This window comes from Ananas comosus, linkage group 24 (genome assembly GCF_001540865.1).
Source record: "Ananas comosus cultivar F153 linkage group 24, ASM154086v1, whole genome shotgun sequence".
Taxonomy (NCBI): domain Eukaryota; kingdom Viridiplantae; phylum Streptophyta; class Magnoliopsida; order Poales; family Bromeliaceae; genus Ananas; species Ananas comosus.
In genome coordinates this window covers 6,267,453-6,339,541 of record NC_033644.1, presented here as the reverse complement: position 1 = coordinate 6,339,541, position 72,089 = coordinate 6,267,453, and the positions used below count along the sequence as shown (strand labels likewise).

Here is a 72,089-nt window from a genome sequence, read left to right as displayed (position 1 = left end):
CTACTCCCGCCTGCATGCTAACTCTCTTAACCTCTTGGCTTCCACCACCAAAATGCTTAAGCCGGCGGTTAAAAGTTTAGTCCTATTATATTTATTATAGGACTACCTGGTTCTATAATCTCCCCCCTTTACCGCCTGACGTCCTCTCAGGACTCAGACTCACACACACAGCCCAAGATCACCAGGCGATGTGAGACTCGTCTCGCTAGCCCGTCATCCAGACCCTGGCTCAGCCGAGACTCGCCACACATGTCCAGCTGGTGAACCGGCTCTGATACCAAATGTAACGACCCAGCCCACTAGCAATAATAACTCGTTGGGCCCAAACCAACAGCCCAAAATGCTTAAGCCCAGTTAAGAGTTTAGCCATATTATATCTCATATATATGACTACCTGGGTTCTCACAAAAAAAGATGTGTCAACAATTCTTTTAATAATTATCTCAAATCAATATAAATTTGTGAATCACATTTATCTACAAATTTAAAATTTTGAATTGTAAATTCATATGTTATATTTTATTAAAAAATATCTCATATTTTAAAAAAATTGAGATAATTTATATATTTTTACCTTTCGAAAAGTATGATTAAATATTATATATGCGGAAGGCATTACGTCATTGGATATTATGTAGGTGGCAGGTATTACGTATAAGAAAAAAAAATATTTAAGAAACCATAGATTGCGAATATTATTTGTAATAAAATATGATATTATGTGGGCGGTGGTTAATTATTAGAAGATAGGATATGCATATAAAATGTAAAATTTGATACACACTATTTGAGAATAATTTAGGTAAAAAATGTGACAAATAATTAATTCGTCGATTAGATCCAATCACTAAGAATTAATATATTTTATGATAATTCAAAAATAAAATAAAAATTATACGACTATAATTTATTTCATTAAAGTTGAATGAATAATATTGCTAGTATATAATTGGAATTATATTAATAGGGACCGGCATTTTGGGAAAGAAAAATTTTAAAACTCCCTCTTTTATAAGTAATATAGATATTTATAAATTGATAGAGAGAATTGAGAGAGAGAGAGAGAGAGAGGGGGTGGGGGAGGGAAGGAGAGAACGTTGAGTTGGAATGCTATCGGTCTCTGTTGCTATTAATTTATTTTCGGTGATAGAGTTTTCAAATCGACAATCGGCATGATCTAAACAATTTAATGTATCTAGATACCAAATTTTCCACATTTTCAACATCATTGACCTAATGATCAAAGGGTCGCAAAATTTATAATTTTAACGATTGATACTAGCCGTTTGCTCATTTAATGGAAAAAAAGGAATCCAAATCAGTTAAATTTTTGTTAGAAAATTTTTTAAACTAGTTGAAATAGACTACACCTTATTTATTTCATCCGTTTATTTTTTGATTCACTTGATGCGTGAGAGAACACTATTGAAAAAGTATAAAATTTGATTTCTAAATACTCCAAATAGCTTAGATTATATTCAAAATTATTAATCGTCGATTTGAAAGCTCTATCATCGAAAATAAATAAGTAGGAACGGAACCGTTTGCTATTGATAATATTCTAGTCCAACTACACGCGCAAACGTGCGCGCGCACACACATGCACGCGCACATGCACGCGCGCACACATACACACACATACCAAGCAAACCTTTGGAATCCTTCTTGTCTAGAAGGTAATTAGGTCCTGTATAATATGCTATCCCTTTGCCTATACTTAAAATTGTAGCCCTGAACCAACACAATAATGGACCACCTGATGACTGAGTGATCCAGTTGATAGAAACCCTTGACACAGGCTTCTCTTGAACTGTTCTTTTGATGCAAATTACAGGAAAGATTGTGAGATTCTACAATATTCAATATCTCTTATGCTGGTAGCAAGTGGAGTTGAGTGTATCCTTGGCTTGTGCACTACAAATTTCAGTTCTATGTTGCATCACTTTTGAAGAATCTCCTTAAATAAGGCACAAATTAGGTCCTCAACAAAGATTTGGTTGCTGATATTGTGGAATCTCAATTCATAATTCCAGTGTTCTTGCCTTCTTTCATCTTCGCATTGAAGAGGACCACAATAATAAAGTGGCAGATATGTAGGATATGATTTGTCCTTGAAGATTATTCTAACGAACATCGTATATAACCATTAGAGTAAACAGATGATCACTCATAAAGATTAAGCTGTCAGAGAACAATGTTTTTGTTATATTTGGTTTAGATTTGTAGTTATCTAAATTGGAGTTAAATCATAATCTAATTGGGATTATATATAATTTAGATTTAATTTAGCATATGTGGATTATGAGTCGGAATCTAATTACAAATTAAATTAGAATTAGACTCTAGTTAGGAGACATGTATTATATATACATGCTACGGGCAAGTTAATGATACCGCGACAAAAATTAAGAAGCCATGCAAGATTTTTTTGATTAAACAGGGGTAAACCCTATTTTACATAGATTACAGGGTGGTTCAAAACACTCGAGCCTACAATAGACAATGGACAGCCAACAAAAGAACCCCTAAACTTCCCCCAAACTGAAGTGAACAAACAGTACCCAATACAGAGCTCCGAATGAGTAAACAAACAGGATCGAGAACAGGATCGAGAGAAGCAGCAAGCAAATGCAAAAGGCAACTGGCAAACGTAATTGAGAAATCAAAGCCATGCAAATTTGATTAAGAGCATGTTGATAGTCCGTACGGATAGAGAGGCCGGATCTCTAATTAAGAAATCATGCCTAATTTAGTCCTCTGTTGAATCCAACAAAGTCGATTCTTGGGGCTGGTGGTCACGAAGTGTAGCGGCAGCGCTTGCGGGGAGAGAGATAATTAGAGGCATTCTCTAATTAATTAAGTCAACCAGTAGGAGGAGCCGTACGGTCTTCTTTGGGTGAACCGATCTATCTAATTCAATCCAATTGTAAGGACGTGCTTAAATTGGAGATGCTTTGTGCGCGTCAATTTATTTATTTGGATTATGAGATTCTTTGAGAGATCTTCTTTATACTCCGCCTTTTCGACATTAATAAAGTATTTGCTCCGTCTTCGCCCGTGGACATAGGCCGTTGGCCGAACCACGTAAATATCGGTGTGCTCTTTCCTTATCTTTTCTCTTTCTGCATTAAATTATTTTCTGGATCTATTTTTCGCCGTTCTGATTTTAATAAATTGGTATCAGAGCCTTTCTATTCCCTTTGAGGATTAAGATGACGACGAAGTTCGAGATTCAGAAATTTAACAGGACCAACAGTTTTGCATTATGACAAGTTAAGATGCGTGCTATATTGACGCAGCAAGGATCGCAGAAGGCGCTGTTGGGAAAAGAAAAAATGCCGATTCTTTCACGACGGAACAGAAGGAGGAGATTGATGACAAAGCTCTTACGGTAATACAATTATGTTTATTCGATGATGTATTGCACGAGGTCTTGGATGAAAAGACCGCTGCAGGGTTTTGGCTTAAATTGGAGTCTCTCTATATGACGAAGTCTCTCACCAACAAATTATATTTAAAGCAACATCTCTTCATGTTGCGCATGGCAGAAGGTACCTCTATTAAGTCGCATTTAGGTGAATTTAATTCTATTATTATGGATCTCCGCTCGATAGATGTTAAAATCGATGAGGAAGATGAAGCTCTTTTATTATTATGTTCTCTACTGCCCTCTTATAAGAATTTTTGTGAGACCTTCTTGTTTGGACGAGATACTCTATGCCTCGATGATGTTAAATCCTCTTTACTTTCAAAAGAGAGAATTGACATATAGATAAGCAACGAGATAGGTGGAGCTTCAGGACAAGGTTTGGTCGCTAGAGGGAAGTCTTGAGAGAAGGGTTCTGGTAATAGAGGTACATCTAGATCAAAGTCAAAGCACAGGAATCTGATTTGTAGTTATTGTAAGAAGAAGGGTCACATAAAAGCTGATTGTTTCAAGTTGAAAAATAAAGAGTAGCGGAAGAATAATGGTGATAAAAATCAAGGTCAGAAAAACACCAATACTGAAACAGAAGCAAGTGTTGCAGCAGGAGAATCAGATAAAAATGATATCGTCTTCACAGTTACGGATAAGACACGCAAATAGGATGAATGGCTTATGGACTCTGCATGTTCCTTCTATATCTGCACGCATAGAGAATGATTCTCGATGTACAAGCCTGTTCAAGGTGGAGATGTATTGATGGGAAATCACTCTAAGTGTATAGTTATTGGAATTGGCACTGTTCGGGTACAAATGTTCGATGGAGTTGTGAGGACTATATCTGAGGCTCGCATGTTCAGGATATGAGAAAAAATCTGATCTCATTGGGTACACTTGATACTAAAGACTTTAAGTATTCTTCAGCTAATGGATCAATGAAGGTCACTAAAGGAAATCTTGTAGTGATGAAGGCCAAGTTGTCTGACATGTTATATGTTCTACAGGGTTCCACTGTGACAGGTTCAGCAGCGGTGACTTCTTCCTCTATGTCAGATTCTGATAGCACCAGATTATGGCATATGCGACTAGGCCATATGAGTGAATATGGTATGATGAAGTTAGGCGAGAGATGTCTATTTGGTAGACAGAGTTTAGAAAAGTTGGACTTCTGCGAGCATTGTGTTCTTGGCAAACAAAAGAGAGTCAGCTTTAAGGCTGCAGTTTACCGGACAAAAGGTACTCTGGACTATATTCATTCTGATCTTTGGGGACCTTCTCGTACTCCTACTCATGGTGGTGCTAGATATATGTTGACTTTTATTGACGATTATTCTCGTAAAGTGTGGGCGTTCTTTCTGAAAAGTAAGGATGAGATGTTCAATTATTTCAAGCAGTGGAAGGTCATGATTGAGAAGCAAACTTAAAAGAAGATCATAAGATTAAGGACCGACAATGGTTTGGAATTCTGTTCGTCGGAGTTTGAAGAATTCTGCAGGAAGGAAGGGATCGTTCGACATAAGACCGTTAGGCATACTCCACAGCAGAATGGAGTGACCGAACGGATGAATAGAACTCTTTTGGAGAGGGCCCGTTGTATGCTCTCTAATGCTGGCTTAGCGAAGAGTTTCTGGGCAGAGGCGATCTCTACGGCATACTATTTGGTGAATCAATCTCCACATTCAGCACCTGATTGCAAAACTCCGGAGTAGGTATGGTCTGGCAGCCCTTTTGATTATTCTAATTTGCGCATATTTCGTTGTCCTGCTTATGTTCATGTTAATGAAGGCAAGTTAGAACCTAGGACTAAAAAGTGCATTTTTATTGGTTATGCATCGGGGTTTAAGGAATATAGATTGTGGTGTCCTGAATCGTCTAAATTAATTATTAGTATGGATGTCATATTTGATGAATCTGCTATATTATATTCTAACCGTAATTCTTCTGATGAGACCCCGAGTGGTAGCAAGCAGGTGGAGGTAGAGACCGATGGTATAGTTCAGTCGCAGGATTCTTCTCAGTCAGAACAAGTTCAGTCGACAGACACCTCAGTAACTGAAACCCCACAAGTTGAGAGGCAGAGCATTGCTACAGGCAGAGCGAGGAGACAAATCAAACCACCGTAGAGATACGGTTATGAGGATATGGTTGCGTACGCTCTTTCAGTGGCACAAGACACAGAAGAAGAAGGTGAGCCTTCCACATATAATCAAGCTATTTCTGGTGTCAATTCTGCAGAGTGGTTGGTGGCAATGAATGAGGAGATGGAGTCTCTCCATAAGAATCGCACATGGGAGTTGGTAAAACCGCCTACAGGCAAGAAAATTGTTGGCAGCAAGTGGGTTTTCAAGAAAAAGGACGGAATCCTCGGCGTGGAAGATACAAGGTATAAAGCTCATTTAATTGCTAAGGGCTACAGTCAGATAGAAGGTATTGACTTTAATGATATTTTCTCACTCGTCGTGAAGCATATTTCTATTCGTGTTCTTTTATCGTTAGTAGCCATGAATGACCTGTATCTTGAGCAGCTTGATATTAAGACAGTTTTTCTGCATGGAGAACTTGAGGAGCAAATTTATATGAAACAGCCAGAGGGATTCATTGTTGAAGGGAAGGAGGACCATGTTTGCCTGTTAAAGAAATCGCTTTATGGCTTAAAGCAGTCTTCTCGACAATGGTACAAACGGTTTGACTCCTTCATGACAGGTCACGAATACTCCAGAAGCAAGCGTGACAGTTGCGTATATTTCAGAAAGCTTGATAAGGGATCTTTCATATATTTGTTGCTCTATGTCGATGATATGTTAATTGCTTCCAGCGACATAGTTGAGATAAATAAATTGAAGGCTTTACTTAAGGGTGAGTTTGAGATGAAAAATCTAGGTGCTGCTAAGAAAATTCTTGGTATGTAAATTAAGAGGGACAACAAGTCAGGACTACTGTATTTGACACAGGAGAAATATATAGAGAAGATTTTAAAGTGTTTCGAGATGATAGACACAAAACCAGTGAGCACTCCTTTTGCGGTGCATTTCAGACTTTCCGCCGAGGTATCACCGCAGTCCGATGATGAGCGGGAGTACATGTCACATGTTCCATATTCTAGTGCTGTCGGGAGCATTATGTACGCCATGGTTTGCATACGGCCGGACATCTCCTACACAGTGAGCATGGTTAGCAGATATATGACCAAACCTGGTAAGACTCATTGGCAAGCTGTTAAGTGGATTTTGAGATACTTACGAGGTATCACTAACACTTGTTTAGAGTTTGGGAGGTGTAAGGATGGTGTGTTGGATATATTGATGCGAATTTGGCAGGTGATTTGGACAGGAGGAGATCACTTTCAGATTATATATTCTCTATTGGCGGATATGCAGTTAGTTGGGAAGCTTCATTACAACCTATTGTCGCCTTGTCTACGACGGAGGCGGAATATATTGCTATGACAGAGGGTGTGAAGGAAGCTATGTGGCTAAGAGGCTTATTTGGAGAGCTTACTTCTTGTTGGGATCCGACGATTGTTTATTCAGACAGTCAAAGTGCTATTTATTTGTCGAAAGATCAGATGTTTCATGAGAGGACAAAAAACATCGATGTAAAGTTTCACTTTGTTCGGGATGTGATTGGGAAACGCACGGTGACTGTTAAGAAAATTGGTACTGAGGACAATCCGGCGGATATGCTTAGTAAGTCTCTTACTATTGCCAAGTTCAAGTATTGTTTGGACTTGATGGCAGTTGACAGTATTTGAGGCCCTATGGGGCGTTTGGAGAAGACGGAGCACGGAGCGTTAAGGAGCATTGAGGCGAATTAAATTCAAGGTGGAGTTTTGTGGCGATCTCGACATAGCGGCGGCTAAACTACAAATTAAACCAAGGTGGAGATTATTATATTTGGTTTAGATTTGTAGTTATCTAAATTGGAGTTAAATCCTAATCTAATTGGGATTATATATAATTTAGATTTAGTTTGGCATATATGGATTATGAGTCGGAATCTAATTACAAATTAAATTAGAATTAGACTCTAGTTAGGAGACATATATTATATATATATATGCTACGGCCAAGTTAATGATGCCGCGACAAAAATTAAGAAGCCATGCAAATTTGATTAAGAGCATGTTGATAGTCCGTACGGATAGAGAGGCCGGATCTCTAGTTAAGAAATCATGCCGAATTAAGTCCTCTGTTGAATCCAAGAAAGTTGATTCTTGGGGCTGGTGGTCACGAAGTGCAGCGGCAGCGCTTGTGGGGAGAGAGATAATTAGAGGCATTCTCTAATTAATTAAGTCAACCAGCGGGAGGAGCTGTACGGTCTTATTTGGGTGAGCCGATCCATCTAATTCAATCCAATTGTAAGGACGTGCTTAAATTGGAGATGCTTTGTGCGCGTCAATTTATTTATTTGGATTATGAAATTCTTTGAGAGATCTTTTTTGTACTTCGTCTTTTTAACATTAATAAAGTATTTGCTCCGTCTTCGCCCGTGGACATAGGCCGTTGGCCGAACCTTGTAAATATCGGTGTGCTCTTTCCTTATCTTTTTTCTTCCTGCATTAAATTATTTTCTGGATCTATTTTTCGCCGTTCCGATTTTAACAGTTTTTATTATTTTATACTCAACAATCTCCACATTTGGTCTCAAAATTTTATTAAGGCAGGCATAGGATTTGAGTTTGATGGGTAGTTTTCTTTCGATTGAATGGTGAATTGGCGTTATGGGGATCAAATTCGGGATCTCATATTGGTATATTATGTGAAATGATTTTTTTGGTTAACATGAGCATGAGCGAGTTAGTTGTTCCACATTACATCTATATATATAATATATATAGCATTTATGAGACTCATGTTATTGTTTACTCTCCATAGATCAAAAATAAGAAGAGGCCTAATTTTCAAGTTGAGTACAGAGTGAGGCGAATATCGACTTCTCACAAAGATGGTAATAAATTTGTGTCCGCCAACATATCAAAATTGTAGATATCCTCTCATTTGTATTCTTTCTTTTCAACAAATATAGCATGACTAATATGACATTAATCAAGCAGATCAGATAATTCAGTTGATCTTCTCTACATTCCCTAATGTCTCGCGACCATATCTCCTCTATTCCATTTTCTTAATACTATCTCATTGGCAATTTGCTATATAAAGCTTACAAATTATGGTCCCTTCTGCTATGATATGTATGTAAGCTCCAAAAAAGGGCCAAACCCTCTCCTATGCAAAAATCCTTGGTACACTAGTCACCCAAATGCAAGTAAAACGTCAATTTTTCTTGAATTAAAAGCGACAATTGCTTCCGAAAAAAGTATTGCGTGTCGTCTTTCAAACCATCGAATTCAAACTCATCACAACCTCTTATATACGGAGTATAATGTCAAAGATTGTAATGTTACTTTCTTGGGACTGAGTGCTCAGCAATTTGCATAGTTTGCATTGAAAACTTGTGCAATCCAATATATGCAAGCCTACATTGAATGATAATTTGTACATTACATGCTTGGCCAATAACTGAGGCATCCTCCTCCAATGGTCCAGTGTATTACTGTGGTGCTTTTGTCACTTAGGAATGAGTAGCTGGTATATAGTGACTTTGCCCCATTAATGTGGTGTGGTAACATCCAACATGTTTGCGGCCTCAGATGTTAACATCAAGAGATAAGAGAGAGGACCACAATTTTTTCTTTCCTTTCCTTTTCTTTTTTCTGTGTTATTTTTCCTGTCAATTCCATGGCCATGCATTTTGAAAAGAGCTATATATCTTCACACACTGTCTCATTTCAAGACGACAGCTGCAGTTGGAGATAGCAGATCACATCATGGTAACAGAAAACAGAAAATAGAAAGGAAAAAAAAAAAGTCTATTTGCTTAGGATTTAAATTTAGTGACTTACAGGGAACCTATCCAATAGAGATAATGTCTTCACAACTCGAACTTAATGATGACCACAAGGTTATGAGCCTTACGAACTACCAAACTGCTTTGCTTTGTGGTGACGAGGGGATCCTTGAGTTAGCAAACCGGATAAATAGGATACGCAGACACGGTCGGCACAAAAATCAATTAAATTCAATGCATGGCTCTCAAAATATTGAAGTAGCAATGCATGAGAAAGAAAGATCTTAGAATCAATTATTGAAATAAGAAGGACAGGTAAATTTGATTGTAATGTTATCTACAGTACGTGATGCAAACTTTAGTCTCTTCAGAAAATTACTGAAGTGATTCCTATGCTAGAGAATATTGATGTATAAGATTCCGTATCATGTTTTCGCATGGTAGGGATCTGCCAAAATGAGTGGAAATTAAGGTAAGAAATAAAGATATAAAATATTTAGTACAATTTTAGGAGAATGGAAACCAACATTTCACACAATGGAGCAGGCTTAGGATGTGGTGTATATAATACCATGTTCACCAAAAGGATTAATTGATTTTCCTTGAAAATCAGCTCAAAAAATAGACTTTTCGCAAACTGATCATAGAATCAATTGTCCTCATAGTTTCTTTGAGGATGTTAGATGGGCCTTGAAATTTGATTATCAGTTTCGATTTTGTGCCCCTGATTCAACAGCAGTTTTGCAGTGCGATAAATTTTAAAAAATAATTTATGAAGAAAAAAATAAATGTTTGTGGCCGCACGGATCGGGTACAATAAGGAAGATATCCGTTTTTAAGAAACATTTTTTTTTTTTTGCCTTTTGCCCTCGAGGTGATAGCGTGAATTTTGTAATCTCCAAAATTGTACTCTCTTTTCCTGTATAGTGAAGTCTTCTTCTCCTTCGCCCGTATTTTTTTTCCTGCAAATGATTTTTTCACGTAAATTTTTATTGTTCTCTTTTGTTATTTTGTGATTTATCTACTTTGCTTTCAGCATTTTTCATTTTTGTCTATGCGCTCGTCGTAACAGCGGGCTCAATGGTCAATCCTACCTAGCTAGCATGTGACGAAGGCCAAGTTGAGTCATGAGTTGTATTTAGGCAAGAAAATAAATTTCGAAACCGATTCCTCGATTCTCAAATCGACCCATGTAGAAAAAGCCCTTCCTCGCTGTGAGGAGCCAACATCGAACCTTGGTGGCATCTTATTTCATAAATCCACAACTTGTTGCACTTCATCCTCCTCGATCTCCATCCAAAAACAATTAAATCATCGTACCTACAATCGTAATTAAGGTACTTCGATCAGTTTATAGCCTGCGGGTTAATTTTGATTCCCCAGGGTAAGCTTAAAATTGATCTTGAAGATTTGGAGAAGCCCATAGTAATAAAAAATTGAAAAAAAAAAAGGAGAAAGAAACCTCAAACCATATATCAGAAGCCCAAGGTTCTGTCCCCCGCCAACTTCAACTTCCTTCCAGTGGCTGCATATGCAATCATATTTAATATAGTTACATGTTCTATATTTAATGTATCATATATGCTTAGTATTATTTGATCTCCCACGACTGCATGTGCTACCACTTCATGTGCTCTTTCTACCTGGCCCTTCTAACTTTTCTCCAGCCATTTGGGGTACTTAGACTGATTGGTTATCTTCTTCTTAAAGCTGGTTTTCCACATTTAGAAAAATCTTGTAAGCAAAATTTTAAAATAATATTATTTTGTTCTTTCACTTTTAGTGAATAAATACAACACTTAGTGATCGAGTGGATAGGACTCTAAATCAAAGGGTGCAACTCTTAGTAAGTGAATGTGAAAAGAAGTGACTTTCGGTGAAAGGATTAGCATAAAAAGACACGACTTTACGGTGTGTCACTTCGTGCGCATATGTCCGTTGGAATTAATTCTTATCTTCAATGAACTTGACTCATATAACTAATTGATAGTTATGAGCAAATGAAAAGTCATAATTGAAAGATCACTTTACGAAACACCCATTCATAAAGTGTCACTTCATGAAGCACCCGTTCGTAGTCTATATAAGGCCATAGCGTTGGTTGCTGAAGAAGAAAATAATTGAAGAATTTAAGTTTCCATCATAATAATTCCATTCTTATTTTCTTATTCTATTTCTTTTGACAACTTAATCGAGTGAGTGCTCAAAGGCTCAACTTCGTGTGTGCAAACGCAGTTGAGATTTGTGCTTCATTACATCCTGGGAGGTTGTTTGTTAGCCCAACACACCAGATTGTTTAAACGGTAGGGACGGATTAAGCATTAAGGAGAGTGGCATTGCTATACGCCTTGAAACATTTTTCATATTTCTACTTTATATATTTTTTCTACTCAATTTCTTTCTAACAATCTTAAGGCTAAATTCACAAAATATCGACTGCTACTCTACGAGAGATGGCAACAAACTTTATGAGACTAGAAAGATTTGATGGCATATTGCATGGACTTCAGGTGCTGGCAGAAGAAATTATTTTCTTTCTGTCAACTCTCAAAGTTGCTTATGTCCTCACTACTCTAAGACCAGGAGAAAATGATAATAAACCTATTGCACAAACTTATACAAGACAAAAATGGGATGAAGATGACAATATATGCCAAGGTAACATTTTAAATGCTATGTCAGTAGTGCTTTTTGACGTCTACCAAAATATGAAAACGACTAAAGAACTATAGGAAGGTCTTGATGAAAAATACAAAGCTGAAGATGCCACAAGTAAGAAGTTTCTTGTGAACAAATTTAATAACTACAAAATGGTTGATAATAAATCCGTTCATGATCAGTTGCATGAAATTCAACATATTCTCAATCAATTTACTCAACATAATATGAATATGGGTGAATCTATTATTGTGGCTTTAATTATTGACTAACTTCCTTCATAATGGAAAGACTTTAAGAAAAGTCTTAAGCATAAAAAAGAAGAGATTACTCTTAAAGATTTGGCAAACTATCTTTGCATAGAAGAAGAATATCATTTGCAAGATAGCAAAAGGAGCAAGATACTCAGAGCGCCCTAGTGTATGGGATGGCAGATAAGCATAATAAGGTCCATCAACCCACAAAAGAAAATGAAAGTAAATAGCACCATGGATAAATTCAAGACAAGACTTGTTGACAAAGGATTTACACAAAAAGAAGGCATTGACTATTTTGATACATATGCATCGGTTGCCAGATTAGCAAATATTAGAACATTGATTGTACTTGCTGTTATGTATAATCTTATTATTTATCAAATGGATATCAAAACTGCATTCTTAAATGGAGAATTAGATGAAGAAATTTATATAGAACAATCTGAGAGTTTTGTTGTTCCTAGAGAAGAGCACAAAGTGTATAAACTTAATTGTTAAGTCGTTATATGGGCTTAAACAAGCACCTAAACAATGGCATCAAAAGTTTGATCAGATTGTTCTTTTCAATAGTTATAAAATTAATCAATCTGATAAATGTGTTTATAATAAATTTTCAAATGGTAAAGATGTTATATGTCTATATGTTAATGACATGTTAATTTTTGGCACCGATTTTCAACAAGTAGAAAATACTAAGAATTTTTTATCCTGCAATTTTGATATGAAAGATATAGTAGTGGAGGTTGATATTATTTTGAGAATTAAAATTATTTATGAAAATAATAGTTTATTTTTAACCCAGTCTTATTATATTGAAAAGATTTTTAGAAAATTTGGTTATTTCGTTGTACTTTAGTATCCACTCTTTTTATTCCTAATCTAAAACAAGTTCGCAATACTGGTAGATCAATTAATCAGTTAGAATATTCTAAGATTATTGGAAGTTTGATGTATGCCATGTCTTGTACTAGGCCTGATATTGCATTTGCTGTTGGTAAATTAAGTAGATGTACTAGCAATCCGGGTAATGTACATGGGTATGCTATTTATAGAATTTAAAAATATTTGAAAAAGACAATGGACTATGAAATTTTCTATAGTGGATATCCAATAGTATTAGAATGCTATAAAGATGTAGTTGGATAATAGATCCAGAAGATCATGCATTCACAAGTGGATGAATATTTTTATTAGGTGGAGATGCGATTTCTCGGGGTTCTAAGAAACAGACATGTATAGCAGACTCTACCTTGGTAGCAGAAGTTATAGCACTAGCATCTGCTAGTAAGGATGCGGAATGGATATGGAATTTGTTGTACGAAATTCCAGTTTGGCCAAAACCAATGCCGCCGGTATCGCTACATTGCGATAGTGAAGCTACGCTCTCAAGAGCATATAGTCAAACATACAATGGGAAGTCAAGACATATTGGATTAAGACATAACTACGTAAAACAACTCATATCAGATGGCAAATGACCATTGATTTTGTAAGGTCAAGCCAAAATCTGCCCTACGCGTTGACTAAGGGACTTCCAAAGAATTGATATTCAAGACATCGATGGGGATGGGTCTCAAGCCCATATTACAAAGTCACCAATGATGGAAACTCGACTTAACACTTGAAACATCATCAAGTTTTAGGTTCAATGAGACAAAGTACATTACATAGAGTGATTGCAATCACTATAATATAAAATTTTCATCCTAAGTAAAGTGCTTAGTGTCTGTATTGAAAAGGGAAGGTTGAGCAAAGAAAGCTCTTAATAGACCTACAGTAGTATTTTACTGAAGTACTGTTAAATACGGGACACTTTTGGTAGAGTCTACCTATATGAATGTGAAGTGCGGCCGCTTCTAGTAGTTAAGGGCTTGACTCTGACAACATTCATTAAACAGGATGGAGACACAAGGCCATAAAAGTGTCAGCAATAAAATAGAGCACTCGATTGATTATAAATTTTTATGTGTGAGATATGTCCGGTTAGTCAAAAATAATTGTTAGTTCAAAGTCTGTCCACTATTCAATTATGACTAACTTTGTGTTTTCACTAAGTGTAGATTCAAGTTTTAATACACCTACACCTATGCATATGAATTTGTCAAGTTGTGAAGAATTTTTATTTTTTATTTTTTATTTTATTTTATTTTGTATTTTGATGTATTTTTATGTATTTTAAAATTGGTGGAGAATTGTAAGGAAATTTTTAAAATTTCTTTGATTTTTAGTGAATGAATGCAACCCTTAGTAAGTTGATGCGACTCTAAATCAAAGGGTGCAACTCTTAGTAAGTGAATGTGAAAAGAGGTGACTTTGGTGAAAGAATTAGCATGAAAAGACACAACTTTATGGTGTGTCACTTCGTGCATATGTTCATTAAAATTAATTCTTATATTTATTGAATTTGACTCATATAACTAATTGGTAATTATGATCAAATGAAAAGTCACAATTGAAAGGTCACTTTATGAAACATCCGTTCATAATGTGTCGCTTCATGAAGCACCCGTTTGTAGTCTGTATAAGGTCATAACGTTGTTTGGTGTAGAAGAAAACAGTTGAAAAGTTTAAGTTTCCATTCATAATAATTTCATTCTTGTTTTCTTTCTATTTCTTTTGACAACTTAACTCAAAGGCTCGACTTTGTGTGTGCAAACGCAATTAAGGTTGTACTTCATTGTATTCTAAGGCCCCGTTTGGTTGGGGGGATAAGCGGGGATAACGAAAGTTATCCCCGCTATTCCGCCAAACGGGGTGAAATTTGGCCGGGATATTTTATCCCGGTCAAATTTTTCTATTCCCAGTTATCCCGGAATAGCAAGGGATTTGCTATTCCACCATTTTGGTGGAATAGCACTATTCCAATGCTTAATTTCAAACTTAATTAAAATTATAAATTGAATTAAAACTAAATTATAAATATAATATGTTAATATATTATAATACAATATTTTTATTATAAAATTATTAATTGTACTATATTAATACATATTATTTATATTTAAATATTATAATAAAATTTATAATAAATTATATTTAAATATTATAATAAATTCTTTTTATTAAATTTAAGTTTAAGTAGAATTTTAAAAAAATTTATAAATTTATTATAATAAATTATTTTTATTAATTGTTCCCATCCCTATTCTTATTTTAAAATTTTAAAAATTAAAAATTTAAATTGCTAAAATTTATAATTTATAATCTCAAAATTAAAGTTTATAATTTTAAATTTTAAATTTAAAAATATATATTTAAAATTTTAAAAATTTAAATTCAAATATAATAAGAAGATAATATGATTATTTTTTATTTATAAAACCCACTATCTTTCTTATTCCATCTTACTTAACCAAACGCTATTTTTTTTATTCCCATGAATAATCCAATTTTCATCCAAACGCAAAATTGATCTAATCCCCGCTTATATCTCAATTTATACCTATCCCTAGAATAGCCACTTTTTTCTTATCCTCGAACCAAACGATACCTAAGAGGCTATTCGTTGACCCAATGCACACCAATTGTTTGAACAGTGGAGACAAATTAAGTCTTAAGAAGAGTAGCATTGCTACACAGCTTGAAGCTTTTTCCATCTTTCGATTTTTTATATACTTTTTCTACTCAATTTCTTTCTAACATCTTAGCTAGCCCAAAACACCCTTTTCTTCTTAGCAACTTGAAAATATATATTTATGTAGCAAAAGAATTCACCCTAAGATAAGCATTAAAGGGGTTGATCATTGGTACCTAAGTTCCAAATTCAAATCCTACTTGCTTCATATTTTTAGTTAAGTTTATTTTTTAAAAAATAAACAAATAGGATAGCATGCTCTCTTTTTCTCTCTCTCTCTCTCAAAAAAAAAAAAGAATACAAAGAGTTGTTAGTAGGATGAATTTCCCCGTATGTTCAATGTACATCTATTGGTCCAAAAGACGCAAGAATAGAGTCTTTTTTTTTTTCTATTTTTTAAATATATTTTTTTAACGGCTGCAGATCCTAGGATATGTATGTTAGCTGTCTATATGCATGTGTGTTGATATGCAAGTTCTTTAATTAGTGTAGGAAGTTGGTGGGCACATGTCTTAGTGAAGATGTGTTTCACGCCATTCATCTGCAAGATCTGTGTATTTTGATCTGAGCATAAACTGTCACTTAAAACAGAGTCCAATTAATCGATCTATCAAAAATAAAAAAAAAGTCTAATTGCAAGTATTACATTAACGTAGGTTGTGAAGCAATTTGTGATCATAACAACAACAACAGTATATGTTTCTACAAGGTATGAAGGTTAAAAAAAAAAAAGAACAAAGAAAATTGTGGGCGAAGTATACAAAATTACTTCTAATCAACTTAGTTCTAATATGCTTTTAATTTTATTGCCTTTTCAAAATCACCTATTTTCTCTTCAACAATAAAGGCCAGAATATATACAAGAGAGAGAGGGAAATAAAAGGCGGTACTGTATTTGAACATAAGCGTATATGACAACATATATAAATGTGAACTGTTATTACGAATGTGTTGGGAATCTGGTACTTGCTCAGATACCAAATTTTGTGAATATGAAATCCGCTCAGATATCGACTACTGTTGAGCCGGTACTCACTCCGGCACAAGTTGTTGGAATTTCGCAACGGAAACGTCAAATTGAATTTTTACTATAAACTCATCTCTTCAACAAAAAACTATTTCTAGCACAACCAAAAAAGAAAGAAAGGACAACTACAGGTGAAATAAGTTCACTAACCAAGAGAAGAATTACACTTGGCTCCTCTTCTATATAGAGTAGTTTCAATCGAGCCTGTTTTTTGAATCTATCACCCCTCTCTCGTCTTCTATAAATTATAGAAGACTACTCACTCATGCAACCATGCACAAGGTGCATGCAATTTGTAAGGACTGAGATTTTTGCAGTGTAGCTAAACTCTCTGTTGATGATGTTTATGTGTGTAATTTAATTACATAAGCACTCGTCAAGTTTCAGGAGAAACTGAGCTAAAACGGAGAAGTTACGCGATTATTAGTTTTCACTTAAAGTGAATAGTAACTCGTTTTTCCGGAGAAGCCGCGGTGAGAAGTTGGCTTCTGGCTCGTACCGGACTCTGTTCATAGCAGTCCAATAGCTCGTTTCGACCGGTTCAGCTATTCTGGAACTAATGGCGCNGAATGAATTAGAGTTTAAAAACAAAAGCTTCCGTGTGGGGAGCACTTTTAAATAGGATGTTTGTTGTATTGTGCATTGCATCATCCAGCGCCTAAGGAGTGTTTAGAGGCATGCATCATTCTAAGGATTGTTAGCTGTATGGAAATGCATATCATGCCTTGGTTGTTGATTGGTAAATGTAGATTGTGGTTGTGATCCCGTTGTATCGTTGGTACGCCGTGCAAATACAAAGGAGACTCTGCCCGAGTGGACAGAGGAACTTTGTATTTGTGGCGGGTCTGTACGTCGCGTGGGCCAGGTTGAAAAAAAAGAAAAAAAAAGGGCACGTTTTCCGCAACTCTATTTTAAAAAGGCTTTTAAAATCGGCCCCGGGGCGTGACACAATTGCTGTATCTCTCTCCGTTCTATATGGACATCTAAGCAACCTCACCTCTACTTCATAGAGTTGAGTACTCAAGCGTTCCGATACTCCAAGCTAATTTTGTAGATGCCGAACATTGATTTTTTATGTTTTCTATTGTGTATCGATACATGCCCGAATAAGTATCGGTACACCACGAATCATTGCTTGTACTCGCGGGAGGTCCGCAAAATCCAAGAGTTCTCCCAAACTCCACAGAACTGGGTACCGATACTCCATTCTCATATCGGTAACAAGTGAAAAATCTGTAGTTTTGCAGATTTAGCTCTCTGTTCTAGTACCATTACTTAGCTGCGTGAGGGCCGAGTAAGCTCTCGGATTTTGCAACTCTCATATGAATGGTATTGAAACTCTTGAGTGTCGGTAATGAAACAGGTGAGTACCGGTACACAATAGAAAACAAAAAAAATCAAACATTCGGGTTCTACAAAACTAGCCTAGAGTACTAGAACACTACGGTGGTATACTGGTATTGAAGCACGTGTACCTGTACCCAACTCTTTGAACTGTAGGTTTTGGCTGGTTGTAAATAGAATATTTAGAGAGTTTAGCTGCAAATGTAACATCTCTATATGTACGCCTTCAAAGCCAAATCTTTCTCAACCCACATTTCTCTCTCTTCTTTCTCTCTAAAAGGGTAGAGACACCTTTGTTTCATCATTGTTGAATCCCACTTGATCTATCTTATTGGGAGCTTGGAGAAGATCAAAAGCACCAAGGAGAAGCTCCAGGAGAGAGAAGGCAACTACTTCGACCCACAGTTTTTTTGCTTGGAAAAGATAAGTTGAGTTGGAGTTTTAGGGTTTGATTTTTAGAAATTTTTTCCAGATAGAAGATTGGCCTTTTTGCATAAAACATCCACTAGTTTTGGGCTTTTACAAAATTGGGTTGCTTTTCTTAATTTTGCAGATAGGTTTGAGTTTTTAGTAAACTGACCAAAATGCCCTTATTACTTTTTCTCTCTCCTTTTTTTTTTCGCTTGTTTCTTTTTTTTTTCCTTTCTGAAGAAAGCGGTGGGGGCGGGAGGTAGAAATGGCGTGCCTCGCCTTTACCCTCACGCCCTCGTCCTCGCTCGCGCACCTCTCGCCCTCCTCGCCTTCGACCCCGTCGAGGCTGCGCCGTGACTTTTTTTTTTTTTTACTCTCTGACCCTTCTCCACCGCCTCCACAGCCCACCACCGTCGTTGGCGACGAAGAGGAAGTGCTTCTTGGGGACGAGAAGCACACCGGCGAGAGGGGAGAAAACTCCGGCGAGGGCAGTGGCTGCGATAGAGGGCAAGGGAGAGATCGTGACAAAAAAAAATAAAGAAAAAAATAAAAATAAAAAAATATTTTTATTCCTACATGAAAGATTAAAAATCATATATGAAGGAAGAAGATGATGAAATTGCTCTGTTAAAATAATATTATACTATTTTAAAAAAAATTTGCACTATTTTAAATAAACGTTGCACTCTTTGAGGCAGAAATTACACTCTTTGGAATCAGATTTACACTCTTTAGGATGAAGTTGCACTATTTAGGTGAAATTTACACCATTTCCTTTTCTTCTTTTTCCTCCAATTTACACTATTTTTTTTCCTTCCTCTTCTTTCTCCTTCTTTCTTCTCTTTCTCCTCTTTAAAGCCCTATGAAGAAGGTGGGATGCGGGCCCCTGGTGGTGGCGGCAGCGGAGGGAGAGGGAGGTCGCAAGAGAAAGAAAAAGAGAGATCGTGCGCGCGAGAAGGAAAGAAGGAGCGGGAGACGAAGGGGGTGGCAGCCCGCTCATCGTCCTCGACTCGGCCGCTACCACCACCTTCGCCGCTGCTACCACCCGCGCCGTTGCCGCCGCTACATCCCACCTTCTCTGCTCCGCGACACCGCACTCCACTTACGGGCACTTATATATGATATAAAAGGGAATCTAGAAAGGAGTAGAAGTATGCAGAATGCATACCATCATATGTTTCTTGGACCATTTGATAGCTGACAAATCCTGAGAAGAGAGTAAGCTGCAGTCATAAACAATATTCATGTCAAGAATAACCCCTATATGCAAATACTGCTATATAATCTCTAATCAAATGATAATTTTCTTCTAGCTACACAACAAATTTCAAAAAAATAAACACCGGGGATGAAGCGGAGTGGAGAAGGTGGGATGCGGTGGCGGCAACGGTGCGGGTGGCAGCAATGGCAAAGGTGGCTGCGGCAGCTGAGTCGAGGATGATGAGCGGGCCGCCACCCCCTTCGTCTCCCTCTTCCTTTTTCCTTCTCGCACGCGCGATCTCTCTCTTTCTCTCTCTCGCGACCTTCCTCTCACTCCGCTGCTGCTGCCACCAGGGGCTCGCATCCTACCTTCTTTGTAGGGCTTCATGGAGGAGAAGGAGAAAAAAGATGGAGGAAGAAGAGGAAGGAAAAAAAATAGTGTAAATTGGAGGAAGAAGAAGAAAAAAGAAATGGCGTAAATTTCGCCTAAATAGTGCAACTTCATCCTAAAGAATGTAAATTTGATTCCAAAGAGTGTAATTTTTGTCTCAAAGAGTGCAACGTTTATTTAAAATAGTGCAAAATTTTTTTAAAATAGTGTAACATTATTTTAACAGTGCAATTTTATTATCTTCTTTCTTTATATATGATTTTTGATCTTTCATGTCGAAATTTTTTTTTTTTTCTTTATAATGTTTTTTGGTCATGACCTCTCCCTTGCCCTCTATCGCAGCCACCGCCCTCGCCGGAGTTTTCTCCTCTCTCTCGCTGGTATGCTTCTCGTCCCCGAGAAGCACTTCTTCTTCATCGCCGGTGGCGGTGGTGGGCTGCGGAGGCGGTGGAGGAGGGTCGGAGAGAAAAAAAAAGAGTCGCAGTGCGGCCTCGACGGGGTTGAAGNTGAAGGAAGAAGATGATGAAATTGCATTGTTAAAATAATATTATACTATTTTAAAAAAATTTGCACTATTTTAAATAAACGTTGCACTCTTTGAGGCAGAAATTATACCTTTTGGAATCAGATTTATACTCTTTAGGATGAAGTTGCACTATTTAGGTGAAATTTACACCATTTCCTTTTTCTTCTTCTTCCTCCAATTTACACTATTTTTTTCCTTCCTCTTCTTTCTTCTTCTTTCTTCTCTTTCTCCTCTTTAAAGCCCTATGAAGAAAGTCGGATGCGGGCCCCTGGTGGTGGCGACAGCGGAGAGAGAGGGAGGTCGCAAGAGAAAGAAAAAGAGAGATCATGCGCGCGAGAAGGAAAGAAGGAGCGGGAGACGAAAGGGGTGGCAGCCCGCTCATCGTCCTCGACTCGGCCGCTACCACCACCTTCGTCGTTGCTGCCACCCGCGCCGTTGCCGCCACTACATCCAACCTTCTCTGCTCCGCCACACCGCACTCCACTTACGGGCACTTATATATGATATAAAAGGGAATCTAGAAGGAAGTAGAAGTATGTAGAATGCATACCATCATATGTTTCTTGGACCATTTGATAGCTGACAAATCCTAAGAAGAGAGTAAGCTGCAGTCATAAACAATATTCATGTCAAGAATAACCCCTATATGCAAATACTACTATATAATCTCTAATCAAATGATAATTTTCTTCTAGCTACATAACAAATTTCAAAAAAAGAAACACCGGGGGATGAAGCGGAGTGGAGAAGGTGGGATGCGGTGGCGGCAACGGCGCGGGTGGCAGCAGCGGCAAAGGTGGCAGCAGCAGCTGAGTTGAGGATGATGAGCGGGCTGCCACCCCCTTCGTCTCCCTCTTCCTTTTTCCTTCTCGCACGCGCGATCTCTCTTTTTCTCTCTCTCGCGACCTTCCTCTCACTCTGCTGCTGCTGCCACCAGGGGCTCGCATCCTACCTTCTTCGTAGGGCTTCATGGAGGAGAAGGAGAAGAAGGAAGGAGGAAGAAGAGGAAGGAAAAAAAATAGTGTAAATTGGAGGAAGAAGAAGAAAAAAGAAATGGCGTAAATTTCGCCTAAATAGTGCAACTTCATCCTAAAGAGTGTAAATTTGATTCCAAAGAGTGTAATTTCTGTCTCAAAGAGTGCAACGTTTATTTAAAATAGTGCAAAATTTTTTTAAAATAGTGTAACATTATTTTAACAGTGCAATTTTATTATCTTCTTTCTTCATATATGATTTTTGATCTTTGATGTCAAAAAAAAATATTTTTTTTCTTTATAATTTTTTTTTGGTCATGATCTCTCCCTTGCCCTCTATCGCAGCCACCGCCCTCGCCGGAGTTTTCTCCTCCCTCTCGCTGGTGTGCTTCTCGTCCCCGAGAAGCACTTCTTCTTCATCGCCGGCGGCGGTGGTGGGCTGTGGAGGCGGTGGAGGAGGGTCGGAGAGAACAAAAAAAAAAGAATCGCAGTGCGGCTTCAGCGGGGTTGAAGGCGAGGAGGGCGGGTGATGGGCGGGCGAGGACGAGGGCGTAAGGGGCAGAGGCGAGGCACGCCGTTCCTGCCTCCGCCTCCTTCTTTGGAAAGGAAAAAAAAGGGAACGGAAGAAAAAAAAAGAGGAGAGAGAAAGAGTAATAAGGGCATTTTGGTCAGTTTACTAAAAATTCAGGCCGAATCTGCAAAATCGAAAAAAGCGACCCAATTTTGCAAAAGTCCAAAACTAGTGGATTTTTTATGCAAAATGGCCTAGAAGATTTAAAGTTTATAACTTTGTTAGAACTCTTTTTCAGATTTTTTGGGGTTCTAAAGAGATCAAAAATCATCTCCAAGAAGGATTTGAGCATTGGTGGAGAATATTGCCGAAATAGGTTTGATTTCTCCCTTGTCTAAAATTTTCTCTCTATGTACCTATATTATAATTGAAGAGTAGAGAGGCCTCAAGAGCACTTGATCTAGAAAAATAGGATTTTTAACCCTTTTGCCATGTTGAAAGAAAAGTATATGTTATACGTATATAAAGTACTATGTGAATTTGATACTTAGATGACATAATAGTGACATGCAACCTAGAAGAGAACCTAGGGTTGGAACATAGTGGCACATGGATATCTAGGTAAACTCGAACTAAAGATGAAGTGAACTTGTGAATAAATATCTAGGTAAACTCGAACTAAAGATGAAGTGAACTTGTGAATAAACTTACTAGTTAACCCTGGAGGCATAAGAACTCAGGGTGCAAACTAAGATATAAGTCGCAACCTTTCGAAAGTGTCATTTTAGGAGATGCTGATTTTCCTCGACTCCCTACTCCGTATCGGTAGTTGCCAATTACACCCGACTCCCAATATCGTTCTAGAAGATGTCAATTTCTTTCGACTTCAAATGCCTACTGATTGGAGAGATGTCGGTTGCCTTCAACTGTTCATGAGATGTTTAACAAGAAGTGGAACCAAACCAAAGAGTTGGTTAAAGACAAGAAATGATTTAGGATAATCATGTAGGCCAATGACTATAATATATCATTGTGGCATCTAGTTATTTCATTTGAAGCATAGTGTTTATATTTCTTTGTGCATCTTTATGGCAGCATTGGTAATTATTACTATTGTTCTACTAATGCCTCCTTTGGGCTGAGTTAGTTTAGAGCGCCACTTTCGGCGGTTGCTCCTATTGAGAACTTATTTCAAGACCATTTTAATGTTGTTGTTGTTATTTTTTAGAGCCATCCTCCATCGATGAGGCTCGTGATTGTGGCGAGGGCGTCCCGAGCTAGCTACACCGTTCGTAGCCAGTCTAGAGTGTACCCAATTTGTATGAACCAAGACATATAACATTTTGGGATTTACGTGACTATACCTTAAAGAGGCTAATTTTGTAATAGTTTTCACTTAGAAGTCAATTACTCTGATTCTTTATTATATTTATGTACATGAGTATAGGTTCGTGCATGTTTTCACTTCATGGGGGTAGGAAAAACCTTACCTGTTCAGTGGGTCTGTTGCACACACCCGAGTGGATACTTTGGGTGGGTCTTGGGGCGTGATAGCAACCTATGTCACTAGGTCTATTCGAGGCATCAATAGTATAAGATGTAGAAAGAATAGTGATGTGACAAATACAATTCGCTATCAACTATTATGCTATTATTATGTTTCTAAGCAAATTAGAGTACCAATGATAATATTACATATTTCATTATGAATCAAGTGTGATAAATGATAGCTGTAGAACGCAGCGAAAGTATTTGTTCGTACCTTTTTGCGGAAGCGATTCACGCTAGAACGCGACGAGCCCGGATTGTAGAGGTTGATTCACGTGTCCTCGGACCGTCCTTGAAAATCTTCTATCGCTCCAAACTCGCGGTGGGTCGAATTACAAACAAGCACGATCTCCAATTAATCCACCGTTCAAAACCCTCTAGAATAATAGGTTAATGGAGGATGTTGTTTCTAAGTTTCTCCTTTTTTTTTTTTTTTCTTATTCTCTTTCTTATTCTTTTTATGTTAGATCGCCCCCATATTTATAAGGGATTCCAAAATCCTAATAGGTGCATAAGAGATAAGGCCAAATCGGTTATTAATTGTTATCCTAATATGATTAGAATCTATCTCTAAATAGCTTTCCAATTTAAAAGCGAGATTAATCCTAATCCAATTAGACAACATAATAACCGTCGGATCGAGCCCGACCATGGGCGCACCCGATTCGATTTAACCGAATCCTAACAATAGCAAACACCAAATCATCCAATCCCAATGACTTACTCATAGTTTGGCCAAGCTTTACACTATGTCTAGTAGGGCATCAAACAATCACGAACCTACTAGGGTTCTCGACTGTAAGCGGCTCGAACAGTCGAATAACAACATGGCTACACCTTCGGAGGGCCAGCTCATTGGTGCATGACCCTAACATAAGTAAATAAGTAGTTAGGCTCAACTTAGCTCTTGTAGGCTATAGTTACATGTCATAATCAGTAAAATTTCATAGCTCTATACAACCACACATTGGTGTCACAATGCACCGCTCATAGGATATAGTAACCAAAATATATAAGATGTACTAAACATTAGCCTGCAAATAAATAACTACGTAATATATAGGAACTCAACCACATGCTCACATGTAGGGATGTGTGAGAAAACTAACATGTCAACCACGAATACTTACATTATTAGAACACAAAAAGTAAGCCAGAAACATGAATAAGAAGACATAGAGTTGCTTCACCACTTTTAAATACTAGCACCCACTGAAACAACTTCAAAATTCGTTGTATGCCCTACCAAGCTCCCGTAGTCTTCTAAACAACTCTAAACAAAAGGTTTCTACGCATCAAATCTCATCAAAGATGGAACTCTAACATAACCACCTCCAAAATTCCCCTAATATAAGTACTTCTAAAAAAAACTATCCAAAACCTTCAAAACATATATGTACTAAATTACTAACCTTTGTCTCCAAAATTCCTTAATTCCATGATTCCAGCATTGAAGCACTTGGTTAATTCTCCAAGAGCTTTCCTCCTTGTATTCCAGCTCAAACTTCCAATTTGAAGAGTTTAGACACTACTAGGAAAAAGTAAAAAATAAGATTTAATGAAAAATAATAAAAAGAGATAAAGAAAGAGAGATGAAGAAGATGGAGAAAGAGGGAAAAAAATAGGGTTCTCAGATGGAAGCGGATGGGAGAGGTAGCTACGTTTGGGAGTTGCTTGATAGTGTTATTGTAGTGTATGGAACTTTAGCAAATAGGTAAGGTTGCAATATAAGTTGTTAGTCAGTATGTTTTTAGAATACTGGACTGGGTTGGAACCATTTTGGCTCAAAATTGACGCAAAAATGCAGTCGAGAACTAGATTTTGGGTGAATCTAAGTATTTGTGACTTTTGGACGTCCAAAAAGTTATTAGGGCCCTCAAAAGTACTGTTTCCGGTTGAGTTTAATTACATCGAACCTCACTTGAGGTCATCCAGTTTTGGCAAGGCTAGAATGTGTTCCGGGCCTTGATGCGAACACCCGAATTTGGGCACTATAACAACCTAGAAAGTAGGTAAGGTTGATTTGACTTATGTTAGGGTGCACATGTGTGCAGAGTGACTCAGCAAGAATTTGGACACAGGGGACATGAGCTTGAATTGGTTCTGGCCACTATTATGATGAAATCAGGTGGTCGAATAGAAGAGAGAACATCCGAAATGCCCAAAATTTGAGGTTTCATGCACCAAAAAAAGGGTTTTAGGTGCCCAAAACATTGGATTTTGGCTGAGGTTGGAATATTTAATACGTAGAGGGCCTTTTGCATTGTACATGTATTTATATAGTATTGGAGTGCTTTCTTTTATTCCTTCTTTTCTACTTTCCTTATTTCATGCTATAGAGAAAGTGAGCTATAGAGAAAGTGAGAAAGAGAGAAAGGGAGGAGAAACGGGGATCCTTGGAGATGGATGATGACGCGCGTGCATAATTTTTGTCCTTCGTGTCGTATTTGAGGTTCATATTAAAATATATTATTAAATTGATTGGGATTTTCAAGGCGCGATTTTTACAGTAGGTGATAGGGATTTACCATATTATTTTTAAGCCAGATTTCTCAAAATTCTTTTTGTGGTTTGTCATCGATTCTCTCATTAGAGAGGGTGCTATTGAAGAGGTCCGAGTGCGTCATTCTTTGCCATTTTGGAGTCATTTTTTCTAGGTGGGTTCTGTGTTGCTGAAAATACAGTACTATCTTCTATATCTTTCCCTGCATATTTATATAATTGTTGCTTTGTCTGATAGAGTTGTATGGTAGTAGTAGGATGTGGATAAATATCTGGTATTTATCTGACTATGCTTTTATGGTCGACTATTTGGGCAGTAGGTTGAGCTAGTCTAGATTATCGGGTTGCTACTGTTGAGTTATATTTTATATACTCTGATAAGGCCAAAGGGCCATCAGACAGTAGAACTGTAGACAGTGAGATATATCTTGTTATTGTGACATGTTGGTTAGTTGACACTATGATCGTGCCGAGGACATCTAGACAGTTACTTATGATATTTTTAGTCATCGGATTGAACTATACTCTACATAGCCACATTAAGGTTGATAGTAACATGTGTTATTATACTCGGTAGGGGTCACTTTCTTCGAGTGTCACTCCAAAGGATGGCCAATGATATAGTAAAGATAGTAGCCTATGTGTTGATTGCTCACCTGAGAGAGTGTGGTCCGGGCAATAGGCAGGAGTGGGCTTGGCCGAACTATCAAGCCGACCGTTATATGATTGGGTATTTGAGCATTACATGGTTGCCTTATTTGATGCATGTATTAGCTATTTACATTTTTGTTTCCTTATCTATTTAGAGGCATGATAGATTTAGTAGTTATTCTGTTCCGTAACTCATATTACCACTGTGTTCAGTTATTCTTCATTGTTGTCTCTAGTAGACCAAATGGGTAGGCCGTGGTTGTCACTGACTGTACCCATTGAACACTATTGTTTAGTAGTTCTCACACTCTCTTGTGGTTTGCTATTCAGAGCCCTCAGTGCCAGGTATTAATTAAGGTTAGGGGATCGTGCTGTAGATAAAGACTCCACGTGTTTGTGAGTGTAATTAGAGGTGGACCACCTATTGTTGTAGCTTTTAAGTATCGCACTACACATCGGGACTGATGTGGCCAGGGCTCTTTACTTGTATTTATGTTTTGGGAGTTGTGGGTTGTATGATTGCATATACAGTAATAGTTAGTTGATTTAGTCTTATATTCTACTCTGATACATATTTAGCTATAGACTCCTAGAATTACTAGTTGTAGACTCCTAGGATTGTTTATTTACTACATGTTCGATTTGGACACTTTGTGTGTGTAGGATAAGTCCTTGCACATCTATTTGCGTACCCGAGGACTTTCACTGTGAATCTAGGGCACGACAAATAAGGTTGATATCAGAGTCCAGAAATATGTCAAGTGTACCCTAGGCTTTTCAGCAAACCCTAAAAGTTAAGACGTGATTTGTAGCGAAAGTTGATAAACTAAATTTTGTGAACTCTTCAGAAGAAAATGAAGGGTGACTGAAGTAGATGTGTCTTTTCTTACTGGATGATTATGTTGGCTACAGACAACATAATATTGCATAAAAAAAGAGATGTCCTTCTAGCATTCGCTTGACTGGGTCAAGTTGTTTGTTCATTGCGTGATTGATGTGCATTTTGTTTTCATGTGATTACGATGCCTTGTCGAGTACGACCACTTTTGACATCATCATATGGACGACCATACGAGCGGCCATCGATGCGAGCTACCTTTGCACGGCCTAAGAAGCCAAGCTAGGTTGGACCTATTGAGGTGCAAGAGCTGTGTGAGTAGCTAGTTGGGATGAGAGGGGCCATAAAGAGACAGTTTGAGGCCTCCCGACGAAAAAAGCAATAAATGCAAAAGATGTGCGAAATGTGGGTACAGGAGACGTGCGTCGTATAGTAGGCCCCAGAATAGTCGGTACTTTTATCGATTGCTCAGATTGTTGCACCAACGACTCTGACGCCTCCGATAGAGACTAAGACTATTGTATTGACAGTTCCTATGCACCCCGAGGGAGACTACTATGATTGCGTCGACAGCTACGGTGGACACATCAATAGCTTCCCAATGGATATTAGAGGCACAGCAAGACAAAATTAGGACAAGATTAACGAACTTCAGAAGGTTCGACCCGTTCCAGTTCAGTGGTATGAGCACCGAGCCATAGGTAATGGAGGTCTATTCGGAACTATGGAGATATTGTTTGAGAATTTGTTCATCCCTAAGAGGGATCTAGTTCACTGCCTTAAAGGTGACGCCTATGGTTGGTGGATGAGTGCTAGGGCAAGTAGGCCTGAAGATGCACGTTCGGTGACATGGATAGAGTTCTAGGGATGTGCTATTTAGAGGATATTTCCTGAATAGTGTGAAAGAGAGGATGGAGGCCGACCTGAAGAGGTTGAGGCAGCGCAACTGTATAGTATAGAAGTACCTAAGGGGATTCGCTCGTCTCTTGCACTGTGTGCCATTCATAGCCCTAAACAAGTGGCACAGAGTTGATCTATTCGAGAGGGATTGCGGCTGAAGCTTTATTAGTTGGTACAAGTGCAGCACCTCCATGCCTTAGATGTATCAATTGATATGGCTTTGCGTGCAAAGTGAGGTGCAGTTGTAATGAGGGAGTAGGCAGAGGAGTTAGAGCGGGACAAAGACAGAAAGAGGCCTGCAGAAGGCAATACTAGGTTATCTAGTTCGAGAAAACTGCCGAGGTATTCATGACCTTGCTCTCAGAGTTGTGGTTCCTTTGTAGGATAGAAGCCTAATGGATTCAAACAACAACAGTAGCAGTGGTAGGGACAGAAGTGGTGTGCTATTTATGGAGGCCCGCATCAGCCACAAATCTGTGTACAGCGGGAAGGATGAAATTTTCACTGTGGATAGAGGGGGCATTGATGGTCGTCATGTCCCCAATGAGCTTCACCAGCCCCATCGATGGCTTCTACTCTTTCGACTCCACGATAGTTGACGAGACCCTACCCGCGTTTCCCTTTTCAGATTGAGCCCCTGTACTACGTTTGACAGAGAGACAGCCACTAGCATTGAGTGTACAATTTTATGCAGTGCAGGTGGAGGATGCATCTACTACTGACACTATGGTCACAGGTATCATTCTGATTCATAATGCTTGAGCTCGTACTTTATTTGATACTGATGCACCATATTACTTTATTAGTCGGGTACTTCCATTACTGCATGGACTAGAGATAGCATTATGACCACATGCATAAGAGATTAAGATATTCGAGCATATATTGCATGTAAAGGAGTGTTGGATGTCTTGTCCAGTACAGTTTGGGTAGTAGATTTTTCCCACGGACCTATTTGTCCTGAGAGAGTTGCAGAACTTTGATGTAGTTTTGGGGATGAACTAGCTCGCTCGTTATTATTCGATGATAGACTGTGGAGAGAGGGCAGTCATTTTTAGCGAGCTAGGATACAAGGAGTTTGTACACTGGGTTGCTAAAGTACCCTATTTGCCACGATGATCTCTACATTGAGGGCAAAGCATATGATAAGTCATGGATGTGTAGTTTTTTCTAGCAATAGTTGTAGAGGTGCCTATGGCAACTCCAAGGTTCGAAGACGTTCTTATAGTCTAACAGTTTTTGGATATATTTTCCTCTGAGCTACCTAATATCTTGTAGGATAGGGAGATAGAGTTTGTGATTGACGTAATCCCGAAAACTACACCAATTTCAAAGGCACCCTACAGAATGGCACCGACATAGTTGAGAGAGTTAAAGGCAGAGCTATTGGATTTGATGGATAAAGGGTTTGTAAGACCATGACACCTTGGGTAGCGGTAGTGCTATTTATAAAGAAAAAAGATGGATAATTGAGACTGTGTATGGATTACACAAACTTGAACAAAGTGACCATCAAGAGCAAATATTCTTAACCGAGTATGAGGAACACCTAAGGCTTGTGTTATAGATTCTGAAAAAAAAAGGAGATTATTTGCAAAGCCGAAGAAGTGCAAGTTCTGGCTTCGGGAGGTAGCATTTTTGGGGCATGTGATTTTAGTGATTGATGTCATGTTAGACCCGAAAAATATTGGTAATATTCGGGATTGGCCCAGATCGACGACTGTCACAGAGGTATGGACTTTTTTTGGACTGGTAGGAAACTACTGTCATTTTATGAAAGGCTTTTGGAAGCTTTCCATACCCGTCATTCGACTAATTCATAAGAAATTAAGTATATTTGGAGTTAGGATTGTTAGAGGAGTTTTGAGGAGTTGAAGGCTAGATTGATGATTGCTCTGATCTTTTCCCTCCTAGTTACAGAAATTTTTTTTATAATTTACAATAATGCATCACACAGTAGCTTAGGATGTGTGTTGATGTAGCATGGTAGGATAATTGCCTATACTTTGCACGGCAATTAAACAAATATAAGAAAATTTGCCCTATGTATGATTTGGAGCTCGCCGCTATAATTTTTGCTTTAAAGCTGTGGCTTACTATCTGTATAGAGAGAATTTCGAGATCAACACCGATCATAAAAGTCTGAAGTATTTGTTTACACATTAAGAGCTAAACTTGTGACAGCACCGGTGGTTGGAGCTGTTGAAGGATTATGATATGACAATCCTGTATCACCTCGGCAGAACTAACATAGTGACAAACGCATTGAGCTACTAATTGGTAGAGAGCCTGAGTATAAAGATTATGAGGCAAATGCTACTACTCGAGGAGATGAAGTGCATTGAGCTAGAGGTTGTATCCCTTGGGGTTTCTACGAAACTTACGTCCATGGTGTTACAACCCACTCAGTTGGAAACAGAGTGAGGACCAGCAGTTGTTGAGGATTCTAGCAGATATTGAGTGCGGGCAGACAGGGAAGTAGTACTGATGCCTCTAAAGTTCTTCATTTTAGAGACTGATTGTGTGTGCCAGTAGATTCAGAGCTCCGGGAGAAGATTTTAAAAGAGGCTCACAATTCTTTTTATACCATTCATCCTGAAAGTACTAAGATGTATAAAGACCTAAAGGAACACTACTGGTAGGTTGGGATGAAGAGGGATATTGAAAGATTTGTGGCTCAATGTTCGACTTATCAACAAGTAAAAACAAAGCATCAAATTCCTCCTAGCAAGCTTCAAAATCTTTTAATTATAGTATGGAAATAGGATATGGTTGTGATGGACTTTGTCATTGGACTATCGCTATATCAGGGTGGACACGATATAGTATGGGTCATAATGGATAGACTGACAAAGTCTGCGCATTTTATTCAATACTGCCTTTCATCCACGACCTATGGACAGTCGGAGAGGATGATATAAATATTAGAGGATATGTTGAGAGCTTGTGTCTTTAATTTTAGAGGAGGGTAGTATCAACACTTACCGTTGGTAGAGTTCCCATACAATAACAGCTGCAGGATGAGCATTAGGATGGTTCCGTTTGAGATGCTGTATGGATGAGCATGCCGATCACCCTTGAATTAGAGTGAGGTGGGTAAAAGGAAGACTTTGAGTCCCAATATTTTGTTGAAAACAATGAAAATGGTCAAAATTACATGATGTCATCTAGTGATCGCCCAAGGTCAACAGAAGAGCTATACTGATATACAATGATGAGACTCGGAGTTTCAAATTAGAGATCATGTGTTTCTAAAGGTCTCGATGCCCAAACGATACGCAGATTTGGGATTCGTGGATAGCATAGTCCACAATATATTGGCTCCTTCGAGATCATAGAGCCAGTCAGACCAGTGGCCTATAGGATGCATTGTCGTTGAGATTAGCAGGCGTCTACGATGTATTCCATGTCTTAGCTCTGAGAAGATACGTCTTTGACCCCTTGCATGTGATTAATTTCACTCCACTAAAGTTGATTGAGAATTTCAGTTATGAGGAGCGATTGATCCGAATTCTGGCACGAGAGGTAAAAAAAAAATTGTCGAACCAGGTCATTCCCTATGTCTGGAGCAATCATAAAGAGCGACATATGACATAGGAACTGAAAATAGTGATGAGAGAGTCCTATCTCTACTTATTCCACGATATGGAGTGAGATATGTGATTTTAGTTTCGAGGACAAAACATTGTGAAAAGAGAAGGATGTAGTGTATTGGACTTTAGCAAATAGGCAAGGTTGCAGTGTGAGTTGTTACTCAACATATTTTTAGAATGCTGAACTGAGTTGGAACCATTTTGGCGCGATAATGTGAAAATGGACTTGAGAACTAGATTCTAAATGAATCTGAGTAATTGGTGACTTTTAAAATGACCGAAAAGTGATTAGCGTGGAAAGTGATTTGGGCGCTCAAAAGCACTGTTTCGAGTTGACAGGACTTCCGACCTCATTTGAGGACATTCGGGTATATATGGCGAGGGTGGATCTAGATATGTTTCGGGCCTTGATGCCGATGTCTGTATTTGGGCACTGTAGCAGCTTGAAAAGTAGGTGAGGTTAATTTTGACTTATATCAAGGTGCACATGTTTGCTGGTCACTCAGCAGGAATTCGGCATAGGGTCCAAGCACCAGAATTGGTTCCTGGCACTGTTATGGTGAAGTTGGGCTATCGAATGCAAGAGGACACATTCGAAAAGCCTAGAATTTGAGGTTTTGGGCACCCGAACGATGGTTATGGGCACCCGAAACATTGGACTTTGCCTGAGGTTGGAATATTTAATACATTGAGGGCCTTTTTGCATTGTACATGTATATTTATGGTATCAAAGGAATTTTTCTTATTCCTTCTTCTTTGTTTCCCTTATTTCATGCTAGAGAGAGGAGGAGAGAGAGAGAGGGGGATCCTCGGAGACGGACGATGACGCGAGCGCACAATTTTTTTTTTTTTCCTTCATGTCATATTTGAGGTCGGTATTAAAATATAGGCCAAATTACAGAAAACTTACCTGTAAATAGCGGCTTTTTCACTTTTCCTCCTTGACTTTCAAAAACATACATTTTGCCCCCTTAATATTTCAAAATTATTTTCAGGGAATACGGTGTTAATAGAGAGGACAAAATAACTAAATTGTCCTTAACACTTCTATAAAAAAATAATAATTTTTTAAATATTTCTGTCATTTTGAAGAATAGTTTTAGTATAAATTATAAGAAATGGACAAAATAGTGATGGAACCCTGATGGAGGGGGCCAAATACAATGATTTTATATTTTGAGGTGGTAAAATATAGATTTTTGAAAGTTAGAGAGTGAAATTGAAAAAGCGGGTATTTACAGTGAGGTTGTCTGTAATTCAGCCTAAACTATATTATTAAATTGATTAGGATTTTCAAGGCGTTATATTTATAGTAGGTGATAGGGATTTACTGTATTATTTTTAAGAGTCGAATTTCTCGAAATTCTTATCGTGGTTTTTCGTCGATTTTCTCATTAGAGTGGGTGCTGTTGAGGAGGTTTGAGTGCGTCGTTCTCTACCATCTCCAGTCATTTTTTTTCCAGGTGGGTTCCGTGTTGCTGAAAATGACGTACTACCTTTTATGTCTTTCGTTGCATATATGTACGTAACAGTTGCTTTGTCTGATAGCATTGTATGGTAGTAGCAGGATATGGATAGTTATTAGGTATTTATCTGATTATGCTTCTATGATCGAGTATTTGGACAGTAGGTTGAGCTACTCTAGATTATTGGGTTGCAACTATGGAGTTATATTTCATATACTATGATGAAGCTGAGATATCGGTTAAACAGCCGAACCATAGACAATAAGATATATCTTGTTGTTGTGGTATGTTGGTTAGTGGACATTCTTTGATCGATCATGCCGAGGGCACCTGGACAGTTACCGGTAATCTTTTTGATCATCGCATTGGATTATAGCCTGCAGAGCCACATTGAGCTTGATAGTGACATGCACTATGATGCTCGGTAGAGGTCGCTCTCTTCGAGTGTCAATCCCAAGGCTAGTTAGTGATATAGCAGAGATAGTAGCCTACATGTTGACAGCGCAACTCAGAAAGTGTAGTCCGAGCAGTAGCAAGCACAAGCTTGACCAAACTATTGAGTTGGTCATTATACGATTGGGTTATTGAGAATTACAACGATCTTTGATGGTTATACGGGTATCCAAAAGTACAAACGAGATGGATGTTTGTTGTCCCAACCATTCTTGTTAGTCCCGATACCGATAAGGAAAAGGGGAATTTATAACAAAGTTTTTGTGTTGTTGATTCCTAGGTGTAGTGCTTTTTCCCTTATGCCGCCTATTGGTACTAATGTAGTGTAGGATTGACCCGCAATACAATCCATAAGTGTGACCAAACTATTGAGTCGGTCATTATACGATTGGGTTATTGAGAATTACATGGTTGCCATAGTTGATGCATGTTTCCTACACCCTCTGGTGGTTTTCCTTTCAAAGCCCTAAGCACCAACTATTGATCGAGGTAAGGGAATCCTGTCATCGATAACGACTTATATCCATGTTTGTGAGTATTAGAGGTGGACAACCTGCGACTTTAGCTTTTCAGTATAGCATTGTACATCAGGATTGGTGAGGTCAGCGGTCTTTACTTGTATTTATGTTTTGGGAGCTGTGGCTGCATGATTGCACGTAGTGATACTTAGTTGATTTAGTTTTATATTCTACTCTGATATATGTTTAGTTGTGGACTCCTAGGAATTACTAGTTGTAAACTCTTAAGATTACTTATCTAGTATAAGGTTTATCTGGACACTTTGCGTGTGTGCGATGCGCCCTCACACATGCAGGCGAATTTGTTCGCGCGCCCGAGGACTCCCGCTGTACCAGGGCGACATAGTTATAGCAATTCCACTTAAATCCCTCTAACCCAAGAAATTATAATGAAAGTCACTCTCAGCCAACGTCAAGTTTTCGGTCTCCAGGAACATTTTTGGGTGTCCAGAAGTTTATAACAGGACGATCAGCCTAAGGGTGTCGAATGCCTTGAAAGTCATGTACACAATTTTGGGTGTCTGTTGGAAATTTCAGGCGCCCGAATATTTACGGTGGACAGTAACCTGGGCTTTTAGATTGAGTTCTGAAATCATTTTCAATCGTTCAATTCTTTTCGGATACCCGTAGGACAATCCGACATCCAAAAACACTTAAATCCCAAGCTATACATCATTTCCAGGAGCTCGCAAACACTTTCGGGCGTTCGAAAGTTCAAAAACTAAAGCTTTTGCAGAAGTTCGTTCCGGACTCCATTTTCATATTTGTTTCGCGCCAAAATGAAACCAATTCAACTAAAAACGCTCAAGAACCCTCTAAATAGTCTCAAGTATTATTTCATACTAAGATCTTACTAATTTGCAAAAGTTCTGTACACTACAATTAAATTTTAAACCTAAATTTTTTTAGGTCAGTTTCTTACATTATAACAAACATTATAATATGTATTGTTTTAAGGAAAAGCCTTACTTAATTCATATTCTCTTTGGCCTGGTTAATTTGTAAAATAAATTTTCGGTTAGGAAATTGTTGTGAAAATTTTTAATGAACGGGTTTTAATATTTTTTGAAAAAAATTTCGTCCAATATTACAAGTGTATACCTATATGCGCGCAGTCCACGAAGCTTAAAAAAAAATAATAATAAATAAGTATCAGCTTAATTATCAGCAAAAGGAAGTTTCCTTGGGTGCTCGACTATTGTACGTCACGTGTAGTAATTGTCACATGTAATAATTGTCACATGCCCACCACGTATCTCCTCAATATTATGAGAAATTATATGTAGCATGTACTAAGATGCATGCATACAAATTAACCTTCATAATATAGGAACTGTTACTTTATCTGTATTTTTATCGACAGAACAGTTGCCACTGTAGATATAAGATTATGTTTAGTATTGTGTTGGACAACTCTAATTGCAGGATTTTGACCTTCATTTAATGTAGAAGCTGAAAAAAATAATTTTATCCAAAAAATAATTGACATATCCGCATTTAACGAAGGAAAAAAAACACTTCTTTGAAAATAATCTTATCATTCCAAATATAAAATAGCAAAATTTGCAATCACAGCTTTCATGTACTACACACTGCTTAAAGGAGTTGATGCTGATAAGATAACTACTACATGTCCAAGTACTTATGTATATTTAATTGGTTATTAGCTAGAGAGCCTGAAACCTACATTTAAGATTAAACTTTAATTTATCTTATTGTGGTTTAACATATATACTAGCATGGGGACCCGCGCGATGCGGCGGGTAGAAATACTTTAGTAAAAATCTACAGACTACAGATTTAACAAACAAATAAAAATGTTAAAAAGAAACAGAAAAAATATTTAAAATATTATGAAAGATAATAAATAATGAAAGAAAAGCTAAAGAAACTCAAATTCACATTTAACTAATCATATAAAGATATTTATCTATCCTATCATCTTTCCTAACTCAAATTAGATTTATCTTAAAAGCCAATTATTATTGTATTTGCCTCTGGACATCTAAATTGTCATGCCATCAGAGAATGAGTACGAAATATAAAGGAATAGAAGAAAAAGTATAAAGGAATATATGTTAGTCATACAAATAAATTTAAAAATAATAATAGTTTGTTTTTAACTACCGTTAAATTGTAAAGCCCACTTTTCATATACCTATAAGCCAACAATCTATATACTATATTTAGTTTGTTGATGCAAATGCTAATTTAATCAGTTTTTTTGATAATTTTATTCCATCAATTTTTGTGTAACTCAAATGACTTATTCATGAACAGTAATGTACAAAAAAAATAAATAATAATATTTTTAGAAGTTGTAGCCTCTATCCACGACTTAGATCAAAATAATAATTACTGCTCTCATAAATTTGGTAGAAAATTAATACACTAAAAAGAACACTTATTTGACAAAATGCTCAAAAGAACAACATCATTTGAATACGATGTCATTTGCATCTTAAAAAAAAACAAATCTATTACTAAGGGTAATAAGTTTATACAATAAGTTTATACCAAGTCAATTTCTATGACATATATTACCTCAATTACAAAAGCTAAGAGAAACACAAATTTAGATGAACATTAAAAGTGAAAAAAAATTAAACTAATTGGCAAACAAATTTCTGAAAAAGAGTACACAAATCAGTAAAAGGGCGACTAAGGAGAAAAATTATCTCCAACCTATCCTAAAAGATGTGTCATTTTCTATTCCATCTCTTTGGTAGAAGAAAATTTTTAAAGACATTTGTCTTTCCCCATTACATCAATTCGAATTCTATACTCTTCTCTTAAATTCTTTAAAATTTAACTTAAATTTTATTTCTTTTTATCTAAATTTCTTTCAAACTCTCTCCTCTTTCTCCTCACCCCAGTCCCATCAGCGGTGGTGATGTGATTGAGATCGCGACAGAGATTGTGATCCCCGTCCCGCTCCCGACCTCTCATCGCGCACCCTCCTCATACCCATCCGCCCCTCCCCGCTCCCCTTCCTCGCCTCTCTCCTCTCCTTTCGACTAAATGTAACGTAAAGCATCGAGTGATTTTGATATATAATAGCAAATGTAACATATGTTACACTAAATATAGAATTTCTCCAAAAGCAATACCAGAAAAATAATAACAAAACCATGACTGCTAGCATTAACCAATTAAATTGCAAAACTTAATACGGCAAGAGCAAGACTGCGATGGATTCCCTGAATCATTCACCTGAACTACTCGCACGAAGAGCGCAGGCCGATTGGAGGGATTGCGGACCTTCTCGAGCAATCTCCTATGCATCAAAACATCCTCTGCCCTCTCAACATTCACATCCATTGCATACTTGCAGCATTAAAAGTTCAACAACCAGATCATAAACAGATTGCGAACAAATCAAAGGGAAAAAAATAACCCTCTCAAATACAACACCAAAACATCAAAATCCAAGTCCACCACTCTACATATGCACTGTAATCGGTTAATCTTCTGTTGTGGTTTTAGGAGATGAGGAGGGAGCGGTTTTGGAAGATGAGGGGTCTCGGGGGTTGGAAGATGAGGAAGATGAGGGGTCTTGGGGATTGGGAGATGAGAAGGGAACAGTTTTGGGAGATAAGGAGGGAGCGGTTTTGGGAGAAGGAGGTAACGTCACGTAGCAAGATATTGCGGATTCATAGATCAGTATAGATTTTTGCCGTTGAAAAAATTATACTTAACTATTTTGTGATCTCAGTTTTGTTTCACAAAAAAAAATTTATATGTAATTTTTTTGAAGACTATAAAAGAGTATTTTGTTTAACAATGTATCCTTAAAATAAAATAAAAATAAAATTATATAATAGTTAAGTAACTTTTGGAACCACATAATCAAGAATTGGAACATGCTAATATAAATCATATGGTAGTTAATTAAATATAATATTCTAAAATATAATATGACAAAAATAAACATGCAATATTAAACTGCGTGAGCCGAATTGGAGTTTGTCCTTATTATTATTATTATTGTTATTAAAATTGGGACCAACTGATCATCACCTCTTTTTGAGGAAAAATTTTAGAATGCAACAGATATATTGGTGACGTGGCGTAACAAATCAATCAAATATTTTCTTTTAGTAATATATGTCCCATCATGATTGTAAAAAAATATTTTTATTATACTTTTATTTGAAAAGAAGTAATGTGATTCGTTTATTATTGATAACGTGATGTAAGTGTGATAGTGTAGAATTTTTTTTTTTTGAAAGAGCGGTGAAAAAGCACCCAACAGTGTTGTTTCCCCCGTTTCTTTTTGATGAATTCAAAAGAATAATTATAAAAATAAAAATCTTAAATAAATAGAGAAGAAGACAAATAAAATGGCGTCCAATAAAAACGCCAAAAAAAAATGACAATACAAAATCAAATAAAAAAAGAAAAGAAAAATTAAAAGTAAAAGAAAAAAGAAAAAAGAAAAAAGAGTATCACAAGTTAGTCCACCCCAATTAAATCAATCTAGCTTCAACAAGTACCCCCAGGTAAATCAATCTTCAACAATTAACGACAAGAACAACATCCACGTTGGTTTTCTCATCTCCCTCCTCCGTTGCCGATCTTACTGTTCTATCCTTGTCACACACGGCGCCGTTGCCGTCGCCGTCGCTGTCGCTGTTGATCATATTGACGGCGCCACCATTGCCGCCGCCCGTCAGCCGCTGTGCCCGCTCAGCCTGCATTGTCCAGTCCGTCCTCCTGACGGCAGCCAGCATCATTGCCGCGCAGGCCGCCTGGGCCGCCAGCATCCCGAACCACATCCCCCGGAAGTCTAGCCCGCCCCAGAAGGCCAGCCCAATGGCCACCGGCATCCCGACCCCGTAGAACGCCCCCATGTTGACGTTCGCAGCTGCCCGCGGCCTCGCGCTTCCCCGCAGCACCCCGCACCCCGCCGTCTGCGGGCAGTTCCCCAGTTCCGCCATCCCCACCATCAGCAGCGCCGCTGTCGTCAGCTCCAAAATCGCGGCGTCCTCCGTGAACATCCTCCCCCATACTTTCCGCACCGCCAGCGTAAAGCCGAGTGCTGCGACGCCAATTGCGGCCCCGCAGGACAGCCCGACTTCGGCCGCCCGGCGCGCGCGCTCCGGGCGGTCGGCGCCGAGCTCGTTGCTGACGCGCGTCGACACACCGAAGCTAAGCGAGGAGGGAAATATGTACACCAGCGACGTGGTCTGGATCAGTATCCCCATCGACGCCACCGCGGACTTGGGGTCGAGGAGGAGGCCGCAGAGGAGGATCATGATCTCGTACCACCACCACTCCAGGCACACCGAAATGCAGCTCGGGATTGCCAAATTGAGCAGCGATCTCCACTCTCCGAATCTCTCCGCCGCTTTGGTTTCGTCGTCGCCGCTGCCGTCGTCGTCGGTGCGGCGGAAGATGCCGGAGAAGTATACGTAGAGGAGGAGGAAGATTAGAAGGTTGGAGTTGGCGACGACGGAGGCAACGGCGACGCCGCGGATGCCGAGGCCGAGGACGCTGACGAGGAGGTAGTTGACGGGGAGGTGGAGGAGGAGCACGGCGGCGGCGGCGGCGGTGAGGGGGAGGGTGATGGACTGCGTGCGGAGATATATGCGGATGGGGTGGAGGAAGGACTGGAGGAGGAGGTCGGGGAGGGAGGCGAGGATGTAGGAATGCGCGGCGGCGGTGATGTCGGGGTCCTGGCGGAAGAGGAGGAGGGTGCGGTGCATGGCGAGCCACAAGGCGGCGATGGGGACGGAGGCGAGGAGGAGCAGGAGGACGGTGCGGCGGAGGGCGCTGCGGAGGAGGGCGTGGCGGCGGGCGCCGAAAGCCTGGCCGCAGACGGGCTCCATGGCGAGGCCGGAGAGGACGGAGTAGCCGGTGATGTTGGCGAAGCCGATGGCGAGGGCGCCGCCCGCGAGGGGGAGGCGGCCGAGCCGGCCGAGGAAGAGCATGGACACCATGGAGCGAAGGTAGAGCAGGAGCCCCGTCGCCGCCATCGGGAATGCCAGGCCCAGGATCGACCGCGCCTCCGCCAAGGCAGCCACCGCCGGCTCATCTGCCCCGCCTGAGAATTTCTTGATCAGCGGGGTGGTGAGGAGGCTCTTCTGCTGGTGGTGGTTGCATTCTTCAGTGTTGCACATGGCCGCGCGTTGAGTTCTTTAGAGAGGGAGAGAGAGAGAGAGAGAGAGAGAGAGAGAGAGGAGACTTTTTGGAGCGTTAAGAGCTAAGAAATGAGCAGTGTCGACGTACATGTACATACTCCATGTCATGACCTGTAGCCAGTTTGAGAAGTTGAGGTCATCGAGAGGATCCGGGTGCAGAGATATATATATCAAGCTAGTATCACTAATACTACCCAGTACTACCCTTATAAATATAATATGATACTATATATCATTACTATACTCATATGAAAATTGAGCTAGAATATCTTTTATAAGTACTCACCGTCATAGGGTTTAACCTTAAATTTTTAGCAATAATTTACTTTTGATTACTAATAGCCTTTGAATCAAAATACTATTCTATCCTATCACCATCATCATCAACCTCCCACATTTTTTCATCCAATAGCTAAAACTCAAAAGCACCCACCCCCATGGTGCTTTTGAGTGTATTTAGCTCAATTATATATATATACTCTAACCTAGTACTACTACTATAATACTACCATTACCTCATAGTAGAGAAGAGAGAGAAGAGAGAGAGAGAGAGAGTGTATATATAGCCTATATACTATATATATAGCGAGCAGAGAGAGAGGAGAGAGAGAGAGAGAAGAGAGGAAGAGAGAGGAAGAGAGAGAGGAGAAGGGATTGAGTGAGCTGACATGCATTCTTTTCAAGAAACTTTATTGGATAGGAGCTTGGCCATGTCCTTACTAGCTAGTGTGGTCCCAAGAAGCCGTGATATATAGCATTGGCCAGAGCTTACGTAGCTTTCAGAATCTCTCCCCTGGTATGGAAGCAGTAACACTGCTAACCGATATTATATGATATAAGTTAGTACGTTAGTTCAGTTCCAATCGGTCATGCTTCTTCGTATACCAGCAAACTTATCCGAACTATACTGTAGTTCTTTAATTCAGATTCATCAAAAATTCAGTGCGATATAACTAGAATAAAATTCGTATTTTAATTTTTAAATTTATTAAAAAATATGATTTAAAAAATAGATTCGTTAATTATTCGGATACGCGATTTGTACGAATATTATACGCTCAACAATTAATAATTTAGGATAAAAAATTTCGCTATTAAACTAAGCTTTTCTCTCTAATTTTATACTACTAGCATATATAGTTATAAATTCTTAAAAATATAAAAAAAAGAGCTACAAAATAAAGTAGATTTAGTAAGAAAAGCAATAGCAAATTTTATTGACGTCACCATCTTCAGCCTTTTCATGATCCACGTATTTCGAAAGTTCATGAAATTTTTTAATAATTCACGAATAATTCGGTAATAATTTGGTCATAATTCGGAAAGAAATTTTATCCAAAAAATTGGTGCGTTTTTTGGCCGAATAGTTTGACATAAGCGAATTATTCGCGAATAATAAATCTATATTATTCCAATTTTTTGGGAATAAATCATATACGACTGTTTTATTCAAATTTTCAATAATTCTCAAATTAACTAACTATGATCCATATAGTATACTTTCAGTAAATAAATAAATAAATAATATTGAAAAATAATTTGAACAAATAGATATACGTAAACTAAACAGAAATAATAAATAAAAAATATATTGTAGAATCTGGAGTTTTGTTTATAATAATTTCGTAATGATGGGATACTATTATGCAAATGGATAATTTTAATGAAATAAAATTACGGCTTTTGAGGTATGACAGTGCTATAAATCATAAGATAAACTTTCGTGCAATTTTTTCTCGATAAAATGATATTTTAAAGATAAAAATGGTTTAGAGAGAAACCGATAATATGACATTTTATTAAAAAAGAACGATATTTTATATGTCAAATCACGATATTTCACAGTAAGAGAAACTCATGTGAAAATACACATGTGGATAAGTTCTGAATAAAAAACCGTGAACTAGAAGGGTGAATGAAAAGTGTGAATTCTTAAAAACAAAGAACTTCTATGTGAAGAGGACTGAGAGAGGACTATAAGGGACAAGATGTTGTAATGTGGGAGTTTTTATGCAATTATTGCAACACATGGAAAACTAAGTTAAGGTTTGTTTTTTTTTTTTCTTCTCCTCTTCTCTCTCCCCTCACACTCCTACAGCCACCACCACCACCTTTCCCATGCTTCACCGACACTGTTGCACTCCGATCGGCCACCCCTAGCCAGTGAGCCGCTGATTGAAGATCTCTCTCTCTCTCTCTCTCTCTCTCTCTCTCTCTCTCGGCCTCCAGTTGCACCGCCGTCAACCTCCTCCAACTCCGACAACACCCCTCCAACCGGCTAGGCCCTAGCTGAGTCTCTCTCTCTCTCTACCTCCACTTGTGCCGCTGTCGACCTCCTCCAACTCCGGCGACACCCCTTTAGCCGGCTAGGCCCCAGCTGAGTCTTTTTCTCTCTTTTTTCTTTCTATCTCTCGTGCGCGCAGGGGCTGTAAAATGCAATTGTCACTACTGTTGCCGCCGCAGCCGATGATGCTTCCCTACTTTAGCCACCCCTCTAGGCCGGCCGGCTACTTCCTCGGATGCTACTGCTCTTTTGACTTCTTCGAGGCAACAAGTTGGCTCTTCGACTACCTGCACTTCTAGCAAGCACAACACTATTTGGTACCTATGTGTGCCTGTTGTCACGGACTTAGTGTTTTTGTTCGCAAAGCCCATGCGGCGCCCACCTTTCTTCGCAGAGATGGACAAGCCTTTGTCCTTATTGCTAGCCCAGACCTCGCGTCCTACGACTACGTATGCAAAGGGAAGAAACGAGAGAGAGAGGCAGAGGTTCACTCAAAAAGCAAAGTACTCCACTACTTAGAAAAGGAGATTACAACATACATACACACTCCCTCTTGTGCGTTTTGGCCTTAGCCAAACCCCACTATTTATAGGCCTATGGATACAATGAACCTAGCCACATAACTCACCCACTAGCCTACTCATAATGAGCCCTCATAGTAGCCAAAAGTCCAAGAGTCACACCATAACTCATGACAGTTTTGCAACCCTTGAGTTTCCCACATGGGTTGGGTTTGGATCTTCTTGACAACCCGATTCAATCCGTTTTCGCTAGTAGAGTTGGGCCAGCAACTGGGCCGCCATAGAATATTTCTAAGTCCCTGACACCCTCCTCCACCTAATGCGCAGGCATCCTTGTCGCGCGCTGCTTCTGGAACTCGTTGATGAGCGCTTGGTACTGCGAAAGTGTATCCGCTTTCTCCCAACTAGCCTCGCCGTTCTTCCACTTCACCAAGTACTCAGGATTCGGCGGAACTCCACGTCGCCGAATGAGTTGAGTGTCTACCATGGTCGCAGGTGCTCGCTGCGACACACCGCGGTTCGGATCCTCCGCGTCTTCGTGGTACAGCTTCAACCTGCCGACCTGAAAAACAGGGTGGATCTTGAGGTTCGCAGGGAGCTGCAGCTTGTAGGCCCCCTTGCCCACACGCTTGACGACGGTAAATGGGCCTTCGTACTTGCGCAGCAGTCCCTTATGCACCTTCCGCAAGGCTTTGGACTGCTACGGCTGAAGCTTGACCATCACACGGTTGCCCTCGGCAAACTCCCGAGGCTGCGGCTTTTCATGAGCCCACTTCTTCTCCGCCGCGCTGCTTTTTCCAAGTTCCCTCTTGATCAGCCCACTTTTTCTCTCCAACGCTGCTTTCTCCAAGTTCGCCCTTGCAATTTTACCTTTTTCCTACAACTTAGTGGTAAACTGAAGAGCAACTGGGCTGCGGAGCTGCTCTCCCGCAGCAGCTGTATGAGGGACAAGTGGTTGCCGCCCGATCGCCAACTCGAATGGGCTATAGCCTGTAGATTCGCTGCATCGCAAGTTGTAGGAAAATTAGGCGACATCAAGGTGATGCACCCAATCCTTCTAGTCGGTACTCACAGTGCCGCAAGTACTCCTCCAACAGAGCGTTCACCCGCTCAGTTTGCCCATCCGTCTGCAGATGAAAAATGGTAGAGAAGAGCAACTCCGACCCTAAGATTTTGAACACCTCGGTCCAAAACTTGCCAGTGAACCTGGGGTCGTGGTCGCTTACGATGCTCGCGGTGATCCCCCAAAGCTTGACGATGTGGCTGACGAAAAGGCGTGCTGTTTCTTCAACCGTGCAATCGGTCGGCGCAACAATGAAGGTCCCGTACTTGGAAAAACGATCAACCACCACCAGAATGGACCCAAGCTCCCCCACCTTTGGCAAGGCGGCGATGAAGTCCATAGAGAGGCTCTCCCACCGACAGCTAAGCACAGGTAAAGGCTCGAGGAGTCCGCCAGGTTGCTGGTGCTCAACTTTGTCTTGTTGACACACCAAGCAGGTTCGCACGTAGGCCTCCACGTCTTCGTGCATCCGCGGCCAAAAGTAGGCAGCCTCGAGCAATGCCAAGGTCAGCTTCTGACCTGGGTGGCCCGCCCACTTGGAGTCATGGCACTCCTTGATGAGCTCGCGGCGAAGGTTGCCCCACTTGGGCACGTACATCTGTCGCCCCTTGGTGAGGAGCAGCCCGTCGCTCAGCCAAAACCTTCGCGTTTTGCCCTCCTTGACAAACTGCACTAGATTTTGAGCGATATGGTCGTTGTTGGTTCCTTAACGAAGTCGATCGCAGAGCGTGCCGTGAAGCTGCCACATGCTGCAAGTTCAGCCTTGCGGCAATAGCCACGCGGTTTTCTTTCCCAGGCTTGTATTGCATCTCCATGTCGAACTCCGCCAAGAAGTGTTGCCACCTCGCCTGCTTAGGTGACAGCTTCTTTTGCGATTGGAAGTAGCTCGTGGCAACATTATCGGTGCGCACGACAAACTTGCTCCTAAGCAACTAGTGCCGTCAGGTTCGCAAACAATGCACCACAACGGTCATTTCCTTCTCCTGGACGGTGTAACGTACTAACGCCGCTCGGTGTCGTTGAGCTTGCGACTCTCATAGGCGATGGGGTGCCCATCCTGCACGAGGACACCGCCAATGGCAAAGTCAGAGGCATCAATATATACCTCAAAGGTGCGATTGCAGTCGGGTAGTCGCAACACTGGATCCTTCGTCACCGCTCTCTTTAGGTCATCGAATGCCTCGGCGCATTGAGGTGTTCAAACCCACGAGTGGTTTTTCTTCAGCAGATCCGTCAACGGGGCTGCTCTTGCAGAGTAGCCCGCAATGAAGCGGCGGTAGTAGTTGACGAGCCTAAGGAAAGATCGCAACTCGAAAACCGTCGTTGGGGTCTCCCATTTGCAGATGGCTTGGACCTTTCGTTGGTTCGTGCGAATCAAGCCCTGGCCTATCCAGTGGCCAAGGAAGTGCACCTCTTCCTTTGAGAATGTGCACTTCTCCTTCTTGACGAACAGCTGGTTCTCCCACAGCACTTGGAAAACAGTTCGCAAGTGCTCGATGTGCTCCTGCAAGGTGTTGCTGTATACCACGATGTCATCGAGGTACACCACCACAAAGCGATCGAGATAGGGATGGAACAGCTTGTTCATGAGTGTGCAGAAGGTCGCTAGTGCGTTCGTTAAGCCGAACGGCATGACAAGGAACTCATAGGCCCCGTACCTCATCGTGCATGTGGTCTTCTCCTCGTCTCCTTCCACAATCTGCACTTGATAGTACCCAGAGCAAAGGTCGAGTTTAGTGAAGTACTTTGCTTTTTCCAACTGGTCGAAGAGATCTGCAACTAAAGGAATAGGGTACTTGTTTTTTACCATTAGCTTGTTGAGCGCTCTGTAATCAATAAAAAGCCGTAGGCTTCCGTCGCTCTTCTGCTGGAACAAAATTGGTGCTCCGTAAGATGCTTTCGACGGTCGAATGAAGCCCGTATCGTGAAGCTCCTTCAACTGCTTTTGCAGCTCCTCGAGCTTTAGCGGGGCCATTCTATATGGTGCTTTTGCTGGCGGTTTGGCTCCTGGCTCAAGCTCGATGTCGTGATTCACCTCCCGCCTAGGTGGAAGTACATCCAAGAAATCTACCAAGACAAGCTCAATCTCCGCAGGAAGGCCCTCCTCCTCGAGGCCCTCGTCGCTCGCCTCCCGGATAGCCGCAAGGTAAGTCATCTCGCCACGGTTCACACCTTTTTGCAACTGCAATGCAGAGAGGGTCTGGGTGCTTACCGTTTTCTCCTGGCTCGCTAGGAGCATGCAGGAGGCCGCCTCATCTATGATGCTTAAGGCTCCAAGGTGTGGCATCGGAACCGCCTTCCACGAAGCCAAGAAGTCCATACTTAGTATGACTTGGAAGTCGTCGATGGGTGCAGCGGTGAAGTTTGCGTTGCCTCTCCAAGGTCCCATCGCAATGGCCACGCCATTGGCCACGCCCGCAACAGGTTGTGCCTCAGAGTTGACGGCCTTGATCCTGCCAGCATCCTTCTCAAGGGGAAGGCCTATCTGTTTGGCCTCCATCTCGGCAACAAAGTTGTGAGTGGCTCCCGTGTCCACCAATGCTCGTGTGGTCCTGCCGTTAAGGGTCACATCGATGTGTGAAAGCTCCTTGTTGTGGGGCTTGCTACTGCTTGCCAGCCCCTGAACTGCGTTGACAAGCCTGAGCGCGCCTATCTTCGTCGGTTCTGCATTGCCCTCGCCCTGCTTGGTCTGGATTGCATTCACCTGCTTCTTCTTTCGGCAGTCCCTCGCCCAATGGTTCTTGCCACAGACGTAGCACGTTAATTTCTTCTGCGGCGACACAAGACCCCTCTCGCGGCCCCTGCACTCATTCTGGGCGCGACGGTCTCCTCCACCTTTAGCCTTGCTCGCTTTGGGCGCCTTGCTGCGAGTTGAATCTGCCCGCTCGTACTCAGACAGTTTTTCCTCCAAGGCAATTGCGGAGGCTACGTCCTTGACGTCGCGCGCCCCACAAGGTCCTTTTTCTCCCAAGGTTGGAGCCCGTCGAGGAAGAAGAATACGCGATCTTCCTCCGCCATGTTGGTGATGGATAGCATCAACTTGGAGTATTCCTTGACATACTTTTTGAGTGTCCCGTTGTGTTTGAGCCGTCGTAGTTGCTTCCTCGCAAGATACTCGATGTGCTTAGGTTAGAACTGCGCCTTGAGCTCGCGCATAAAGTCCTCCCACGTCTTCAGGTTGCATTAGCCCTTCTCGACCTCTGCAAAACGCCGCCGACGCCACCACTGCATCGCGTCGTCAGCAAGGTATATGGACGCAGCCTGGACTTTCTCCTCCTCGTCGTCCAGCCACAACGCCTTGAAGTAATGCTCCATGTGCCATAGAAAATTGTCGATCTCCTTTTCGTCGCGGGTACCTCTGAAATTTTGAGGCTCAGGGACACGTACTGAAGCGGACTCTCTTTGGGGTTCATGCCCACGCGCCACCGCTTTTTCAAGGATCGTCACTCTTGTCTTGAGGTCCTCGACCTCGTCGACTAGAGCAACAAGCTCCTCGATCAGGTTCTTTCGCACCTCGTCACGACAAGTCGTGTTGCCCTGGAGCTTTTCGAGTTCGCTTCCAAAGGTCGCCATGGTAGTAGCGACGCTTTCCTCCATGTTGCAGACATCTTCGTTAAAAGAGTTAAAGATATAAGCCATTTCGGTGTACCTATCACCCATTTTTGATATTATGTCCTTCAACAGCGTAAAGCGGTCCTCCAAGGAAGCAGATTCTCTCGTGATTCGCGTGTCTCTGCTCTTAATCCGCTTGGAGGGTTGCTTTGGAGGGTCACCCCCAACGTCGACAACTCCCACATCGAATGACGACATGGTTCCTTGCTTGAACCGGCTCTGATACCAACTGTCACGGACTTAGCGTTCTTGTTCGCAAAGCCCGTGCGGTGCCCACCTTTCTTTGCAAAGATGGACAAACTTTTGTCCCTATTACTAGCCCGGGCCTTCGCGTCCAACGACTAAGTATGTAAAGGGAAGAAACGAGAGAGAGAGGCAGAGGTTCACTCAAAACGCTAAGTACTCCACTACTTAGAAAAAGAGATTACAACATACATACACACTCCCTCTTGTGCGTTTTGGCCTTAGCCAAACCCCACTATTTATAGGCCTATAGATACAATGAACCTAGCCACATAACTCACCTACTAGCCTATCATAACGAGCCCTCATAATAGCCAAAAGCCCAAGAGTCACACCATAACTCATGGCAGTTTTGCAACCCTTGAGTTTCCCACAGCGGGTTGGGTTTGGGTCTTCTTGACAACCCGATTCAATCCGTTTTCGCTAGCAGAGTTGGGCCAGGGACTGGGCTGCCATAGAATTTTTCTAAGTCCCTGACACTGTGCTCCCTTGAGTTATGATCAAATAAGCATTCCCCGATTCAATGTTTTCATTGCTGCCAATTGGGTGCTTGACCAAAGGCCTTTGTGGTTGAGGATGCTTTTTTCGATAAATCCTGCAGTCGACGACCTTCGTTCTTGGGAGCATAACGAACTTTGGGGCATTCCTGATGCTGTGTTCACCCCATTGGAGTTGTCTAGACAACTCGTGGCTATGCACAATCGTAGTGCACCTATCTTTTCTTGTACTGTTGTTTTGTTGCTGTTTGATCAATGTTGAGGGCTCGATGATGATCTATTTCAACCAGAGGCATGTTGGTGACCTCCTTACTCTGTTGGTTTGCTTTCATATCGCAAAAGTTCGGCAAAATCAAGACCCGTTTTCATTATGTGATTATAGTGGGAATTGGAAGTTTCAATGCTTTTCATATCAGAAATTGTTGGGCAGCTTTAGTTATCTTGGTTTGATGTTTGAGCTAGTTGTCCTCCGCTCGGGGGCTTTAGATGTGTCAAAGCATCGTAAAGAAGCAAATCATGTTTGCATTTTGATTTCGAACTTTGAGGATTTTCGTAGTTGATGTCCACTTTAGTGTCCAAGCCTCGTTGGCTTGTCTAACCTCTTTGGTTGACCCTGTGGTGCTATTCTGCACGTTGTTGGTTGGTTTCGGAGTAAAAAAGGCATCCCGAAACCTAACTCGGCCTAGTTCGGAACTGCAGATTCCATTATTATGCATTTTTTGGTGCAACTATCTCGACACCCAAAGAAGTGAGTTTTGGGACAGCGAATGAGATATTGAGATGCATGATCTGGTTCGGAACCCTTTGTGAGCCGAAATAGCTCTTTCAGTAAGTTACATGAATATTGATGGGATTGAAAATCGATAGTTGGAACTGATATTCCAATTTTGTGGTTAGTATTGTTGGTGACTTCATGTCATAGTCACATGGCAGTGTGGTATTGGGATTGCCTTTGAGGGGGAACATGGGTTGTACGTGCATTTCAACATCGAAATGGTGTTACCAAAATTGAGCCTTTTTGGCCAAATGTTGGGTTAGCAGTGCGCAATCATACTTGTTGCTGATTTGAGCTCCATTGTAGTTGCATTCCTAGTGAAAATGACCCTCGAGAGTGATCATATAGTCATATATTGTCCTATTGCTGAAAACGGCAACTTCAAACTTATAAGGGTGGAAATCTGCCTTTTCAGCACATTAGTGGTGCATTTAAACTTACGAACTCGTGGGATGTGTTCCAGAGGGTCCTCGCTATTTGAAACTAGATACATGATATGTTTTAAACTCCTGCTAGTTCTAGGACAAAGTTGGCATACGTTGGAACTTGGCGTGCGGCTGTCCCAACATATAAGTTGGTGTACCTTGGGATAAAAATGGTCTAAGGAGACCTGCGATATGGCTCGGGATACTCCATGGGTTGAATGGATGTCTTGGTGAGTTAGGTGACGGTTTGGGCAAGATTCGAAAATTGATTAAAGAAATCGATATTTCGATCGCAATAGTTCATATTGTTGGCAACATAGTGTCGCAGGTTTTTATCGACTTAATGTTTGGGAGCAGTTTGGACTCTTGTAGAGTTGATGCATAGGTTGGTCTAGTTTCGAAAATCGTTTGGTGTGACCAATGTTCCGAATGTTGTAGTGCACTTCGGTGCGGCTTGACTGTACCAGTTGGTGTTGCAGACATATAGTGGCTTATATTAATACTTAGTGATTATGTCTAGGTTCACATTATACCTAAAGGCATTGGTGGAGTCACAGACTTAGTTATATCTGGAATATAGGTGGATACTTCTATCTGAAATCGATAAAATATTATTTTTCTCAGTTACTCCTAACATATTTCTATCATCGATCTTGTTGAGTTGATCGGTTCTCATGATATTTCACATGATTAGTTATGCTGCATGTTGGCTTACTATTATTTATTTCTTCACATGCTACATGATTAATTACCATATATGAACATTATCATTGTTGGACATATAATATGTGCATTAGAATTTGATTTTACATGAGTACTCTCTCGTTGACTTCGACCTTGTGGTCAGTTGCACTCAATTATGGACATGACATATGATTGAGCTTGTGGTTGACTGGATACTATTATGACATTTGACCTTCGTGGTTGACAGATTGCTTCTCGTGAGCTTTGAAGTGTCTTGTCGCAATTTGATTACTTGATTGCTCCTCAGGATTATTGCGGCTTCCTGCTGTGGTTCGGTTACCTGATTGCTTCGCGTGAGCATTGCAGCTTCCTACTGTGGTTTGAGTACTTAATTGCTTCTCATGAGCTTTGCAGCTTCCTATTGTGATTCAATAACTTAAGCCTACAATGTGTCCAGCCACCAATTGTTACACATTAGTGTACACCGTAAAATGTGAACTTTTCCATTTCATAAGATCTTTGGGATCTAGTTGAGATGGTTACGCAGAAGAAGAAAGTTCAAGAAGTGCAGATAAGACAATAGATCAAAAGGAGCTTCGCAAAAAAGGATGTTAAGGCATTGCTTGTGTTGTAGCAGGCAGTGCAGGACAATATTTTTTCTCGAAATGCAAATGCCACCAAATCAAATGAAGCTTGGATTATTTTAAAGTAAGAATACCAAGGAAATGACCGACTTCGAACGGTGAGGCTACAAACTCTCCAAAAAGAATTTAAAAATCTCTACATGAAAAATGCCAAAGGTATGCAAGAATACTTTTCTCGAATTGCTATAATTATCAATGAGATGAAAAGTCTTGGATTTCTGAGAAGAAGGTAGTTAAAAAAGTTTTGAGAAGTCTTCCTCCTAAATTTGATTATATTGTCGCTGCTACAGAGGAATCAAAAGATTTATCAAATTATTCATTTAATGAATTAATGGGGCCTCTTTTAGCTCATGAATAGCAACTAAACAGATCCATCGAGAAAAAGTGCAAAAAATGCATTTGAATTAAGGGTTGAGAATTCGAAGTCCAAAGGCAACTAAAATTATGCAGGAAGAGGCCATGGAAGAGGTGGTTTTCATTGTTGTGGAAGAGGCCGAGGCTATGGTAGAGGAAGATCCAACACAAACTATCAACAAGATGATAATAAGAAAAGTGACCAAAGCCAAGGTATAAGGGTAAGCAATGTTATTTTTGCAAGAAATATGGTCATATAAAAGCTTATTGCTAGGCTAAAGCAAAACAACAAGCCAACTATGTAGAAAAGAATGAAGAGGAAGGTAAATAATTTCTTACATGTTTGAATTCTAATGTTAGTAGGGCTGATTTGTGGATTTTGGATAGTGAACGTAGCAACCATATGTCAAGATTTAATAACCTTTTTTGTCACATTGATGAATTTGTAAAATTTCAAGCTCGGCTTGGAGATGATAAGGTTCTACAAATTGGAGGAAAAGGGACGGTTGCGATAAAAACTAAGTATGGAAAAGCTTATCAACGATGTTTATTATGTACCTTCCATGGCTCACAATTTACTAAGTGTTGGACAGTTGATTAAAAGAGGATATCATGTTAAATTTTATGATAACTTTTGTGAGATTGGCTATGAAAGATCTCAAATGCCTTTGATTAAAGTTTCTATAGCTGGAAACAAGGTGTTTGTACTTGACATTTCATGTATTGATGAGCGCGTGCTTGGTTGCTAACACTAAAAATGAATCATGGGTTTGGCATTTGAGTTATAGTCATTTACATTTTAATGGATTGAAATTACTCAAAAGAAAATGGTATGTGGCTTACCTGGAATAGATTGTATGAATGAAGTTTGTGAAAGATGTGTTTATGAAAAGCAACATCAGATTTCGTTTCCCATTGGAAAATCTTTGAGAGCTTCGAGACTTCTATAGTTAATACATGCTGACTTTTGTGGTCCAATGCAGACACCTTCTTTTAACAGAAGTAAGTAGCTTATTGATGATTTTACCAAGATGAGTTGGGTGTACTTCGTCGCGCAGATATTAGAAGAACTTGACAAATTTCAAGAGTTTACGGCGCAAGTTGAGAACCAGAGTGAACATTCCATCAAAACACTTCAAACGAATCAAAAGGGACAGTTTCTATCAATTGATTTCTTTTCTTTTTGCAAAGAAAATGGCATTTGTAGGCAACTAACAGTGAAGCATACACCAGAGCAAAATGGAGTTGTCGAGCGCAAAAATCAAACAATAGTGAATATGGCTCGTAGTATGCTTAAAGAGAAAATGCTACTAAATGATTTTTGGACGGAAGCTGTAGCAACCTTAGTGTTCCTTCTAAATCGATCTCCAACTAAGGCGGTACGAAATATGACACCTTTTGAATCTTGGTGTGGAAAAAAGCCCAAGGTGAGCCATTTTTAAATTTTTGGGTCTATAGCCTGTGCATTTGTTCACACTGAAAATCATAAAAAATTAGATGGGAAAAGTGAAAAATGTATTTTTGTTGGCTATAGTAATGAATCAAAAGACTATCGATTATACAATCCGATGACAAGGAAGCTTCTTATAAGCTGAGAAGTGATTTTTGATGAAGATAGTTTTTGGGATTGGAATGAAAGTGCACAGGTGCCATTAGCAATTGAGGAAAGAAAATCACACGCACTTCAAAATAAAGAAGTAGAAGCTTCAAAAGCCACCCAAAAAGCCAAAGGAAAGAAAATATGGAAAAACCAACTTCATCATTTTCAGATTCAGAAACATCTCCTCTAAAGGTAAAATTCTTGAAAGAAATATATGAAACTTGCAAATTTGCTCTTATGGTTGCAGAGCCTGTATGTTTTGAAGAAGTCTGTGAGAAAGGAGAATTGAAGAACACAATGCATGAAGTGATAGTAGCTATTGAAAAGATCCAAACTTGGAAGCTTGTTGACATGCCAAAATAAAATGAAGAAATTGGTATAAAATGGGTTTATCGGGTGAAGTATGATGCCGACATGAAAGGATAAAAAATGCAAAGCATGGCTTGTGGCAAAAAGATATGCTCAAAAATCCAAAATCAATTTTCTTGAAACCTTTTCACCCGTTGCTCGTTTAGAAACCATTCGAATTATTTTAGCTTTACCTTCTCAAATGAAATGGCCTATTTATCAATTCGATGTAAGGTCAACTTTTCTTAAATGAAAATTTGGATATATAAAGATGTTTATGCAAAGAAACCACAGGGTTTTGTTATTAAAGGTGTTGGAATTAAAGGGCAATAAAAACTTACAAACTGGATATCCAACATATCTAGAAATCGAAATTGGATCGGGCTGCTTGTTTTACTAACTTGCTCGGATCGTCCTTGTCTCAATGCTTCTAGATCTCCCACATAGCTTTTGGATTTTCCACCTATCTCATCTTCTTCCACGCATGTTGTGGATCAGATGCGAAGATGGCTATTAGAGTTCTGTTCTATATTCACACTCCAAAACCCCAGGAACGTAGGTGGAAGTCCCAGAGAGAAAGAAGAGAGAAAAGAAAGGAGAAAATCCTAATTTCTGGTTTTGTCTCGTACACCCAAGTATGAGAGAAAGGGGTTGTATATATAGTTTATTAGGATCCCTCAAGATATCCTGAATCTCACATAGAGATTACGATAAAGATTAGGATAAGAAACTTATAATTTATTCTTATCCTAAACTCATTAGGATAAACCTCAATTTATATCTTATGTAGATCGGTTTAAACATGAACATACCAGTGTGGACACACTATATAGAAACAATCTCCCACTTGGCCACATTGGCGAATCCTTTCTCACTCATTCTTCTCTTCATATGGGTAATAGAGCGTGCAACCTGACGAAAGGAACACATACAGGAGTGCTATATTAAGTCACCACCCAACTAACATAGCACATCACTAACTTAATTTGTCTATGCCCTCAACACGCACCGATCAAGCATCCCAAATTCCTCTCCAGTAATGACAGGGCTCGACCTCACAATTATTTCTCGTACTCCTGATTATCTCAAGTAACATAATCGAGATAACCGCCCGGGCAATGAATCACAAGACTTACGTGGTGCGTTATCGAAACATCTTTCTCAGCCCTTCATATTAATCTGTATCGGTGCAAGCACTTCACTATACATGCTCCATGAGATCGTATTTTCTCATAACCTAAGATGCATGCTAAGTTAGTTACTTCAGACCTCCGCTTCATAATGTAGTTCTAAGTTGAGGGCATAAAAGGGTTAGTGCTAACACAGTGACATAGAGGGAAGAACATATGTCACTCTACTAACTGGTCGAGAAGCACATACAATATGATATGTATGCTATGGCGGAGCTTCCACTCAATGGGTTGTGTCACACTCTGAAAATGCCTAAACGAACCTTGGCCTAGGTACCACTAAGGTATCTAACCATCACACAACTCAAGTCATCTCTCTAACCTGAGCACTTAGGTTCGGCTACCATACATGCTCGATAAGAAATTGCACAGAAGAATTTTCATATCCAACTCTTTAGAGTCTCATCTTAAACTAATTAAGACATCTTAAATTATATCAACACTTTATTTATAACGTATATGAACAATCAATCATTTTATAACTATTCAAGTTTAATGTGATTATCTAATCTCATCCTGCTCACCACCTAGGTGCCAGGGCGATCATCCGTGTGAGTGTCACTCCCCGAGGCCTAAATAATAGAAGCCTTGGTATAAAATAGTGCCGTTTTATAAATTAGAGTTGCGAAAATATATATTTTTTTAAACAGGCTGGCCCACATGACGTGTATTTGCACGACGTACCAATCAATAACATCAACAGGATCACAACTCACAACCAATATTCACCAAATCTACAGACAATTTATGTGATGCATTTACATACAGCTAACCATCCTTAAAAAAAATAATGCATGCCACTAAGCACTGCTTAGACGCTGCATGATGCGATACACAATACAATAATCAACCTATTTAAAAGTGCTCCCTATCCGAAAACTTTGTTTTTAAACTCTAATTATTCATTAATAAAAAACTATTCAAAAAGCCTTTTGAAAACTGTTTCCCACACAGAAACTCAATCTTTGAAAACCGGCAACCCTGAGGGGTAGAAATCAGATAACAAGATTTCAATGAATGAATACTAAAATCCCTTAAAAGACTCCGAGTTCGTGCATACTAGAAATCTCAAGTTTATACAAATCAACGATTATTATTCAATCAATAATAAACGATTATCTAACTTAACCATTCGATTATTTAGTCTACTAAAAGAAGTAAAAGGAGAAGAACCAGGGTAAGGATTGCTAACACGATTTAGCTATGCCGTCCTTACGTACTGTCCTGACCCTCACCGCCCGAGCTACCTGAAAAAATGGTGGGAAGTGAGAACATATAAACAAGTCTCCCCCTCTCAGTGGGTACCGCAAGCCAACGAAGGCAAGCTGTACACACCAACAGATGGAAGGAATAAATAGCAGTAGTAGCAAGTAAATCAGATTTGAAAACAATGAATAGCAACTACCAATAGTCACAAAAGGAGCTACTACTGTGAAGTAATATTATAAGGTAATGAACAATTATAATCAGTAGTCAAACTAGTGCAGTAGCAATGATAACTAAATAGAAAACAACTGTAACAATAGTATGAACATCCACTACGGCAAAGGGAGATAGAGAAACAACTGTGCGTCAATAGAAATAGAATATACAAGTATACACAATCAACTACCAAATTGGTCTAAAAACCTTAGGCAATACCACTCCTATTCTAATAGGATGTGACCCTAGCAAAGAACCGCTGGGTCTCCCTGGCATATGACCAAGCAATGGTCTGCTGAGCTCATGGTTCGAATGTATGACCACTTTTTTGGAAAAGAACACTCTCTTGTGGTGGATCAAACCGCTGGTGTACGTGAAAAGCATATGAGCTATGGCGATCGACGCTATATGCTCAATGGCCAATGACGACGATAAGCCGGAAGAACAAAGTTATGCAACGTTAATCAATCATTGGAATGCTACTCTACCATTAGATCAATCATAATACTACAAAATGAAACAACCGTAGAGTAGACCAACGAATACCAAGTAGTATATGCAAGATACTAAGCATATAATCATAATAAGCTATGCTATTACAGAAGAGGAAAAAGAAAAGAAGTCACCGAGCATGAGCCATTGAACCGACTTCGGATCGAAATACCCACCTATACTACCGAGAACCTGGAGTGTAGAACACACAAACTCATCCCCAGGACCTATGAAAGATCCACTAAGTCAAGCTCAACCCGAAGGGACTCCCAAATAACCCAAACAAACGGCTACCGAAATTGATAACTGAAAACCCGCTGGAACTTTCAAAACTTACCGGGACGCCTCCGGAACCCACAAACTATAATGGAAATCCCTCATCCCTACTGTAACTAACCGCTATTCCCAACCTTACCAAAACAAGTGCTCGGGAAGCAACAACCCTCAACAAATGCCAAAGAATCAACTATGTAGAAAACTGTCGAACTCAGTTTTCGAAATCGCCGAAACAAGCTCTGAAACCTTCCAACTGCTAACCTACCACCTTCGCACTTCGAGGATGGCAATTGCAACCAGCCAACAAGGCATGGCGAGGTTCTCAAGCTATCGACAATACTAGAACATCAAAACCTACTAAGAAACCCGCGTTTGTTCGGCGAATTTTCACCGAACAACGTTGTGGAGCCACAACTTAATTCCGCAATAGCTCCCAAACCTTTCATGATCAGTCAAGAGGTTGCTAACAGTGACCTCATGCTGTTCGAGGCAATACACGGTGTCCTTATTGGATAAAATATGCAACAAACCCTATTATAACAATAAATACTATAAAGTTACCACATAAACACGAGTTTCGAGCTCGTTACCCATATCCGCGTTGCAACGGATCCTACCAACTAGTCGATTTGATTCGACTAAGTGCAAGGATACTTGTGCTCACTGTCCAAAACACAATCGACGGTCGGAAGGCATTGAAATAGCAAGAGAAACTCCAATGGCTTGATCCCGGAAGCGCTCAAGATCGTCGCGCTCACCGGAGCCTCACCGATCGTGGCAAAGATAAGCACGACACTCCATAGGGTCCCAGGAGTGTGGTGCTCACGCTTTGGAAGTTCATCGAAGTCTTCGATGGCCAGAAATGAACATCGGCCTCAAAATAGCCTCGGGTGAGTGCTTAGGCCGAGCTAGGGCATCAGGCGGAGGACTACCAGTGGCATGGCAGCTCGAGCTCCAGCCATGGATGGTCACCGTACTCGGAGGGAGGGGTCGCAAACACTGGTCGGCGGGAGGAGGCAGCGGCGGTGCAATGCGGCGGCCACTTAGGATAGCTTGGGTGTCGCCGGTGCCCTCCCTAGGGTCGACGGAGATATTCTGAGGCGGCACGGTGCGGCGGTGGTGGCCGAGTGGCTCCCCATAGCCGCACGAGGTCTGCAGCCTCTCTCTTGGCTGCCACGGCTCCCCAGGGCACGGCGGCACTGGGAAACGTCGTGGGACGATTGCCTGAGGTCGGGTGATGGTGCCGACAGTGATCCCAGTAGTCGGTGGCACCGGAATAGAAGGCTCGGGCTCCCTCTTCCACACCAATATAAAGAGAGAGAGAGAGAGAGAGAGAGAGTGTGTGTGTGTGTGTGTGTGTGTGTGTGTGTAGCACATTGAACTTTAGTAAATTGCAAGGTTCTAGTATAAGAATAGTATTTTTAACTATTATAGGTGTCTTGAGGGTTGTCGGTGTTGTTTCTGCCTGTTTCTGAAGCTTCTTAGGCGCGAGAACGGGCTTTCGGCATCAAAATCTGCAAAGTGCAAATTTTAGAACTGAGTACCGGTACTGGAGGTTGGTACCGGAACCCCATTGTGTGCCAGAGAGTAGCTGCTCTCAGGTTTGAGATTTGGGATGTTGAGTATCGGTACTGATGTTGAGTATCGGTACCAGGGGCTGGGTACCGGTACTACATCGCACGGGTACCGGTACACCATATTAAACCCGAATGTTCTACGCTCGAGTTTTGTGAGTTTAAGGGCCGGGTACCGATACTCCAATTCGAGTACCAGTACTCAATTAAGAAAATTGCAGTTCGTGTAGTTTGTAATTTTTGAGTTTTTGTGGGGCCTTATGGGAATTATTACATCATGTATATGACTCCCCCTTTCCCCCACATGCTCCTCTTTTGTGCTGAGGCTGAGATTGGAGAAGGTGGGTTTTTCTCCCTTTCTCTCTCTAGATTTCTTCCCCAAACTCTTTTAGATTTGGGTTTTGATCTCTTTTTCTTTTTCCTCTTCATGGTGGCTAGCTTCTTGGACCTGAAGGAGGCTTAGAAGTGAAGAAGAGAACTTGTTTGAGGATCTAACTCCAACTCTAGTTTGTGTTAGAGCTTTCTTTACGGTTAGTACTCTTCTTGCAGCATTTATTTGTAGATTTTGCAAGATTTGTGGATGAAAATCTAGTTTTGGGAAAACTAGGGTTTATTTTGGGGTTTCTTGATTATGAACCTTTAGAGTTTAATTGATAAGTACAGAACTCTCTTTTAGGTGGGATTTGAAGCTTTGTAGCTTCAATTTGGACTTTGGACAAGTTCTTCTTGGGTAAAGGTTTTTTCCACCTAGACTTGATTTTTGGTTATGTTTGTAAGAGGCTTGTTAGAAGTTTGTAATCCTTTTAGAAATTCTCTTAGGGTACTAGGAGCTTGGTGGACAACTTCGTTCAAAGGAACAAAAAGATTCGAAGAGTATATGGTGGGTTTGACCTCACCGAAGTAGGTGAATTCCCTCTATGTCTTCTATGTTATTATAAGACATAATTTGGTGCATATCCATGCTAGTTATGACATGGTAGAATTTTTGAATGCATGATACATTCATGATACATGTAGAAACTTCATACTCTATTTAGTAGAGGTTTATCATGTGGACTTGTACACTAAATGGTGCTAGATGGCATGTAATAGTATTTTCCTCTTATGCAACATTAGGATACATGATAGAGATGAGTAAATGAAAGTCCTATAGGACTTCGCATGGTTAGTGGAATTATTGAGTTCGATTTGCATACTAATTAATGTACTTGTTTTAGACAGGGGCAAATATGACCTATTGCATAGTAGAGATAAATTGTTAAGGTTAAGCATGTTGTACTTAACTAGTAGAACAACTAAGTGAGCATCATGACATTGTACTTGCCTTTAGGTCGTTAGTCGTATTTCATATTTTAGACATGACAAATGAGATTACGACGCCTTTGGGCGAACAACAAAAAGGGGAAAATGCATATAATGCTAGTTGAATGGAAATTGCTTGCATAATAATTCCTATACTCCATGTGGTTGAGGCCTGGTAGTAAAGCATATGCATGACATGCATTATGATTTTTATGGACATCCTTGTAATTCTTTTGCATATGGCATTAGTAAATGACTTTCCTGACTATAGTGGAAATAGAGTGGGTGAAACCCAATAGTCTTGAATTAAATGTAGACCTTTACATGTTTGAGATACGTTGCCTATTGGTAGAGACTTACCTAATTAATTGAATGAGATATGACACAAATAAAATAGTACTCGACCTTCAAGTCGATGTTGTGATTCCATATTTTAAACATGATGATTGAGTATTTGATTTGAGAACACCCTGCTATTGATCACGCTTGCTTGCTATTGTGCTCATTCGCACAAGCTTGTGAGGGTCACTCCCTACAAGCCGGCACTCCAGAGTAGCCTTGCGACGATTGATCGCCCGTGCGGGATTGGGCGCCGAAGTGGATTGCCGTGGGGAGTGTTGACTACCACAGGGCCATTAGGCACGGCACGAGCCGGAACTTTACCACGTGTAAGTCCCTCGTTAATTGGGTAAATGTAATTTAACTTGACATCGTACATCACTAGTAGTTGATGCATATATAGTAGATGGACATACTAGTGGGTTACTATCTCGTGGCACTATTGATGCATTTCTAGAAAGTGGACTTTTATGTTAGTCATTATCGGTATTGACAACTTTAGTGGTAGTAAACCTACACCTATGTTGATTAGTATAGATCCATGGCTATAATGAAAATGAAAAGTATTGATATTGAACCTGCTATTAAAGTTTAATGATAATAAGCATGTAAACTTGCATGTGCATTTACTTAAGCATGTGACTTTAGCATATCGTATATTTGTTAATTAACAATATTATGTAGAGGCATGACTTGTAATATTTTGTTTAATTATCTATCATCCTTGTGTTACTCTTATTTTTCTTGTTAGCATGCCTTAGTTGACCTAGTGGTGTATTTTCCCACTCTCGGCGGCTTACCCTCTGGGAACTATTATGTAATAGTTCTCACCCTCATTGGTTGTTTGTTTTATTTCAGAGCCTTCAGCAGCGGGAGAGGCTAGGGATCATGGCAAGGTATTAGCGTCTAGCTAGAGCCTCTGTGGTGTTATCATAGTTGGACCCGTCGACATCTTTCTTTTTATTTATAGTTGAAAGATGTACTATGTATTCGTTAGAGATTTACTAGTTTTCTTCTTTTCCAGTTGTATATACTATTGTATATCTTGTGGATGTTCTTGTTCTAGACTTATAGTAGGCTTATGTTCTTGCTCTGATAGCCTTGTTAGGAATATTTCTTTTTCCTTGTTGTTGTAGACGCCTTGTGTGCACCGGAGGTGCTTGGTGTACACGGCGGGTCTGTGTACGCGCTCGAAGGGCTTCCGCTGGGGCTCGGGGTATGACAGAGAGAAAGAGAGAGAGATAATGAGATCCTCCTCTTCTCCGGCGGCTGGCGACGGCGAAGGCAGCGGCGGCACATGGAGAACTCGATGGGAAAGAGAGAGAGAATTAGGGTTAGGGTTAGGGTTCATGAAACCCTCAAAATTTACCCTAAGTAGTTTAGGATAACTACCCCAAAAACCCCTAAAAACTCCTTGATTTACGACCTAGCCTTCTCTACCACTTTCTTTTAGTAAAAGGTCTCTGCTCACGGGTTTTCTCGCAAAACGAAGCGCCGGATGTGCTTAAAAAGCAAAAACGCAAAGTATATTTTTTCCTAATTGTCATAAAATCCATTTTTCTCAGGAACCGTGTGTCAAACCAAAAATCCGTCAATGCTGTTGATTCCGATGTAGTTTGACCATCGAAAACAAGAGAAGTTCAGTACGTGACGAAAGGCATCTACATTCTGCGGCCTCTTTCGGAAACATGAGTTACTATTCACTTAAGTGAAAATTAATAATAGCGTAAAGTTTTTATTTTAAATTATTTTCTGTTGAAATTTGACGGGTAGTTTTAAAATCAAAATACACATAAAAATATCATCAAAATAGAGTTTACTTACATTGCAAAATTCTCGGTCCTCACATTATCCCCTCTTTACATGAGTTTCGTCCCCAAAACTCACTTACATTTCACTCGCAAATAACTCGGGATAACGCTCCTGCATTAGAGACTCTAACTCCCGAGTAGCCTCGAGCTCCTGGTGATTTGCCCACAATACCTTCACATATGAAGCCTGGTTCCGTAGTCACCTTTCTTCGCGTGCCAAGATTCGCACTGGAGTTTCCTTGAAGCTCAAATCCTAGCGAAGCTCAATCATCATAGGACTAATCACGTGGGAGGGGTCACGAATGTACTACCGAAGCATAGAGACGTGAAACACATTGTGAACTCACGGGTCGGATGTACGATAACTTCTCTAAAAAAGCACCCTTTTGTGGTGGATCAAATCGCTGGTGTATGTGAAATGCATATGAGCTGTGGCAATCGATGCTATATACTCAATAGCCAACGATAGCGATAAGTCGGAAGAATAAGCACAACCATACTCGACCAAATCAGGTCTAATGTTTTCAAAAGAACATCATCATGTCACTGACCTATTAGGTCTATATAATCGTATCACCAAGTACGAAATATCATTAAAGATAAAGTTATGCAACGATAATCAATTACTGGAATGCTACTCTACCACTAGATCAATCATGATACTACAAGACGAAACAACCGTAGAGTAGACCAACAAGAACCAAGTAGTATTCAAGATGCTAAGCATATATTCATGATAAACTATGCAATCACAGAAGAGAAAAAAGAAAAAAAGTCACTGAGCATGAGTCGTTGGACCGACTTCGGATCGAAGTACCCACCTGTACTACCGAGAACCTAGAGTGCAGAACATGCGAAGCCGTTCCCTGGGCCTATGTAAGATCCATTAAGTCAAGCTTTACCCAAAGAGACTCCCAAACAACCTAAATAAACAGCCATCGAAACTGATAACTCAAAACCCGTGAGAACTTCTGGAACTTACTAGGACACCTTCGGAACACACAATCTGCTCCAAAAATCCCCGATCCCTACTATAACTAACCGCTGTCCCAAAACACACCAAAGCAAGTACCCAGGCAGAAACAACCCTCAACAAATGCTAAAGGATCAACTACGCAGAAAACTGCTAAACCGGGTTTTCGAAATCGTTGAAATAGCCTCTAAAACCCTCCCGCCGCTAACCTACCACCTTCGTACTTCAAGGATGGCAGTAGCACTTCAAGGATGGCAGTAGCAACTAGCCAACAAGGCATGGTGGGGTTCTCAAGCTATCCACAATGCTAGAACATCAAAACCCACCAACAAACCTACGTCCGTTCGGCGAATTTTAACCGAATGACACTGTAGGGCCACAACTTAATTCTGCAACGGCTCTCGAATCTTTGACAATCAGTCAAGAGGTTGCTAATAGTGACCTCACATTGTTTGGGGCAGTACACGGCGTCCCCATTGCATAAAACATGCAACAAACCCTATTATAACATTAAATACTATATAGTTAATACATAAATGCGTGTTTCGAGCTCGTTACCCAAATCCGCATTGCAACGGGTCCTACCAACCAGTCGATTGATTCGACTCAACACAAGGATGCTCATGCTCGCTGTCTGGAGTGCAATCGATGGTTGGAAGGCTTCGAAACAACAAGAGAAACGACCAATGGCTTGATCCCGAAAGCGACCAAGATTGTCGCACTCATCGGAGCCTCACTAATAGCAACGAAGGTGAGCATAGTACTCCATAGGGTCACAATACTCTATAAGGTGAGCACAGTATATGATGGGTTTGAGGAACGTCTCGAGATTCAGGCGTGCTCACGCTTCGGAAGCTCGCCGAAGTCTTCGGTGGCCGGAAACAAAGATCGGCCCCAAAATAGCCTCGGGTGAGTGCTTGGGCTGAGCTAGGGCATCAAGCAGGGGACTGCCGACGTACGAAAGCACGAGCTCTGGCTAGGGAGTGGTCACCACACCCAAGGGAGAGGTCGGGACCCTGGCCCGCAGTAAGAGGCAACAGCAGCTCGGGGATGGCTTGGGCAGAACGGCGCCGCTCAGCAGCGGCTCGGGGATGGCTTGGGCAGCACCGGTACCCACCCTGGGGTTGACGGCGATGGTCTAAACGGTGCAGTGCGGCAGCGGTGGTAGGGTGGCTCCCCATGGTTGCACGAGGTCTGCGGCCTCTCCCTTGGCCGTGGCGGATCCCCGGGGCACGATGGCGCCGGGGAACGTCGTGGGACGATCCCTCGAGGTTAGGTGATGGCATCGACAGTTTTCCCAGTTGGTGGCGACGCCAGAACAAGACGCTCGGGCTCCCTCTTCCACACCAACACAAAGAGTAAGAGAGAAAGAGGGAGAGAGAGAGAGGTAATAAGATTCTCCTATTCTCCAATGGTTGGTGACGGCATCAGCGGCGGCGGCGACGGCGGCAGCGCGTCTCAGGAAGACCAGATGACATAGGTGGAGAGAATTTGGATCAGAGTTAGGGTTCATGAAACCCTAATCTCAAAATTTACCCTAAGTAGTTTAGGATAATTACCCCCAAAACCCCTCATAACACCTTGATTTATGACCCAACCTTCTCTACCACTTTCTTTTGCTAAAAGGTCCACGCTCGCGAGTTTTCTCGCAGAACGGAGCGCTGGTTGTACTTAAAAAGCAAAAACACAAGGTATATTTTGCCCTAACTATGATAAAATCCATTTTTTCGAGAACCATGCGTCAAACCCAAAATCTGTCAACGCCATTAACTCTGATGCAATCGGACTAGTGAAAATAAACTATTGGATTGCCAAGAACGGAGTTCAATACTCAACAAAAGGGATCTACACTCGATGGCCTCTTTCAAAAACAAAGTTACTTTTCACTTATCAAAAGTAGTAATCGCGTAAAATCTTTATTTTAAATTATTTTTCGCTGAAATTTGATAGACAATTTTAAAATTAAAATATACATAAAAATATCGTCAGTAGAGAGTTTATTTACACAGTAAAATTCTCACTCCTCACAGTGAGTGGGTTGATCTAAGCCTGGTGACATATCGAAACATGTGCCTTCTAGTATCAATTATGCAATCACATAATGGAAAAGTATATTTCCATTAAGAAACTATAAGATACAAAAGTATTAATAATGTCCATACATCAAAACCTGCGAAAACTCAAATTCCTAACATGGGTTTGGAATATATCCCTAACTATCGGTTTGGTTAACAAATCAGCCACCATTATAGTGGTACAGATATGTCGAAGAGTGACCTCGCCTAGTCTGATCATCTCTCGAATATAGTGAAAACGGATGTCTATATGCTTGGTTGTGCCATAATACTTGGAGTTGTTCACATACTCCATGGTAGCCATGTTGTTAGAGAACATCTCAACAGTCTCATTTGCTCGAGACATAAAGTCGAGGCATTGGAGAAATCTCCTCAGCCAAATCACCTCCTGAACGGCCGCTGAACAAGGAATGTACTTCACTTCCATGGTAGACAAGGCAATGCAGCTCTGCTCTTTACTGTACTAGAAAATTGCTCTACCTCTAAGTATAAACACATAGCTTGAAGTAGACCTGCGCTTATCTCTATCACCATCCCAATCAGCATCGCTATATCCTTTTAATCTCAAGTACCCAGCTTGAAAGCAGAGAATGAGATCATTGGTTCCCTTTCAACATTGAAGGATCCTCTTGATTGCTTGCCAATGAATAGATCCTAGGTTGCTTTACCAAGCCAACAGTGAAGCAAATGTCAGGCCGAGTACACATCATAGGTATATCAAACTGTCAATTGCACTTGCATAAGAAACCCTACTCATTTGCTCTTTTTCTTTATCCATTTTAGGATATTGATTAAGACTCAGAGTGTGATTCTTCTCCACTAGGGTGTTAATAGGTTTGCTATGATGCATCCTAAATCACTTTAGAACTTTTTAATATGATATTCTTGATACAAATCAAGAAACCTTCTAGAGCGATCCCGGATGACCTTTACTCCTAGCACATAGCTCGCCTCATCCATGTCTTTCATCTCAAAGTTGAGAGATAATCACTCCTTAGTGGTATTAATCAACTTCATGTCATTTCCAGTCAATATTATGTCGTCGACGTATAAGGAGAGGAACATAATCCCCTTCTCTGTCTTCTTGACAGATATGCAGTGGTCTTCCTTTATCATGGACATACGGATAGAGGTGATGGCTTCATGAAATCTGAAATACCACTGCCTCGGCGAATACTTAAGACATAAATAGATCTTTTAAGACGCAAACCTTGTCTTCTTGACCTTTGAGTACAAAACACTCAGGTTGATCCATGTAGATCTTCTCTGCTAATCCTCCATTGAGTAAAGCTATTCGGACATCCATTTGGAACAATCTAGATGTGCCACTAAGATAAGAATTAAACATATAGAGGCAAATCGCTCAACGGGAGCAAACGTCTCATTATAATCTGCCCCTTGCCTTTGAGTGTAACCCTTGGCCATGAGTTGAGCCTTATATTTATCAATTCACCCATCCGCCTTGTACTTAATTTCTTTTTTAAATATTAATTTCCAATAGGCTTGCGCCCACGCAAAAGATCAACCAACTGCCATACTTGGTTCTTGTTCATGGAGTCCATCTCATCTCTCATAGCAGCTATCCACTTATTGCAAGTTGACGTCAGCAGTGCTTTTTTATAAGAAGCAGGCTCATCATGATCGAGCGAAGTGCATATGAAAATATCCCTTCTATCGCAAAATGCTGACGGGGAATGTGTCCACGTTCACTTCTACGCAATTGAGGGCATAAACTATCGACTTCCAAGGGTATGCGCTCAATCATGGAAGCACTCCCACTAGCCAGAAGATTGCTACCACTTCCTTCAGCGACTTCGGGAAATAATCGATCAACTCACCAATAAATGGGGTAGCGTCGTCCTATAACTCTTACAGTCCAACTTCTCTTTGCATTTCACTGATACTTAGAAATTCTTTTTCAAAGAATTTCACATCACATGACTATCTCGGTTATACCACCATATGAGTGTTCACCACACATTACATAGCCCTTCGAGTTTTCAGGGTACCTGATGAACACATACTTGCTTGCTCTAGGGCCTAATTTTTTGAATCTATGTAAGGGGCTGTGAACATATCCAGCGGAACTCTAAGGGTGTAAGTAGTGTAAACTCGGCTTTTTACCACTCCACAACTCATATAGGGTAGAAGGCACTAATTTACTAGGGACTCGATTAAGAATGTAGGCTGCAGTCAAAAGAGCATTTTCCCAAAAACTTATGAAAAGATACGCCTACGCCATCATCGACCTAACCATGTTCAGTAGAGTACGGTTTCTTTTCTCTACAACACCATTTTGTTGCAAAGTACCAAGAATAGTGAGCTGTTTACTAACACACTTTTGCTCACAGAAAGTCTTGAACTAATCAGACAAGTGCTCACGACCTCGATCAATGCGGGAAGCGCCTTTACACTTCTTTCTTTTTGATTCCCAACCTCCACAATGAGCAAGAAAGCAAATACACATAGCTATAGCGGGAATAATCATCAATTAATACGAGGAAAAAGCATGCGCCATGACGGACCCTCACATTTATTGGCCCACAAATATCTGAGTGGATTAGCTCCAAAGGATGAGAGGCACGAGTAGCCTTACCAAAAAGCTTTCTACATGCCTTTCCAGCCAAACAAGATTTGCACACAGATAGTTCAACTTTGGCGAGAGACCCCAAAAGGCCTTTTCGAGCGAGTATATTTATTCTTTCTTGACCTATATGGCCTAATCTAGCATACCATTTAACGGATTCATCACAGAGATTAGAAGAAAAAGAAGTAAATACAAACAAATCATCCTCCAAATCTAATTTAAAGAAACCATCAACTAATGTACCATATCCAAATAAAGTATCATGAAAGAAAATATCTAGGCGGTCTCTGTCAGAATAGCTCTAGGAAGCTTTCCAACTCCACCACGGGGAGCTTGGTTTCGAATCTTCTGCGCTCCATTATTGTGATGCTTCTTGCACTTGGATGTAATCCCATCGCGCTTCTCAGAGCTTGCAACAAGAGCGATAGAACGGTTCGCTTCCAAATGCTCTGCCTCGAGCTTGAGATGGCGCGAGATGTCATTAAATATTTAAAGACTCTCACTGTGCGTCATCAGGAGCTTCATCTGGGACTATTTAGGATCTGGCAGTGAAAGAATCACCACGAGAACCTGTTGCTCATCATTGTGCTTGTTTCTAGCAGCTTTAAGGTCCCGAATCATGGCGCTCATCACATGGAGGTGCTCAACTATTGAGTGCTTTAGGTCCTTAGTGTACTGCTGAAACTTCAAATTTAAGGCACGTAGCTTTATGGCTGAAGTTTACCCAAAAGCAATCATCAAATTATCCCACATGTTCTTGGCAGTCTCGTAGGTCTCAAATTGTCTAATGAGATTGTCATGCATGGCACACAACATAGTGTACCAAGCAGTTCGATCCTTCTTAAACCACTTATTATAGACCTCCTTTTCATTTAGCAAGTATTGCATTTTTTTGTGCCAAATGTCATAATTTTTTCCATCTAGCTTATCACCCATCATGAGGTCAGCTATGACATTTTGAAAGTCATTTCACTATATTCAAAAATAGGTTTGGACATTAGGTACATTTTTAAAAAATTAATAAGATTGAAACACTATCCCCGCCATAACGGGATCGAAAACTTCGCTATGCTCGTAATCATCACTAGTGTCGGTTAAAAATATTATAATCTTATTAAATTCTTATTAATTTTGGAACTTATCCAAAAAAAATTGAAACTCATATATCCATTTTAAAAGAACACATCATTTTTCTTAAAAAAGCATTTTGAGAACTTATCTCGATAATATCATCACACAGATAAAATCATAAATACTTATGCCAAAATTTAATTTGAAAAACGTCGACGCTACACAAAACACATTTCTTTACATGATCTTAATTATTACATCACTTTTGTAGAATAAAACCTACTATATTACTACAAAGATGTACATCTGGAAAAATATGCTTCAAGAATACTACACACGTCAAACCATAGTTTTTAAAATTAAATTTTGCTGAAAACACCGATAGAACACAAGCACTTATATAATCATGCAATCACAATATGCTACACAAGCATTACTATTTGCACCCACATAGGATAAATGAAACAAACAACACACGCATACAAGTAGGCCGGGTCGGGCTTGCAAGCCCGCTCGCAATGTGCAGGTCTTCCCGCCTGCGCGACAGATTGGGCCAAGCCTCGTATGTGCACCCATGGTTGGCAGGTTCGCGCACCCGCCCGTAGCGTGCCGGAACAGCACGCTCATGTGATGCGCGAGTCGAGCTGAGCTTGCAAGCCCTCTCGGTTTGCACTCGTGCGTGCTGGGAGGGCCAGGCTAGGCCAGCACGTCTACCTGCTTCACGTCTACCTGCGAAGCATAGGTCCTCCTGTGCGCGCGGCGGGCTCGGCCGGGCCCACGTGCCTACCAACAGCATGTGGGTTTGCCCCCGAGCATGTGACGGACTAGGCCGGGTCCGCACACCCGCCCACAGCCTACGGGTGGTCCTATGCGGGCGCGACAGGCTGGGCCGGGCTCATGTTTCGAGTACACTCCCCCAGTGCGAAGCCAGGTCCGCAGGCCCGCTTGCGTCGCGCGGGTCCGCGCCTGTAAGATAGTGGATCCTCGTTGTGTTTAACCACTTTTGGTCAAAATGACCAAAGTGTGGCGAGAAGGATAGTTGGACAAAGTCCATTTGACATTCCAACAATGTTGGAATAGTTAAAGTTGAGTTCTAAGTGAGTTAGAAGGGTTTTAGCATTGCTCGGGGCGGAAGGGAGCCGAGCACTGCCCAAACTGCAGTCTGGGGACGGCTTAACCGGTGAAGCACTTGGGGCAGTACCGGTATCAGGCAAGCCGTCCGAGTAGCCAGCTCTCGGGTTTGCCCTCTGTAAAGCTGCTTAACCGGTGACGCCCACCCGGGGCAATACCGGTACCTAGTGCTGCAAACAGCAACTGCAATCTGCTGCTAATAAGAATGTTTGGAGGGCTTTAGTGCAATTGTGTGAACATATAAAAGGACCCCATCTCTCCCTTTCTTGTTCATAGCCAGAGAACACCTCCTCACTTTATTTTCTCCCTATCTCTCTAAGAAGCTCTCTTTCGCTCTCTCTACAAGGGTGGAAGCAAGAGGAGGGATTGGTGGAGAATGAAGCTAGAAGGTAGATCTTCTTCTTCTTCATCTTCTTCCTTGGCTTGGAGAAGCTTATAGAAGTAAGCTTCTTGAGCTTTAATGGTAGATTTCTAGGGTTTGCTTCTTATACTCTAGAAATGGTTTTAGTTGAATCCTTAGGTGCTAAGTAGATGATTATTGCTTGAATCAAGAACTTATGCTGGGTATTCTTGCAATAATTATGCTCTAGGATTTCAAAAAAGGGGTTTTGTGAAATTGAGATCTAAAGTAGGAATTGATCTCTTATAACCCTAATTGTTAAGTAATCTGACGCGTTGGTGAAGTCGGTTCGGCTATCCGATGCGTCTATGCGAGGATATTAAAGAAAAGCCTGTTTTTGGCTTCGTTTGCCGCAGTCGGAAGAATTAGGCGGCAGAAAATTACGAAATTTGGAGTCTAGCCTTACGGCATCACCAGAAGGTGGGGGGTGTCATCCGGAAGCAGTTGAACTTCCTTTTATATCTAAGTTATGTTATTGATCATATTTCACATGTTGACATTATGCATTATAGGATGAGTAGATGGTTGCATTTCTATTTCCTTGCATGCCTTCTTGGTAGTGTAGCATTGTGAGATTGACACATGGACTTAGGATGCATGAGGATTAGGTCTTGTGACATAGAATCCTATAATGATTGTGAACTTGAACTTGTAAAGAAGAAAACAAGTGACATGTGAATTGGTGTAGTAGAGGCACTTATAACATGAACGAGTGGCATGTAAACTAGTGTAGTTGAGGCACTTACAACTTGATGACATGAACGAGTGGCATTCAAATCTAGTGTAGGAGAAACACTATGATATGAACCTAGGAATAGTAGATTTTCCGATTGTTGAGTTGTGCATTGGAACTAGTGCGGCAGAAGCACTAACCCTAGTAGATAGGGTGACACGCCCCGCGCCCCGCCTATTTGGTCGGGTTCAGGCACGCCAACAAACCGCCGAACGGACAGAGTTTTTTCTGTACGTCCTAGGCGTCGCAATCCACACAATGTACAAAGTTCCAACCAAGAACACATTTCAATCGAAGATTGCATAAGGAAGTATCAAAAACATAAAACTACTTGCTATTACAAGCATTCCCATACGTGTATCTTACATCACAATTTTCTTTTACATTCAACTTCCAAAATACAATCTAGTTATTACATCACTTAATACAAGTTTGTTCTTTGTCTCTAAACCCCTAAGCTAGACCACCTCGAGGTACTGCTATCTCTGGTCTCTTGGGTAGGGCGCTATTTACGGAGCTACGCCTTTTCCTCACGCCGCCGCGCCGCTCACGTGTGTACCTGTAACACCCCAAAATAACGTGGGGTGAGAACCAACTCCATGGTTCCCAGTGGGTACAGCCACCCAAGGAAAAAGCTCGACTAATAGGTCCGAGGAGGCACTGCAATCATATTAGTCCAAATAAATCTACAAATATATAGTCATCATGTAACTATGCAACTAACAGATAACATGCCTCACGATATGCAATATGCAACCATGCACTATCAAGTAGTTCTATCGATACTACTTCCCTTTATTAGCCATTCTTTATTATTAAACAATTATTCTTTACACTTTAGCTATTCTCTACCATTGGCCATTTCTCGCAACTATTAGCTATTCTTTAGCATTAGCCGTTTTTATTC

General features: G+C 40.4%; 2 protein-coding genes and 1 pseudogene across 2 annotated transcripts; all 3 read right to left on the bottom strand.

The window, feature by feature from the left end:
• Nucleotides 34,234–35,856, bottom strand: LOC109728668 (annotated as a pseudogene).
• Nucleotides 39,032–40,630, bottom strand: LOC109728782 (protein DETOXIFICATION 49-like). The gene has a single exon (XM_020259309.1). It carries the CDS (start codon nucleotides 40,589–40,591, stop codon nucleotides 39,128–39,130), a length of 1,464 nt encoding a protein of 487 aa, XP_020114898.1. The 5' UTR covers nucleotides 40,592–40,630; the 3' UTR covers nucleotides 39,032–39,127.
• Nucleotides 45,625–47,642, bottom strand: LOC109728667. Its single transcript, XM_020259138.1, has 3 exons — nucleotides 47,554–47,642; nucleotides 45,829–47,488; nucleotides 45,625–45,681 (listed from the first exon to the last, which is right to left on the bottom strand). The coding sequence occupies exons 1-3, from the start codon at nucleotides 47,640–47,642 to the stop codon at nucleotides 45,625–45,627; spliced, it is 1,806 nt and encodes a 601-aa protein (XP_020114727.1).

Coding starts and splice junctions, on each gene's coding strand:
- LOC109728782 (XM_020259309.1), bottom strand. CDS start 40,591: ATGGCGGCGACGGGGCTCCTGCTCTACCTTCGCTCCATGGTGTCCATG.
- LOC109728667 (XM_020259138.1), bottom strand. CDS start 47,642: ATGGCGGAGGAAGATCGCGTATTCTTCTTCCTCGACGGGCTCCAACCT. Junction 47,489..47,553: donor GGGCGCGCGACGTCAAGGAC/GTAGCCTCCGCA, acceptor TTCAACTCGCAG/CAAGGCGCCCAAAGCGAGCA. Junction 45,682..45,828: donor TGAAGAAAAACCACTCGTGG/GTTTGAACACCT, acceptor GTCCTCGTGCAG/GATGGGCACCCCATCGCCTA.